The following is a 71,120-nucleotide window of genomic DNA, read 5'->3' on the forward strand; positions in this document are numbered from 1 at the left end:
TCTTTATAGAGAGTTTCATTTTGTGGGAAGATAGAAACTGGGGATGATTGGAGGAAAAGATTTTAATCAGAACATTAGTGTCATGTTGGGAGTTACATAATTCAGGGGTTGCCAACACCCTTTGGTCAACACAGAGGTTCCAAGTATATGCAAGAATAGCTCAACTTCAGCCGGGTGTGGTGGCTCACGCCTGTAATCTCAGCACTTTGGGAGACCAAAGCAGGCAGATCACGAGGTCAGGAGATTTAGATCAGCCTGGCCAACATGATGAAAACCTGTCTCTACTAAAAATACAAAAATTAGCCGGGTGTGGTGGTACGTGCCTGTAGTCCCAGCTACTCAGGAGGCTAAGGCAGGAGAATCTCTTGAATCCGGGAGACGGAGGTTGCAGTGAGCTGAGATCGCACCACTGTACTCCAGCCTGGTGACAGAGCGAGACTCCGTCTCAAAAAAAAAAAAAAAAAAAAAAAAAGAGAGAATAGCTCAGCTTTTCCATCGAATGGGGACACCTCTGAGAAAATTGTTTGCTCAATCCATTCAAGTTGTTCTGAAGAAATAATTTCCTCAGTGAATGGGTGATCAGGACTTGGTATGGCCACAGGCTCCCTCACAAAAATGGATGTGTCTATGAACCATGGGCTGACTATTTCTCACTGTAGAGTGGAAGGTGCTGATGCTCTTTCACAACTGCGCTAACTATACGGATGTGATATAACTGATGATGTCACAATAGCCTGTCATAAGTAACCTTCACTATCTGGATTGGAAGATCCTCTTCTAAGATGATATCCTCATTCACACATCTGGCACCTGGACTGGGATGTTTGAAGGACAGGCTCCGCTGGAACTGTCAACTAGAGCTGTCAACATGCCCTTTCAAGATGGCAGCCTTGAGACTCAAAGATGAGTGTTCCTAGTAAACTAGGGTCATACTCATGGCCTTTTGTGACCTAGCCACAGAAGTCACAGCATATCTCTTCCACTACAGTCTGTTGGTGAAAACAGCCACAAGCCTGTCCAGATTCAAGGAGAGAGAGCCTGGATCTCACCTATCAATGAGAGGAGTGTCACAGAAATATGGCCGTCTTTAAAAACCACTACAACATTATTTTATCAGTAAATATTTATTTTAGTTTCTATTGCTTCTGTAACAAATTACCACAAATGTAGAGGCTTAAAACCACATGAATTATTCTCTTACAGTTCTGGAGGTCTAAAGTCTGAAATGGGTCTCACTAGGCTAAAACTAAGCTGTTAGTGGGGTGGCAATTGTTTTTGGAGGCTGTAGGGGAGATTCCAATTTCTTGCCTTTATTGGCTTCTAGAGGCTGCCCACATGGATTGGCTATAGTGGGCAATGGATGGTCCAGTTCTTCTCACATTGTGTCAATCTGATACTGACACTCCTGCCTCCCTTATAAGGATCCTTGTGATTATGCTGGGCTTACTCAGATACTCCAGGATATTCTCCCTATCTCAAAGTCAGTGATTAGCAACCTTAATTCCTTCTGGCTGTGTACAGGTCTCAGGGATTAGGATGTGGATATTCTTTTGGGGGAAAGGTTATTCTGACTACCACAATATTTCAGTATGTATCTTTAAAATAAGGATTTTAAAACCCAACACAATCAAATTACCATTGCTTATTTGCCATCTGTGTATTCTCCTCAGTCTGTTCATGTTTTTTGTTCATTTTCTAACTGGATGATACATTTGCTTACTTTCGAGTTTTGATAATTATTTATATATTCTGAATACAAGTCCTTTGTCAATTAAGTGGTTTGCAATGACTTTTTCCCAGTCTGTAGTTTGTCTTTTCATTCTCTTGATGAGGGCTTTTTGAAGAGCAAGATTTTAAAATTTTGATGAAATCTAATTTGTTGCTTTTTTCTTTTATGGATTATGCATGCTTTTGGTATCAAATCTGAAATTTTTTTACCTAGTCCTAGGTCCTAAAATTATTTTTTCTATCTATTTTATTTTGTTTTTTTAAGACAGAGTCTGGTTCTGTCACCCAGGCTGGAGTGCACTGGCGCAATCTTAGCTCATTGCAACCTCCACCTCCTGGGCTGAATTCTTATTTTTTTCTAAATGTCTTGTCTTACATAACACACGTCCCAGTTTATTTGACTTCCCCAACTTTAATGGGAGTTTGAATCACCGTGATCATGAAGTCTGTGATCCATTTTGAGTTAATTTTTGTGGAAGCTGTGAAGTTTATGTTGAGATTTGTTTTTTGGTCTTTGATGCCCAATTGCTCAGGTACTATTTGTTAAAAAGGCTGTCTTTCCATTATTTTTTCCATAAATGTTTGGTAGAACTTGCTTATGAAACCAGCTAGGTATGAAGATGTTTTCTAACAAAGGGTTTTAATTATTGATTTAATTACTTAGTGGAAATAAAAACATTCATATTTTCCATATCTTCTGGTAACACATTCTTGTGTCAATAAATTATATTCCTAATAAGGGAGAAAAGGGACTATACTCTAAAGCACTAGCAAAATTTAGCAAGCATGTGTCAGCCTGAGCAGGGGAATTAGACTTGGGTTTGGATTTTGAGGGTGCTTGATAAAAGGAGTTGGAATATAAGCCTCGATAACAGAAAACTTACTGACTTGGGAGTATTCTTTCTAGATATAGGCTGTAACCTCCTGAGAAGGACCCCAGGGGTTGGTACCGATTTGTTGCCAGAAAGGCTCCAGAAGCCTGAGAAAGCAATGGCTCTGCCAAGTGAAGTTAAAATACCCGAATTCCCATGACAGATGGAAAAGGAAGGGATTAAAAGAGTCATGAAAGTGGTCATGCTGGAGTGGATACATTACATAGGCCAGAAGACTCACCAGATTATGTTCCACGGGAATGCACTATTCACCAAAGCCACCAGGACTCCCTGGTGAGAGGAGCACCAGCATCTCTAAGAAGTTAGTGGTCCAGTCTTCTTTATAGGCTAGGGCTGATGTTAAGAGTGCTGTCACAAAACTTGGCCCATTGATAGCTCTCCCTCCTTGAACCAGTGGGGCCCTCTCTCCTTGAAGCAGTGGAGCTCTCTTGCCTTGAAGCAGTGGAGGCTAGGTATCAGCATTTAACAAACAGAAGCCAAGGGGTTCTAAATATCATCATAGCCAGCAAGGTTGGAGTGACAATCAAGGGGTCTTGACCCATGGAGAGTTGTGGCAATGGTTAATAGAACAAGCATCTCTAGAGGGAAGGTGAAGTGGAAATCTCTGAAACTGCCCCCTTCTCCCAGGAAAAGAGAGTAGATTAGAAACAATATTGCAATCTAGTGGAGGGGATGGTGGAGACTAATGCCACCCTTAAGGATATAAAAAATGCAAGGAAAATGGTTATTATCATATCTATTTAATTTGCAAGTCTGGCTTCTGCAGAAACTGGATGGATCCTAGAGAATGACCATAGAACACTGTGAGCTCAACCAGGTAATAACCTGATTGCCGCTTCTGTAACCAGGTACTGACACATGCCAGGTATTAAGTACATGTTATATACCTATTGATTTGGCAAATGCATTCTGTCCCATAACAAGTAGGAAAGAGGATAAGAAAAAGTTCCCATTCATGCGAATGGAAAATATTCATTTACAGTTTTCTCTTGGACTATTAACTCTCATCTTCTGCATACTATAGTCTGAAGAGATCTGAATTTTCATGTGTCTCTCAAACAACACATTGATCCATTACATTGGTGACATCATGTTGATAGGGCATGATAGACAAGAAGTGGCCATATGTTGGACACCCTGTAAGACATATGTATTCCAGCCGGGTGCGGTGGCTCATGCCTGTAATCCCAGCACTTTGGGAGGCTGAGGCGGGTGGATCACCTGAGGTTGGGAGTTCAAGACCAGCCTGACCAACATGGAGAAACCCCATCTCTACTAAAAATACAAAATTAGCCGGGCATGGTGGCACATGCCTGTAATCCCAGCTACATGGGAGGCTGAGGCAGGAGAATCACTTGAACCTGGGAGGTGGAGGTTGCAGTGAGCCGAGATTGCGCCACTGCACTCCAACCTAGACGACAAGAGCGAAACTCCGTCTCAAAAAAAAGAAAAAGAAAAAGAAAAAGAAAAAGAAAAAGAAAAGAAAAGAAAAGAAAAAGACAAAGAAAAAACATGTATTCCATGAGGTGGGAGATAACTCTTATAACTATTTATGGACTTGTCATTTCAGGAAAGGTTTTATGAGTCCAGTTGTCAGGGGCATACAGGGATATCTCCTTCAAAGTGAAAAACAAATTAACATGATGTATTAGCAAAAGGTTAAGAAAATAAACCATTGGAACGGAACAGAAATTCCAAAAGCAGACCACACATGTATGGGTCCAAAATCGCACTGCAAAGCAAAGGGAAAATGATGATTGTGATGTTTAATTTTATGTGTCAACTTGACTGGCCCATGAGGTCCCCAGACATTTGATCAATCATTACCCTGGGTGTTTCTGTAAGGGCATTTTTGGATGAGATTTACATTGAAATCAATAAACTGAGTAAAGCAGATTGCCCTCTCTAATGCGGTGGGCTTCATTCAATTAGTTGAAGGTCTGAATAGAACAAAAAGCCTGACCCTCCTGCCTGTAAGAGAGAATTCCTCTTGCCTGATTGCCTTCACACTGGGACATAGGTTTTTCTCCTGCCTTTGAACTTAAACTGAAACATCATCTTTTCCTGGGCCTTAAGCCTGCCCATTCTCAGGTCTTTGAACTCAAATTGGGACTACACTAGCAGCTCTCCTGGGTCTCCAGCTTGCGAGTTCACCCTGCAGATCTTGGAACTTGTCAGCCTTCATAATTAAATGAGCCAATTCTCTAATTTCTTATTTTTTATACACATGCCATTGGTTCTGTGTCTCTGGGGAATCCTGACTTATACAATGGTCTTACCAATGAGTTGCCAAGGTCCATTGGGTATTCATGTGGCAAAAAATAAATCTTGAACCTTTCTTCACACCAAACATAAAAATCAACTCCAGATGGATTGTAATTTAAATATTAATGCTAAAACAATAAAGCTTCTACAAGTTAACATAGAAGGATATCTTTATTGCCTTAGGATAGGGGAAGATTTCTCATTAGCTCACAAAAGGCCTAACTGTATATAAAAGATTGAAGCATGTGACTCTATTAAAAGGAATAACAATTGTGAAAATCCATTAAAGCATTCTGCTCTATCGAAGGAGGCTGTGACCACTCATTTCTGAGAAATATCTGTCATGTGAAAACATAATCACATGATTATGCATAATCCTAAGCATAATCCCTGGGTGTTTCCAACTCCTGGTCACCCATCTGGAGATACAAATTCCCCATAAGCACCTCAATCAACAAGTGAACCACTCGTTTGTGTACCCTAAACCTTTCAAGTAACCATAGGCAACCCTGGGCTGAGAACTCACATGACACCACCATAGTCAAAATGTCTTGCATCAGCACCTCCAATGTTCCCATTGTCCAGGGCTGCCTATAAAAAGGAGAGATGACAGCTCATACCCCAGAAGGAGGCCAGGAGTTGTGAGTTTCCAAGCCCTAGCTCACTCTGACCACTTCTCTGCCTGCCCAGCATCATGAAAGGCCTTGCAGCTGCTCTCGTTGTCCTCCTCTGCACCATGGCCCTCTGCTCCTGTGCACAAGGTGAGTCTGTTATCCATGTGCTTTGATGGCTCCCTGGGCAGAAGTCAGGTGACATCTTCCAAGTACTGTGGCCTGAAAACCCTCGTGTGAAATTAGGGATCCTCAAATGGGGTTTCAAAGTGACATCACTGTTTTCTTCAAGAAGGTTGAAAAGCAGTCTATTGATCTGGGCAGCAGGATGGGAGTCAGAGAAGTTTTATCCTACTGAGATAAATGAGATGGTTGAAGTCTAATTTATTGGATTATTAGCATGAGGTAGAATCTAGGTCTATTTAGTTCTCACTGGTGCTGGTAAGTTTTACAATGACCTCAGCAGTCTCCTAGAGTTCAACCCCTTGGGTAACATAAAAAATGTCTATACTTTTCTCAGCTATCTTATGATTTAATCTATTAGAAAAAAAATTCCCCAAGGAGAGTTAGGAGAAGGGCATAGACTATTCAGAGAGCTCGATTCCCTGTAGCGTAAAATAAAGACTAAAATGGAGAGACAAGACTAGGGAAATTAAGGAGAAACAAACAAAAAGCCAGATTATTTCCAGCTTTCTTTTCCTGCAGGCCTCAACTCTGAGCTATGCTGTCTCCCTTTGCTCTTTTGTGACCCGCCTGGGCTTCTTCTCCTGAGCAACTCCTGTTGTCCTTGTTCCCTCAGATAAGATTCATACCCCAAGCATCTGCTGCTTCTCCTACACCTCCCAGTAGATGCACTGCAAATTTTTGGTTGCCTATTATAAAACCAGTGGTGAGCAGTCTTAAAATTAAAATCCTACGATATATTTTAATTACTTTATACAGTCAATATTCATTTAGTTTTCATCACATATTTGCTCCTCCTGTCCTCTTAAATTCTTCTGCATTTCTGAGCTCCATCTGCAATCACTTTTCTTCTGCCTGAAGGAATCCTCTTAGTATTTTCATTACTGTAGGTCTTCTGATAGTGAAGTCTCCATTTTTTGCTTGCTTGGAAATGTCTTCATTTTACCTTCATTTTACCTTCACACTGGATATGAAAGTCCATAGTAGCTCCCACCTCCTACTTGTGCTTACGTGCTCCTTGTCCCTTGTCCCATGGGTTGTCTCCTCCATATGCCCTATTTGCAGACAGAAGGACTGGTGCTGACATTACGCCAGGGCAAGAGCACTGGCTGCTGGAGTCAGCAAATTTGCAGTGGATATGGAGAAACATGAGAGGCAGGAGACAAGGGGGTGCCTTAACCGTGAGGGAACCAGCATCCAGAACCTGAGAAAAACCAAGTAAATTTCTTCCACTCTTGAAAAGGGACCAGCAAGAAGTTGATGAAGACCTCACTGCTCAGGACTGTGAAGTAGGGCACAAAAGGAACTAAGGAAGTCAGGCATTCATCCTTGACTTTGAGTGTTTCTTTCAAATCTCTGCCTCTGTCTTACTCTCACTCCCTTGCTCCCTCTTCAGGGAGTATAGCTCTTGGAATGGCTGGCCTTTGTTCCATCTCTTTTGGGTAGCAACTTCATTCGGTCTACAGAGACTTTTCCCAGCAAGAGACCGTCTTCTCTAAATAGCTCTAGGAGTAGAGCTTCTCAGGAGAACTGAAGGAACTCTGCCACTTCCTCACCCTAGGAACCAACTAGACCGAGTTTGCATCTTGTGAATGACTGAGTTAGGCCTCAGTTTTCCCAACTAACAATGGGTCCTAGCCCTCTCCTGCCTTTCAGATCTAGGTTATATATCTAAGTCCTCGGAAAATAGCCCAGAACATTTTGAAACCTTTTGTGAAGTTCTTTGATTTTACTTAGAGAATCTTAATCCACAAGAATTAAGTGATATGGCTTAAATGTCTGTCCAGAGCATAGGGAAACAACTCTAAAATGAAGAAAGGACAAGGGTCAAGAGAGTCTCATGGGACAGATGAGACTTGTGAGCTGAGGGCCATGGAAAGGAGATGGAGGGTACCAAAGAAGACCTGTTCAGTGTTGGGCAGGCAGAGGAGTGTAGGCAATGCCAAAACAGGACTGGGCACTCACTGCCATCTACATCTTTCTGGGGTCCAAGCCATGTCCTCAACCCTTTACAGGCAACTCTAAACCATGAGGAGCTGGAGACTGGGGATGACCAGAGGGGAAGATGTTAAGTGCATGGTGTCTTGCTCTGAGTTGTACATGTTGGGGTACCTTGGGTCCCCCAGGGGTTCAGGATGTACAAGAGCAACTCAACTGCTCACTTGTTGGGGCTGAATGTGCAGAAATGTTTTTGACAGTGACAGAAGGTGAGATGTGGGTGTTGAAGTCATACGTACATGGAGAGATCTTCAGATTAACACTTCCTCCACAGAGCAGCTCTCTAATGCTATGCTGCAGCTCCTCTGACCACATGGTGTGATGTAAATGGTGATGCCAAAGCGTTCTGGGCAGCACAAGTCACATTTAAACCGCACCCTGGGTGAAAAGGACCATTACATCGTGTTAATCGGAGTGCTTCTAAGAAATGCTTAGCTCATGAGGAGGAAGTCAAGAATTGGTGTCACCAAGAAGCCAAGCTTAGCTGGCACCTTCTATCAAGAACAGATCTATTTGTGAATGGCACCATGGTCATTTCCTCCTATGGAACAGATATTTCTAGTGTTGTGTTTCCATTGCACAGAAGTGACACGTAAGATGATACCCCAGAATCTTAAGTAGTTCGAGTTGTGTTTGATCCAGACCCAAATGGACAGAATGGAATAGGGATAGTCTGGACTATAGGAATGACAAGAATGATGGGGCCAGCCTTTTAACTGCTGTTTGATTCATTGAACATTCATAGCTCCCTGCAATATGCCATCATTGGGTTTGACACTGGGTAATAGACATGAATATGCGTGACATATGGGGTGTCTATATAGATCAGGAGCCTTAGATGCCCTTATTTTTTCACCCAGGAAGCCTACAGCTAGGAAAATATCCTACAGAAATAACCTCACTTATGGAGAAAGTTTTTTGCATACAGATGTTTGGCACAATTTATAACAATGAAAAATTGTCCAGGTGCAGTGGCTTACACCTGTAATCCTAGCACTTTGGGAGGCCCAGGCAAGCAGATCACCTGAGGTCAGGAGTTCGAGACCAGCCTGGCCAACATGGTGAAACCCCATCTTTACTAAAACTACAAAAATTAGCTGGGCGTAGTGGTGCGCGCCTGTAGTTCCAGCTACTCAGGAGGCTGAGGTAGGAGAATCGCTTGAACCTGGGAGGTGGGGGTTGCACTGAGCTGGGATCACACCACTGTACTCCATCCTGGGCAACAGAGTGAGACTCCATCTAAAAAACAGGAAAAATTGAAACCAACCCACATATGTTACAGTAGTGCACGACAATATTAATGTACTAGGCTTGAGTAAATTAGGCAGTTCTTAAAAATACTGGAATGATTTGGAAAAGTCTTTTAATATTAAGCACAGTCATACGCTGCATAACAATGCTTTGGTCAATGACAAACTGCATATATTATACAGTGGTGGTCCCATAAGATTATAATTCTGCATTTGTACTATACCTTTTCTATGTTTAGATATGCTTAGATATGCAAATACTTAACATTGCATTGCAGTTGCCTATAGTATTCAGTACAGTGGCATGCTGTACAACTTTGTAGCCTAGGAGCTACAGGCTGTACCCTACAGCGAAGGTGTATGGTAAACTACACCATCTAGGTTTGTGTAAGTCTATGATATACCCACAATAACAAAAACGGACTAATGACAAGTTCCTCAGATGTATTCTTGTCATTAAGTGATTCATGGCTGTATAAATAAAAATTACAAAATTAAAACCTGTATCATGACAACAGTAATGTCTTCCCACACCAGACACAGTAAGAAGAAGGAAAAAAGCAAATGAGCAAATGGTACTATCATAAGCCTAGAAAAAAAACTGCACTAGAAAGAAATACACCAAACTGTTTAAAAAAAAAAAAAGTGGCTAGGTTTGTGTACTAGAATTTTTCCTACCTTCAATGAAATTTTTTTTTTCAGATTTTGCATCAGAATGCACATATGCCACAACAGGGAATGTAGAAAAAAACTCTCACATTCCTGCCTCCATTTGCCTGCTGCCTACCCAGCTTTGAGATCCTAAATGGGTTTTTATTCTTTTCTGTATTTTATGTGTTTTCAAAATTAACTTTACTACTTTTTGGTGTAATCTATAGTTCACATGACAAAACATATAAAAATGTATTTGAACTAAAAACACTAGTAACATTGCTCTTCCTGTACTCCTACGAGACCCCCTCGTATGCTGGTGGATGAGACATTATGAGGATGTGATGACTGAGAAAGCAGCAGCCATTTTGTGACCACGAGGTGACAAGCTCAAATAAGAAAAGCCAACAAAATAGTGGGGGAAGGGAAGATGTTTTAAGAAGCCTGAGTTCTTGATGACACAATTGAGCCATTAAACAAACTCGGGGAGGACCACCTGTTTAAATTTATTTATTTATCTATTTATTTATTTGAGACAAGATCTCACTCTATTGCCCAGGCTGGAGTGCAGTGGCATGATCAGAGCTCACTGTAGGCTTGACTTCCCAGGCTGAAGCAATCCTCCTGTCTCAGCCTCTGAAGTAGCTGAAACTGCAGGCATGCCCAGCTACTTAAAAAAAAAAAAAAATTTTTAGAGACAGGGTCTCACTATGTGCCCAGGTTGGTCTCACACTCTTGGGTTCAAGCAGTCCTCCCACCTTGGCCTCTCCAAGTGCTGGGATTACAGGCGTGAGCCACCATGCCTGGCTCTGATTTATTTACTTTTTCAGTTTTAAGGACCAATTATTATTACAAGAGGTGAATATGCCATAATTTATTTAATTGTACATCATCTTTTAATTGTTACAGATAAGCTGTGACAAACACTTTGTTCATCTTTATGTTTATATCCATGGGATAGATCCCTGGCAGAGCACCTTGCTGATCAAAGGGTAACAACTCTTTAAGGCTCATCATTCATACTAGGCCCCAGTTAACCCAGCTAACCCAGGGACTGGCATATTGTAGAGGTTCAATGAGCCAGTGTCTGAAAGGCCAACCTCAACCTCACCCCTCCTGTAGCACTTCCCCAGTTCTGCTGTCTCCATCCAGGGCATGGGTTTCTCTTGGGTTGTGCTTCTCATGATTCTCTGGCATTATTGTCCATGGCACATCTATGCTGTTGGAACAGCTGGGGAGGCTATCAGAAGGTTCTACTCCGTGAGAGAAAGGCTTTATCTACAGATCTGCCCTTGTGAGAAAGCAGCAGCTAACCCAGTCTGAGGGTGACACCAGCATCTCACCTCCTCTCACTGTGGAAACCATTTCCCCCCACAAGGGAGTAACTGAAGCATTCTTGCAAATAGCCTGAAGCTTTGTGGTGAGCTGAAGCTCTCCTGGTTTGTGCAATGCACAGCATGACACCAATATCATGATTAAAAATTTTCACCTTCAGAGAGGATCGGGAAAAAAACTAATGGGTACTAGGCTTAATATCTGGGTGATGAAATAATCTGTATAACAACCCCCCTGACATGAATTTACCTATGTAACAAGCCTGTACATGTACCCCGAACTTAAAAGTTTAAAAAATGAGAAAAGAAACAAAATTCCTCCTCAGTCTCCCCAAGTTTATATCTTCTAATACCCCAAGGCTGCCTGTAAAGAGAAGAGATGGCTGAGACCCCAGAAGGAGGCAGCGGCTACAAGTCCTGAGTTCAGCTCTTCCCGGCCGCCATGGGAGCTCACACTCTGCCCAGCATCCTGGGATCCCCGCAGTTGCACTTGCTGTCCTTTTCTTCACTGAGGCCCTCTGTCCCCAGGCCCGCTTTCCCTTGTGTGAATTTGTCTTTTGCTCTTGTGCCCCCACTGTCTGGCCATGGCTTGGACCCCACTGCCCAAGTCTATCCCTAAGACCTCCAAGTACAGAACATCAGAGGGATTTCAGGGACTATTTTCCGAGGAGGATTTTTCTTCCTAAGAGGTTTCAGCAACTCTACTCTCCATCTCTGGGTGACAGAGGGAGAGTGAGTCCCATTCTATAGATGTGAAAATGGGATTTTGACAAGAGGTAGGATCTGGGTCCAACTGGTTCTCAGTGGTGTGGCCTTGGCTGTCCTTATGAATTCAGATGGAACTCCCCAAGGAGAGATGGGATGGGAAATAGTTTGTTCAGAAAACTAAATTTCCAGTAAAGAGACATAGAGACCCAAAACCAAGACAGACAGAGAATGAGAAATACCAAGAGAAAGATGCAGAAATTAAAATGTCAGGGAAAAGAAGAAATGCCAGCTTCTTTCTGGATCTCTTTGTCCCCATATCCCCACCCCAAGCAGTGATATCTCCCAGTTCTTCCTGACTCTCAAGGAAAGGGACCAGGAGCAGCTGGCTTGCCTTGTGAACAGTGACTTGGGATCTTTCTGTCCTGTCTCTTGCAGTTGGTACCAACAAAGAGTTCTGCTGCCTCGTCTATACCTCCTGGCAGATTCCACAAAAGTTCATAGTTGACTATTCTGAAACCAGCCCCCAGTGCCCCAAGCCAGGTGTCATGTAAGTGCCAGTGCTCCTGCCCACCCCTCGGGAGGGAGGCTGGGAGGTTTGGGGTGAGGTCCCCTCAGAGTACTCAGCTCTCTAAGGCCCATCAAGGTGAAGGACTCCAGGGGAGGCCCCTGCAGTGTTTTCTGACCTGGCCTGGGGCCTGCAGAGTCCTGAAGGGCCTGCCCCTGGGCAGAGGAAAGAGAGCAGACACGACAACAGGAGGTTTGCTTCCTGAGGAACCCCATCTGAGACACTTGGGGAAGGCCCATGAACCCCGAAGTTAAGGGGAAATTTTACAGGCGAGAGGACAGGCTCTGAGATACCTGGGACAGAGAAGGACGCAGGGGCCACAGGATTCCCCTGATGAATTCGTCAGTTCTTAACTCTTCCTTCCTTCTCCACAGCCTCCTAACCAAGAGGGGCCGGCAGATCTGTGCTGACCCCAATAAGAAGTGGGTCCAGAAATACATCAGCAACCTGAAGCTGGATGCCTGAGGGACCTGGAAGCTGTGAGGACCCGGTGACCTTGGTGGGCCCAGGAGGGAGCAGGAGCCTGAGCCAGGGCAATGACCCTGCCACCCTGGAGGCCACCTCTTCTAAGAGTCCCATCTGCTATGCCCAGCCACATTAACTAACTTTAATCTTAGTTTATGCATCATATTTCATTTTGAAATTGATTTCTATTGTTGAACTGCATTATGAAATTAGTATTTTCTCTGACATCTCATGACATTGACTTTATCACTCTTTCCCCTTTTCCCTTCAACTCTTCGCACATTCAATGCGTGGATCAATCAGTGTGATTAGCTTTCTCAGCAGACATTGTGCCGTATGTATCAAATGACAAATCTTTATGGAATGGTTTTGCTCAGCACCACCTTTTAATATATTGGCAGTACTTATATAAAAGGTAAACCAGCATTCTCATTTTGACGACTCTGTTGATTTTGTTTCACTAATCGGAATCACAGATCGACAGGAATTCTGGGGGAGGAGTAGGGAAATATGAAAAGGGGCAGAAACCACAAGATAGGGACCGAGTACTTCTACAATCATACCAGATGTTTCCGTGGAGATACTTTCCTGAAAAGTTGAAACAGACACCATTATTTTATGAACCATATTGTAACTGAAATGCGATAGAAAAATTTTCTACTTAAATGAATATCAAGATGACATTGCAATGCATATTTATGCACACAAGCTTATTTTCATAAACGAAGCTTTCTTCAGAATGATGGCTAACATCTGTTGAGGCCTTACCAAGTGCTGGGCTTTGGGCTAAGTACATATATTAGTAAAAGTCTAGTAAATACTGCCCACAGTCTAGCAAGGACTTCTTACTTGGAAGTTGCTGAAAGCCTTGGTCATTTTATCTTTGTTCTCCACTCTGCTTTTGGGGAGGATGTTTTCCATGACTATCTGAGATGACGCTTGGGGCTACGTGGCCAGAGTTAGCAAATAAAAATACAGAATGGATACTATTTTAGTGTAAGTATATCCCATGCAATATTTGGGACCTACTTGTACCAAAAATGATTTGTTCTTTATCTGAAACTTGAATTTAATAGGGTATCCTAAATTGTATCTGGCAACCCTCTGAAGAAGGAATACCACTTATAGAGGTGTCTGTTTCCTGTTGGAGATGTCTGTCGATTGGCTTAAGTGTAGAACAGGGCTTCTCAACTTTGAATTCACATTAGAATCACTTAGGAGAGTTTTAAAAATTCCAATGCCAGGGCCTCACCTCCAAAGTTATAAATTTAATTGGACTGATGTGGGGCCTGGCATCAGTAATTTAAAAACTCCCCAGAGGATGTTAATGCACAGCCAAGTTTGAGAACCACTGTTGGTGTGGGGTCATAGGCTGTTTTTAACCACCTTTAGGGTTTCAGAGGCAATGCAACTCTGTTCCAATTTTTGAAGGCATCTGATCTAGTTATTTTTGGTTCATTCCATTGGATGGTTAATCATAAGCAGAAAATCTATCAGATACAGTTATTTCTAGAACTGGGTTTTTACCACGTCTCTTCCAGCACAGCACTGGGAGCTCTGTGGTCATCCCTTCCACCGCCCACCGGTTCCCCATTGTATTGACTCCACATTGCCCCCTGCTGGTGAAACAAGTGCGAAGGTCAGCCTCTTAAGCTCCCTGCCTCTGATGAATACAGCTGCACCTTCACAAAGAGCACAGCTGTTCATTGTGATGGTTAATGTTATGTGTCAACTGGACTAAGCTAAGGGATACCCAGGTAGCTGATAAACATCATTTCTGAGTGTGTCTGTGTGGTGTTCCAGAAGAGATTAGCATCAGAAGACTAAAGAAGATCTGCCCTCACCAATGCAGGCAGGCATCATTCAATTCACTGAGGTCCCAAATAGAACAAAAAGGTCGAAGAAGGGTGACTTTGCTGTCTGCGTTTGAGGTGGGACATCCATCTTCTCCTGCCCTCTGACATCCACGCTTCCAACTCTTGAGCCTTCAGACTCAGACAGGGACTTGTACCATCACCTCCCCTTCTTGACCCCTTCTCAGGTCTGTGAACTTGGACCAGGACTGACAACTTCGGCTGCCCTGGTTCTCAGGCCTTCGGACCAAATCACACCACTGGCTTTCCTGGTTCTCCAGCTTGCAGATGGCAGAACTTCTTGGCTTCCATAATTGTGGGAGCCAATTCCCCTAATAAATATCTCGGTATTTGTATCAACATTGGTATCCAATCTATATCTATAGAGAGAAATAGCCTATTGTTTCTGTTTTTCTGGATAACTGACTAATACATTCATTTTATCATCAAGATAAATATTTATAAGGTGGGATCTGAGAAGGAGGTGGATTTGGCTGCTTCGGGACCTGCTTTCCTGTCCTGCCTAATCTCTCACCTCCTCATTTTTGCTTATATTGACATTAGCTGGGAGTGGAAAATTCTGCTCTTCTAGTCCTGCAAGCTCCAGATCACAGGATTCTTAATTAGCTTGGTTTTCAGGCAGCAAGCAGAAAGTACATTTCTTTAAAAAACTACTTTTTTCCCCTTCTCTGCTATCAGATGAATCAGTTTCAAAGTAAGTTAATTTCTTTCTTAGTGGGCCTTACTAAGACTGATGCAAGAAATAGTCTCCAATACCTGAATTTTCCTTTTTGATAAAACTTTGGCTCAAAGATGGCCTTAGAATATATAACAGGCCATGGGGGTAACCGACAATTTTGGTAACTAGAGGTAACCCTGCTGACTTTGACCTTAGCTACTGCCTTCAGCCAGTTCCATGTTTGGGGACCTATACTTACAACATTGCAGTCTATGTTAGTTAGGGATGGTTTAAGTCACAGTGTCAGAAAAATAACTCAATCTGGCTTAAATGATAAAGGGAACTTATTAGTTCACATAACTGAAGCTTCAAGAGATAGAATTAGTTTCAGGCAAAACTTGATTCAGTGGTCCTTGTTTCGCTATAGACTACACATGTCTTTCTGAATTTCTGATCTCCCTGCATTTGAGAGCTTCATCCTAGAACGAAGTTACTATATTCATCCTAGTTACTCTATTGGCAGAATGGCTTCCAGAAACTTCCAGAGCAAATTGGGAAGACAATGTCTGTATCCTCGTATTTTGAGCCAAGAGCCTGAGTTCCACATTTATTGGTCTGGCTGGCTTGGATTAAGAGCCCATCTCTTAACCCAGGGGCCAGCAAACTACGGCCATTGAGCCCAATTTGACCTACTACCTGTTTTTGTATGGCCTGCAAGCTAAGACATTTTAACATTTTAAGTCATTGAAAACAACCAAAAGAAGAATATTTTGAGAAATATGAAAATTGTATGAAATTTGAGTTTTAGTGTCCATGAAAAAGTTTTATTGGAATGCAGTTGGGCTTATTTGTTTGTGTATTGTTTATAGCCCACAGTCTAGCAAGGACTCTTTACCTGGAATGAATCATATTTTCATATGACAAAGCAGCGCTGAGTAGTTGCGAAAGACACTGTATGACCCACAAAACTTGAAATAGTTTCCATTTGGTCCTTTACAGAGCAAGTTTGCCAGCCTATATCTTAATTCATCTCTGTGGCCAGGGAAGTGGATTTATTGATTTGTTTCAGCTGATCAACGTCTATAATAAGCAATGTTGATGGGCTCAAAACCACACAAACTACCAGAGGGGTTGCTTTTCCAAAGAATCACTTAAGGATAAAAGAGAAAGAAAGAGAGAAAGACCTTGGAACCCAACTAGTATCTACCAAATGTATGTAACTTTCTCATATTAATTGTCTTTATATGTGAAGACGACCAATCCCCTGCCTGTGATGACCTCACACCAGACATGTTCTTCCCAAAATGGGAGTTCAGTCCAGACTCTCCTGTTATATGCCAGTTGTCTTAGGGATTTTCTCACTTTATTCAACACTATACTCAATTTTTACATTAATAACGCAGTAATAATATACCCCTTTGCCATTCTGTATTTTCCTGTATAATAATAATTATGATTGTTATTATTATTATTTTTTGAGACAGAGTTTTTGCTCTTGTTGCCCAGGCTGGAGTGCAATGGTGAGATCACAGCTCACTGCTACGTCTGCCTCCTGGGTTCAAGTGATTCTTGTGCCTCAGCCTCCTGAGTAGCTGGGATTTCAGGCACGCACCACCATACCCAGCTAATTTTTGTATTTTTAGTAGAAACAGGGTTTCACCATGTTGGCCAGGCTGGTCTCGAACTCCTGATCTCAGGTGATCTGCCTGCCTTGGCCTCCCAAAGTGCTGGGATTACAGGCGTGAGCCACTGTGCCTGGTCTTTCCTGAATTATTTTACTAGTTTGATAAAAAGATTTTGATTGGGTTATACCCTGTTGCCCCACAAATGATGGCTAGTTCCCAAATCTGAGACTAAGTTTTCATTATAGAGTTTATATTCTAAACTAAGTCACTAACAACTGTGGCCAGACAATACTTCCAGGGCATTGTAGACATAGGAAGAGGAAAGAAAGTGGCCAGCCTAGTGGGTTCCACCTTTGTGAAGGAGAGGTCTTTACTTCTAACTGCTCTTGAAGCCCAGTGAAGGGGTCTCCAGAGGGTAACTTCTACAAACTGGAAGTGCCTGCAAACAAGGCAACTCATTTTCCAGTTGGATGTCAGCTTTCACAGTGAACCTCATGATTTGCCTGAGCCAAAATGAGCAGGGGAGAAGAAAACAGGAGATAGGAACCAAAGCAGGGAAAAGGATTGTTGGAGGCTGCTCTCCCACCACATGGAATGAGCTTTCCATTGGCCGAGTGATCCTGTGGAAGGGAGCTGGGCTCGAGCCATCCTCCCTGTGACACCCCACACAGGTTGGGGGAATCACATGTCCCATTTTGTCTGGGAAATGACCCAGTTTATGCCAGTTGTGCCAGCATAGTTATTAATAGTATCCCCTTTGAGTCTTAAAGTGCTCATCCTACCAATAGGAGATCCACTGCTTAGCTTACAAGGATCTTAACAGCAGTAGCTGATGGGGTGGTCTCAGGGCTCCTGTCTATAAAGGCCCCTGGATGTGTGGGCAAGAGGGTGCTGAAAGCTAGTCTGCCCATCACCTGTAAGGTCTTGCACTCACACAGGGCTAGGTTGCTTCATGGTGCTTTTTTGTAACATGCTCAGTGGTGTCTTCCAGGCTAGCAAAGGCCCAGGGTATGCTGCCAGTGTTGTGAGCAGAAGAGAGAGGTGAAAGATGTTGGGCAAGGGTGGAATCTCTCACCTAAGAAACTATGCAGAGAGAGGACCCTCAGGAATGCCCATGCATCTGAGGAAAATATACATGCATTGCCCATAATTTCAATATTTTTTTAAAAGATGCAGGGATAACCTAGCAGTGGGGGCAGGGACTACATCTGTAGGCAGTTAAAAGAATTTTTTCTCTCTCTCTTTTAAACATTTAAATTTAAAAAAATTCTTTTAGAGACAGGGTCTTGCTCTGTCACCCAGGCAGGAGTACAGTGGTGTGATCACAGCTCACTGCAGACTAGAACTTCTGGGCTCAAGCGATCTTCCTGCCTCAGCCTCCTGAGTAGCTAGGACTATAGCTGCACACTACCATGCCTGCTAATTAAAAATTTTTTTTTGTAGAGGCAGGGTCTCACTGTGTTGCCCAGGCTAGTCTCCAACTCCTGGCCTCCCAAAGCACTGGGATTATAGGTACAAACCACAACATCCAGCAAAATTTTCTCTTTATATTACCCCACACAGACAACTCCTCTTTCCAACATGCCAGAGGAGTTAAAAAGAGGAGAGAGGGTATCTCAGAACCAAACTAAAGCTTCATCACACTCCAACTACCAGAGCCTGTTTTGCTCTGGTGGAGGGCAAGGAGAAAGGAAGAAGTAGAAATGTTATTTAAGTCAAATTTAAGATTAGAGTTCTAAACTGAAGGAATTTTAATAACTGGATGTGACCAAAACGTGATGGGATCTGCCCAAGATGTTAAGGTGGAGCTGATGATTGGAGAACAGTTAAGCATTGTATGTTTATAAGTATTGTATGTTTATAAGTAAGGATATATATAAGTAAGGATAGAATAGGTTATACCTAGATAACAAACAAACTCCCAGTGGTCTAACAAGGTAAAAGTTTTCCACTCATACAAAATCTGATGTGGGCTAGATCACTGGTTCTCACAATTTAGTTGCATCAGAATCCACTGGTAGGCTTGTCTAAACACAGATTCGTGGGTGCCACCTGAGACTCTAATTCTACAGGTCTTGGGTAAGGCTCAAGATTCCGCCATTCTAATGAGGTTTCAGGTGATCCTGATGCTGCTGACCCATGAACTACACTCTGAGCAGTGCTGATCCTAGAGCAGCTCTCCTCCAGGTGGTGACTCGGGAATTCAGGCTGCTTCCATCCTGTAGCTGTAGATTCTGGAATGAGAAAGAAGACAGAAAAGGCATACTGCTTTTAACTGTCTTGGTCCAGAAGTGACATGCTTCACTTAATCTTACAATTCATTGGCCAAAATTAGCCACAAGAGCCCAATGCAAATGCTATGAAGGGGAACATGTGGACTATTTAGTGAACGCTACTTTGTCTGCCACTTAACCTTAAAAAAGAGGTTAACCAAGGAAAGAGACCCAGCCAATGTGAACTTGCAGTCTATTAGAATCTTTTGCTTTTCCTTTCACCTGATTATAATAGACAGTCAGTTTAGTATTCATCTAATATATGAAGGATTTATGCAATATTCATGTTGTTGAGATGTGAAATAAATCCTAGATCTATTTGAAATATTTTAAAGTTCATGGGCCAATGGTGCCAGTCATCAGATGTTGAGAGCCCTTAGGGGAAGAAAGAATGAGACTCTATGGCTTCATCAAGGCAGAGGTTGCTACTATCATGATTCCGGATAATGCCCCCACACTTGCCCTAGCTGATTTGCTATGATGGGCTAGAGGAGGAATATCTCAAAATTGGAAGGGAATATAAAATGTTGCATGAGAGAAGCTATTTATGCAGGTGTGTGTGTGTGTGTGTGTGTGTGTGTGTGTGTCTAAAGAGAGAGAGAGAGTCAAAATGTACTCTTTGGGTCTAGACAGGACATGTTTGTTGCCTTGATCTCTTGATACAATGGGTAACATAACAGCAGCGAACATTCCTGAAGTTCTCTGAACTAGACTGAAATCTGCAAAGCTTGTCCCCTCAATGAGGGACCCAGAGCAAACGGTTCAAGAGAACCAAGAGAGAACCAGTTTTTAGTGCAAGGCCCCAGCTTCTCAAATCTTGGTTTTTGAGTTAAAAATCACATACTCATACTTATGAAAATCAAAGCACAAAGAATGGAAAATGAAAAGTGGAGATCCTCATTTCTTAAAAATCATGGTTGCCAGGGAAATCACATTTAATAGATTGGGATATATCACACACATCAAATGTCCTTCTTATGTTTATGTAAATATATATCGCATTTACCAGAGCAAAATGTTGTTATATATACAGTTATATAATAAATATGTGGTAATATAGATATTGGTATAGAGATACACATATGGAATGTATATTCTATATACATAGTTTTACATTAATATCTTAGATACCTTTCATTTCAGTATGTACATCTACTTCATTCTTTTCAGTAATTTTGTGTTTATTATGTGGCTATACCATGATGGTTTAAACTATTCATCTTTTAAAGAATTTATTTCTATTGGTTGTTTTACAAACAGAGCTGCAAACAACAGCAATGTGCCAACACTTTGTGTCTTTTTTTTTTTTTTGAGACAGAGTCTCACTCTGCCACCCTGGCTGGAGTGCGGTGGTGCCATCTCGGCTCACTGAAACCTCTGCCTCCTGGGTTCAAGCAGTTCTTCTGCCTCAGCCTCCCAAGTAGCTGAGATTACAGGTGCTTCCCACCATGCCCGGCTAATTTTTGTATTTTAGTAGAGATGAGGTTTCACCATGTTGGCTAGTCTGGTCTCCAACTCTGACCTCAAGCTATCCACCTGCCTTGGCCTCCCAAAGTTCAGGGATTATAGGAGTGAGCCACTGCACCTGGCTCTCCTTTCTTTGTTTAGATAGTGTTTCTTGAAATAGATTCCTAGAAATAAGATAGATTGAAAAGTATGTAAATTTTAAATTTTTCTATAGACTGTGTAATTGCTCTTCAAAAATGCCGATTATCAAAATGTCACTTTTTGATACTAAAAAATAGATTGTTTTAAACACACAAAGTAAGTAGGGCTTATCAAAAAGTTAATATATTTTGCATTTCTCACAAGTATGTTGAATTTCTCCCACTTGCATTTTAGAGCAGGAATCCTGACTCAGTCTAACTTTCTTATACTTAAAAACATAACATAGGCCAGGAGTTAGCACACGTTTTCTATAAAAGGCCAGATAGTAAATATTGGTGTCTTTGTGGGTTATATCATCTCTGTTTGAACAATGTGACTCCACCTTTGTGTTGGGAAAGCTGCAATAGATACTATGTAAAAGGGTGGGAGTGGCTGTGTTTCAACCAAACTTTATTTACAAAACAGGGGTCATGCTAGATTTGTTCTGAGCACCATAGTTTCTTAACCTCAATCTAGGCAATCCGTCAAATAATTCTGCATTCACAATAGAAGTCTTGTTGTATATATTGGCTGACTGTCTTTCCTTTTTCTAATGTTAACCACTGATTTTGTGGAGCATGGATTCTAGGGAAATAATACCCAGGTAAGATGTCTATCACCATGTGCGTCTTATTTTTAAAAGAGTGGTTAAATTCTTATTGAGGCCGGGCACAGCGGCTTCTGCATGTAATCCCAGCACTTTGGGAGGCTGAGGCAGGCGGATCTCTCAGGTCAGGAGTTCAAGACCTGCCTGGCCAACATGGTGAAGATCCATCTCTATTAAAAATACAAAAATTAGCCGGGTGTAGTGCCATGCACCTGTAATCCCAGCTACTTGGGAGGCTGAGGCAGGAGGATCACTGGAACCTGGGAGGTGGAGGTTGCAGTGAGCTGACATCACACCACTTCACTCCAGCCTGGGTGACCAAGTGAGACTCCATCTCAAAAACACAAACAAACAAACAAACAAACAAACAAAAAAACAAAAAACAGTCTTACTGAGAAATTCAGTAGTTTTTGGTCTTTGGTCTGTATGTATATCACTTGGGGGTCTGGTAAAAGTCTAGATTCCCGCATCCAAACCCAATTCTCTTGGAGCATTTTAAACGACCATCCCAGGTGGTTCTGGAATGCTCATAGGTTTGCATATTAGTTACAGTATTTATTCGCTGCATGACCATGGACAAGTTGTTTTGACTCTCTGAGCCAACATTTCCTCTTCTATCAAATGGGAATATTAATAGTACTTAGCCCTTGGAGACATTGTTAGAATTTGAAGGACAATTGATAATTTTTAAGAGAGCTTGACTCATGAGAAAAATAAACTTAAATGCATGAATATATATATCAAGCATGAATTTACCTAGTGCATATGCATTATACACTGAGTGCATAATATTTTATAAAATAATCATTGTTTTATAAAATAGTGTTTCATTATCTGGGGAGAGGCATTATTGTCATTTCCTTTCTGCTGACTTCCCCTCTTCAGAGTTTTCTACTCTTCCCCTCCCATCCCACCGCCTTGGTTTGTCACAAAACAAAGCCAATAGAATCACCAACAGTTTAAGACTGGTTTACTCAAAACGAATTCATTATTTTACATAGCTGAACACAGAAATGATAAATAGTGTTCTATAAATATTTGTTGGTTGACAGCTTTGGAACAATGTCCTCTAGAAAAAGCTGAATGTAGCCACCCACCTTGTATGAGAGCCACAAAGAATAGCCATGTGCCTGAATATGTGTCAGCCACTGTGTGACTGGAGGGGCTGAGGAAGGGGTGTAGAGGGTGTTGTGAGATCCCTTCCAACAAGCAGTCAAGAACGCATAGAAATATATTACAAAAATTAAATAGTCTAAATAAGTTGAAATGTACGTTAAGAAGAGTCCCAGAGTGTGGTTGCTTGGGTAGGGGTAGGTTCAGGAATTGAAGGGACGTCCCTAGAGCCTATGTCCCTGCTTCCTAATCTGCCACAAATGTAACAGTGTCTTGTTGCTTCCAGGTCACTCGGGGATTCGACTCTGAGGTCAATGATGCACTTGGCACCAGAACTCGGTGGGGTTGACACAGACATGCTAGCCTCAGTCACTTTCATTCTGGAAGCTGTTAAAAGAGACAGAGTTATAAAAATTGAGGAATCAGCAAGGCAATTCCTGGTCCCATGCTGCCTTCCCATCTCTGTCTTGGCAAGTGTAGGCCCTGTCCTCTTGCTCAGGATTCTTTGCCCAACCTCAGCTCCCTAGACTTTACCTCAGTGGCTCAGGTGGTCTCCTCAGGCAGCCTCTTCCGGCTAACACATCCTCCTCTCTTCCCTCTGCCAGGGGCAGCTCTTCCCTGGTTCCTTGCAGACCCCAGGTCAGGCCAGAAAACACCTCTATGGCCCTTCCCTGTGTCCCACCACCAGATAGGACCTCAAAGGCCTGGGGTCCCCAGGATGGCCCTCAAACCGACTGGTGCCCTTGCAGGCTGCCCCCCTCCAAGTCCTGCTTCTCTCCAGAGATAGGCAGGAGCACCAGCCCTTACCTGGCACTACCTGTGAGTCTCATAATTGCCATCTACCATTTTGCTAGGGGGCTTCTGGGGGTCCTAGGAAAAGCAGCAGATGCCTGGGTGCTTGGGGACCTGGGCATTCTGAGGGAAGGAGCAGCGTGACCCCGAGTCATTTTTCACTGGGGACAAGTGAGCCAATTCCTTCTACCCAGTGATAAAATCAGAAGGAATTAGATGGAGACAGCACTGTTGAGGGGATGATTTGGGGATGAGAAGAACTGGCAGGAAGTTGGGGATTTAGGGGTGAGAAGAACCAGCAGGAAGTTGGGGATTTCTTGTTTCCCCACTTTTCCCTTCCATTTCTGTTTGAGCCTTAGGTTTGGCCTCCATCTCCCTTTGCAGAAATTGCAGCTAATTAAATAATCTGCCTCTTATTCCACCTCTACTGGGGGAACATAATACGGTCTAAGAAGAGATTTTTCCAGCAAGAGGCCATCTCTGCAAATCACCTGTGAGGCAGACCTGTGGCAATTTTATGACTCAGCTGGCCACCGGGAAGCGATTGCAGCTGGGTTCTGCCCCTTATTGAAACCTACTCAATGTTCTCCTTCCCTAAGTAGGACAAGACCGTACCCTGCCTTTAAGGTTTATAGAATAGAAAGTGAAAACACTTTGGGGAAGAAAATCTTCCTGAACAGATAGCCCAGGGCATTTTGAAAATCCCTTAGGAAGTTCTCTGTTTCACTTGGGTACCTCTGTCCTTGGACTTTGGTGATGTGGTTTGACCCCAGCCAGAGAGTGAGGGGAACAACAGCAAAAGGCAGGACAAAGACTGACTTGTGAGAGGAGGCCCAGGAACAGGGGGGCATTGTGAGTGAGGAGGATGTGAGGGCCCAAGAGTGTGAGCAGAAGAGGATAGGACTTGGGCACTCAGTCACCAGCTGTGGGGTCCAAGCTGTGTCCCCTTCTCTAAAGAGGTAAGCCCTGAGTCATGGGAAGATGGAAACCGGGGCTGATGAGACAGGATGTTTTTTAAGCACCGTGGTGTCTTGTTGACTTGCACATGCAAGGGGGTCTTGGTAACCACAGGGCTCAGGGTATTTGCAGGAACAGTTCAAGTGCTCACTTGTCTTGGGGCTGTTTGTGGGGAAGTGGTTTCCACAGTGACAGGAGGTGAGATATTGGTGTTACCCCAGACCACACTTAGCTAGTTCCTTCTCACTAAAGCTCTATAGTCATAGTTTCCCCTGGCAGAGCAGAAACTTCTATGTTATCCCACAGCTGTTCTAACGGTGTAGACTTGACTTGCGCAATGATGCCAGGAGTCCTGAGCAGCACAGCCCACCTTCAATCACACAGAGACGGACAGAGCTGTATTAGCGAAGCCTGAGCTACTGAGCGATGAGAGTACAGCCAGGCTTTCAGATATCTGTTCATTCAAGAAAGATATGCGCTAAGCAAAGGACCTAAAGATGTGTTTAATATGGGTGCTAATATGCATAAGGAACCTTGAGATAAATGTTCTTAGCCTTTGGCCAAGAGGGTCCATGTCTTGGAATCTATTCTCTATAGAAATAAATTCAAATATGGAAAAAATGAACAATGCATAAGTGTATTTGGTCCCCAGCATATTTATAGCAACTTAAAATTGGACCCAATTTAAATTGCCTATGATATGGAAATGGCTAAGAAAATTATGGGATTTTCCCTTGATTGGCTATTAGGCAGCCTTTACAAACAATGCAGTGACATGAGAAATGCTTATGTTGTGGTAAGCTTGAAAAACTCAAGATGCAAATCAGCTTATTTTAATCAGGACCCACCTAGCATTTGGGATGTGGTCAATCCCACATAATGTATTTTTGTGGGTGTAGTTCTCAGGAAAGAGGAGGAATAAAAACAGCAAGTATGAAGTGTCTCCTCTGCTTTCAGTCTCCTTGTCTACCCCTTTGTCCATCCACTATGAAAGGACTCCCTTCTCTTCCTTAATATGGACAATATCTATTGAGGACTCATTGTTCTAAGAATTGTCTCATCTCCTCCTGCATCGTCAGTGCCCGATCTTTGGCTTCTATGAAGGAAGATGGGTAGTGCTTATGGCAGGGCCAGTTCTACCTTTCTCAGTATGTTCTGGAGTGGGTATGTAGCCCCGTTTTCTAGTGGTTACCTTGACATGACGAAGAGTTTATGTCTTTTTTGCCCTAGATTTGGGCAATAGTCATTCACTGTGCAACAGGAAATACACAAGTCAGCATCTTATTAAAAATAAAGTCATTCAGGAAAGTGGACGACTAATAGCTTCTAATCTAGAGAGCATAGGAGAAGAAATGTTTACCACACACAAAGTATTAGTGCCTTTTATATCATCAAGACAAAAATAACAGGAAAAAGACAAACACATTATAGTGAAAACTTGTTTTTCCTGACCAGCATCCAGTCTGCATATTTCCTGATGCCAGAAACTCACATTTCTTCAGGGCAAATCCCCCTTCCCCACCATTCTCAGGCTTTAAGTTTATGTAAAATTCAGTAAACCCAAAGATTCAAGTTATGTGCCTTGATTAACTTAAGCAAATCAATGAAACCCATCCCCATAACCACAGCGACTGGTTAGGAATTGGGTTCCTAAGTCAGTCAAATCCAAAAGGGCCTAGTGATGTTTTTTCCAATGGGAACACAGACTCACTCTTCCCTGCAGAAAATGAACAAGGATTCATGTACACTGGCAGGTATTGGCTGCCACCCAGGGCCTCTCACAGGAAAGGGAGATCAGAAAGAGAAGCAAAGAGGACTCATGAGATACCATAGGGCTGCTGCGTCCAGCCTTGCCTGGAGCTAGGGCCACCTCGATGCCCTATAGTCTTGGAGTCACAACATGCGTTTACTCAAAGCCTCTTTGAGTTTGGTTTGCTTGTTTGCTTTCTGTCTGGAAACTGCCAGCATCCTGAGAAATATGAGATCTGTATCTCTGCAGAGACACAGGGTTTGTTAAAAGTCACAGGCCCTGACTGAAGTGTGGAACTGGTTGAAATGAGAAAGTAGGAGGTAATTTGGGGAGGACCTTGTGAAACAGAAGTGAGTTTTAAACCTTACATGCATCAGAATCACCTGGAGCCTTGTGAAAACACATGTTGCTGAGCCCTAGTCCATTAAGAAAGGAAGTGGGGCTTAGAATGTGCATTTCTCCCATGTTCCCAGGTGATATTCACCATGCTGTCCTGTCTGGGCACTACCTTTTGCCATACCCATTACAAGGTATTGCACGTGCTGGTTGAACTATGGTCTGTCTTATTTTGGTGCTAAAAGCCTGTGCCAAATACCAAGGCTGCAGCATTAAGGAATTTGATAGAAAAGATTCTGAATATTGGAATTCAGTAGCTGTGTATTACATCAGTAAGGTCCTTTAAGAAAGAGTTTAGGCTACTTTGAAATGGGCTCATCTGAAATTGAAAAAGAAGAAATGCAACTTGCTAAAAAGGCCCTTCCAGCCTGTTGACTGAGAATTCAGTAATCTGGAGACTTGAAGGACTGTAAATGCAGAATTTTCTACTCTAAGATAAAGTTAGCATAAGCGGAGACAGGAAGATGAGAGATGTAACAAGACCAAAGGTCAAATATTCATCACCTCCACATGGGCCAAGATGCAGGCAGAGGTCTCTCACCAGGGGCTGGGAGGTCGGGGTGACAATGGTAGTGCAGTCTGTGCTAGAAAGTGCACATCCCTGGCTGAGCGTGGTGGCTCACGCCTGTAATCCCAGCACTTTGGGAGGCCAATGCTGGTGGACCACGAGGTCAGGAGTTAGAGACCAACCTGGCCAACATGGTGAAACCCCATCTCTACTAAAAATACAAAAATTTAGCTGGGTGTAGTGGCGGGCACCTGTAATTCAGCTACTTGGGAGGCTGAGGCAGGAGAATCGCTTGAACCCGGAAGGCGGAGGTTACAGTGAGCCGCGATCACGCCACTGCACTCCAGCCCGAGTGATAGTGGGAGACTCTATCTCAAAAAAAAAAAAAGAAAAAAAAGAAAAAAAAATGCACATCCCCAACCCCAGTTAAAATGCAAATGCAAACTATGTAACTGACAACCTGTCTGCTTCTGGCTACCCGGCCCGTGGAATTGATCAGAAGCAAATAGCCTACAGACATTAGAAGGGAGTCACATTGCCAAAGAAACCATACGACTGGTTCCAAAAAGTCGTTGATTGCACAATACCTAAGGCAACCTCAGGCTAACTCACACAGACAGGAAGTCAGCAGCCTCCAGAAAGCAGATCCTCCACATTGCACATCTCAGATTGTCCATAGAGGACATTCCCCCAGGGAGGAGAGCTAGGGACTGCCAGATCAGCTGAACTGCTTAAAAATGCAATTCCCATTCTCCAGTTCCCTTTCAGAGGTCTTTGTTCAACTTACTCTGTTTGTTCATAACACTTGTATTTAGGGAATGTTGGGCATGATTAAACTTCATTTAGCTTTGGGTTTCTAGACCTTGAGAAACAATTCAGTGCAGGCAAATTTTCTATGCCCCTATATTTTTTCCTGAAAGCCAATAAAGAAGGAATGATGACACCTTCACTGCGTCTATGGGGACAAAAGCTGCTTGTGTGTGTGTGTGTGTGTGTGTGTGTGTGTGTGTGTGTGTGTGTGAGAGAGAGAGAGAGAGAGAGAACAGCCTTGTCAAAAGGACATGTTTGTTGCTGTACCCTCATTATACGACAGCCATCATGGCATCAAAATGCTGTAAGCCAGGCTGAGCTCTCTCCTCTCTGCATCAACTCAGAATCCCTACCAGAAAGTGGTTGTGAGGATGGAATATCACCCATCAAAGAACAGGGTAAGATGAGACCAGAGAGGTAAGCTATGCAAGCTAATCAGAAAATAACTCAAAGTTTTAAAAGTGCAGAATATAAAAAGGAAAAACCCTCATTCCTAAAAAAAAAAGCCTCATTTCCTCAAAGAAATCAGTTAGCTATTTGATGTGTATCTCTCCAAATATTTGCCTATGTAAATATATATGTGTATATGGCATTTAAAAATAAAACAAAATAATATACTTTATAGATAGTTCCATAGCATATGTAGAAAATATATATGCATATACTGAATGTAATTAGATCTGCCTTTTACATATAATATTATGGACACTTTCCACAGTTATAGATGTGTGCTACCTTTTTTTTGCTCACTGCAGAATATTCCATTGATGGACATCTTAATCCTCTACTGATTAATACCCTACTGATGACTGTTTGCATTTCTTTGCTCTTTGCCAACCATACTGCAAAGAATATCCTCATGTCTACATATTCTTATCCTTTGGCAGCGTTTCTGTGAAGCAGATTCCTAGAAATGGGATCAGATCAAATGGGATGTAGGTCACATAGTATATGCATTTTAATATTTGCTAAGTAGTAGTGTTTGTGCTTTAAAGAGTTGGAACACTACAATTCTAAACATGTTTGGACACAAAAATTAGATTATTTGAAACAAAATGAAATAAGCATAGCTCATAAAAATTAACATGTTTGGTTTTCACACAAATATTTTGAATTTCTCTTTCTTCTGCAAAAAGGACCCTAGCTTACTATGGATTTCTTGTACATATAATGCAAGCAATCCATCTATTAAATAACTTACCTTTCACAGTAAACCTATAGACAGCATCCTGCTCCACACAGAAGCTGGTTGTCTTTTCCTTCTCTAACATTAGCTATTTATTTTGTAGAGTGTAGATTCTAGAGAAATAAAGTATAATACACCTGTTGCCATATGCAGATACTTACCACATTTAGAAACCAGTGGCGAATTCTATTGACAGTGGCTCTCAGTCATTAACAGGCTATGGAACACCTCATGAGCTTGATAAAAATATCAGTTCCCAGGTCTACACCTAAAGATCCTGATGTAACTGGCTTAAATAATCACTGCTCAAACACTCTATGTCAACTCAGAATCCTGACAGGAAGTGGTTGCAATGGATAAAGTATCATCTGTTAAAGAATAGGGTAAGATTTGAGTATAGATGGGGCATACTTTGGGAAATAACTTGGTCAGTGGTTAACAGCATAGTCTGTAGTTCAATAAAAGTCCAGTTTTGGAACACAATTGACCTTTTACATGCTGTGTAACCTCAGCCAAGTTGTCTAACCTTTATGAGCCCTGAGTTACTTTCCTGTCAAATGGAGGTATTCATAGTACCTAAGCTGTACTATTGCATTGGTAAGATTAAATGAGTAATGTATAAAAAGCACTCAGTAGGAGTAAACCTCAACAATGTAATCGCTATTAAGAGCTTGATTCATCATGAATATGCCCTACAGAATACTCTGCTTAATGGTGTCCATTCAAGTAGTGAATTCTCCTAGAGCGTGCATATTATGATTTGAGTTATAACATATTTGTAGTTTCAATGTTCCAGAACTGTGTCTCTGTTGTAAAGTGGATAACTCTGTGGTAGCCCTCCCCATGTCTCCCAATTTCCCTCCATTTCACATCTTCCTAATCTTTGCCTATGATTGCTCTTAACCAGTGATTTTGATTTGCCAGAAAAACAAAACCAAACTCAATACTGGTTTACCTTTTAAAAGAGCATCTTTATTATTTCCCCAGGCTGATCACAGCCCTGAACAAAAGCATCCGATACACATTTGTCAGTCTGGTGGCTTTGGTGCCAGGACTACCTACAGCAGGCCGATGACAGCCACTCGGTTGTCACCAGACACAGTGTGAGGGAAGGGGGAGGGGACAGGGGAACTCTCAGAGCACACAATCACAAACACACTGTGAAATCGAAAATAAATTACAAAAACTAAATAGTATAAATAAATTAAAATTTAAGTTAAGAAGAGTCCCACAGTGTGGCTGTTTGGCAACAACCAGTCCATAGAAGAGGTAGCTGTGGAGGTCACAGGGATGTTCCCAAGGCTCAGGCTCCTGCTCCCCACTGGGCTCACCGAGGTCACTGGGCCTTGAAGCTTCCGGACCCCTCAGGCACTCAGCTCCAGGTCGCTGACGTATTTCTGGACCCACTCCTCACTGGGGTCAGCACAGACCTGCCGGCCTCTCTTGGTTAGGAAGCTGTGGAGAAGGGAGGAAGAGTTAAGCACTGGGGAATCCAGCAGGGGAATCCTGGGCGCACCATGGCCCGCCATCCTGCTGTCTGTCCTGGGCAGCTCAGGGCTTGCTCCTCTTTCTGGGGCCCCCTGCCTATCTCCGTCTAGAGAGCTTCTCTCAGGGACTCAGTGGGGGTGGCCCTCAGAGGGTCCCGCTGCCTCCTTCTTCCTGTCCCTTTCCTCTGGGCTGGGGCAGCCCTTCCTGACTCTGTAACACACGCCTCACTCCAGCTCCAATTCAGGTCACACCTCAGAGCCCTGCGTCCTATATCCCCGATAGGCTCCTGAAGGCTGGGCCTTTCCAGGATGGCCTTCTGGCCTGTCTCTGCCCCTACCCCGACCCTCCCTACCTCCCTAGAGGTGAGCAGGAAGACTGGCACTTACATGACACCCGGCTTGGAGCACTGGCTGCTGGTCTCAAAATAGTCAGCTATGAAATTCTGTGGAATCTGCCGGGAGATGTAGCTGAAGCAGCAGGCGGTCGGCGTGTCAGCAGCAACTGCGGAGAAAGGAGAGAATGAGCCCGAGTCACAGCTCAGAAGAAAAGACCAGGCAGCTTCTGATCCCCAAGCAGTTGAGGAAGGCAGGCTTGCTCAGACCAAGTGACTGGAAGGCATTTGGGCATTTTTGCTGAGAAACGTCTCTTTGTTTCTGTCTATATTCTTCTTTCCCCTTGACTCCTCATAGTGGGTTCTCCGTTTCTCTATGTGATCCAGATACCTGAACGGAGTGTTCTCTTGCTCTCTTCAGGGAATTTTGTCTGGTTCAAGAAGTCATACCCCAGCCCAAGAGAAGCCCTGGACATCTCTCATAAGACATCCAAGGGACAGAGCTCCTGGGAGACCTAGAGTGAGCTGGAGAGTGAACAACAGACCCCACTGGGAAGGAAGCAGCCCTGGATTCTGCCTCTTGCTAACTGATTCGTTTTGAACCCTGTTTTACTATCTGTCCAAGGGACTGTAACTCCCCTGCCCCTGCCTAGATTCTCATACCTGGAGACTAGGGGGCTAAGACCCCTTCTAGAGATAAAAATAAAAGTCTTGAAGAGAAAGACCAAGATGTTTGGCAGCCCTTTAAGAAGTTGTCTTTTCTCTTGGGGGCTTTTAGGCCACAAGAAAAGATTGATGTGGTCTAACCATGGCCAGAGAGTGGTGATACCCACAACGAAACTCAGACTCACATGATGCAGAGAACTGGTTGCAGAGAGCCATGGTGCAGAGGAGGACGGCAAGGGCAGCAGTGGAGACCTGCATGATTGTGAGCAGGTGATGGAATGTGGGCTCGAGTGTCAGCAGAGCCAAGAAGGGACTGACCACTGTCTGCTGCCTGTGTCCTTCTGAAGTCTGAAGCCAGATCTCCTCTTTATAGGCAGCCCTGGCGGCTGCGGAAATGGAATCTGGGGGTGAGGAGGGAAATTTTTAAGTGTAGTGATGCTGTCACGCTAAGTGTTGCACAACTCAGGGTCCCTGGTGACCACAGGGGCTCAGGATATCCAAGAATAGCATCTCTGAGCTATTCTCTAACTCTCAGCTTTCAACTCATGACTGGTTGTAGTTTCATAGGGAAATGGTTTCTCCTGTGAGTGTGAAGAGGGGTGTATGTCAACCCAAGGCTATTCTTAGCCAGTCCCTTCTCATAAGAACTGGTCTATGCATGAACTCTCTAGCCCCATTCCTTCCCACAGAGCTGCAATTCTGCTTCCTCAGCTGCTATAACCACAGGGATAGGGTTGATGGGCTGATGCTGTGGAGGGCTGCACAACCCTTCCTCCTCCCAGAGGCAAGGAACTCAATGAAAGCTGGAGGAATAGAAAGCATAAGGTCATGTTTCAGTCATTTGTCTATTTATTAGTCATGTAGTGACTAGGGTGCTGTGTTAAACACTAGTTGTGGATCATAAAAATACTTTAGAGGTGGGTGTCAATATGTCAGGTGCCTAGAAATATTTGTAGCCATTAACCTAGAAAAAGCATTTCTAGGAAAGAGTTCTGTGGAAACAACCCAAATATGGAGCCATCTTCAAACAAAAAGATACCTGACCCATCATCATTTATAACTCTAAAATAAGCAAAGCTAAATTTTTCTCTATCAGGGAATGGTAAATGATCCACTAGATCATTTATTATTAAGTCTCTAAAATGAATGAAGTGGCATAAATATGCTTATAACATCAGTGGTTAAAAAAAGCAAGATACGACATTATACAAATTCTACAAAGTCTGAAGAATTGTACAAATATATATATTTGTACTATATATACATATATTTGTACATATACACATATATATTTGTAAAAAAATATATATATTCCTTGCCAACCCTAAGCATGGAAAAAAATACAAAGGCTTGGAAATACATGCCTTAAAGAATGAATAGTTCTTATATTTGTGTGATAGGTCCCTGGGTGATTTATTTTCTTATTTTTTTCTTTTTCTGAATTTTTCTCATTTTACTTATTTAGACTTTATTACCTTCTTGGTCAGCCCACAAATTTAAAAACTAATTTTTAAAAAAACATTTCCAACATCACTGGTTGAAAAATGGGTTGTTGTCAGTTGTTTAATCTGAAAGAAATTATTGATAAATATGCTAAAGTTTCTGTTCAATGGTCTTTGCCAAAATGAAGTCTTAATTTCCCATTTCTTTGAACCATTTTAAGGATCCTATGCTATACTTACATAAATCACGCCAAACTGAAGCAGTTTTTTACTTATTCTTTTCAATACATAATTTCAGTGGTGTGGAAGGGTCTCTACCTTCTCAGCCAGATTATATGCTTTCTTTTTCTTTTCCATACTTTGTTATTTTATTCTTTCACAATCAATCAGCATACCTCATTTTATAATGAGAAATAGATTTAGTTGGTTTTAATGATCTTTGTTTCTGAGATGCCCCTGGTCTCGTGGGGGCAGGTAGATTATATGAACAGGTAATTGTAGCATTTAGCTGAAAGTGCTAGGATTCCTAGTAGAAAAAGAAATGAAAGTTCAGAACCCCGGGGACAAGGGGAAGAAGTGACCTTCCACCAGAGGGTTGGGGAAGGCTTCATGGAAGGGATGGAACTTTAGTTGTGTCTGGATAACTGCCCGGAATTTAGGCATCTATAGATGAGTGCCCAGCTGAGGCAGAGTCCTGGGTGTGACATTGTGGGCTCAGAGGAAAGAAGGGGTGCTTCAGTGGAGCTGCAGAGCAGTGGGGGTGAATATGGATGATAAAGCTAAATTGGGACCAAACCAGGACACGCCTTGAATTCCCAGCAAAGGGGTTAGAGTTGATACATTTGATGCTGGAGAACAACGGAGGACAGAAGCCAAGTGCGACCATGCCTTTGGGATTCTGTCCTTTCTAAGTGTTTGTAGACATAGGTCTTTTAACACACATGAGCTCTGTTTCCTTCCCACCCCAGTAATGGCTAGTGCCAGTCTTGAGGGAGGAGAAGCAGAGGCAAGATCAGGGGCCATAGTAGGTTTCACCGGAGCTTTGGCATCCACGTATCTTCCCCTATTGCTACCAATTCCAAACAAAGGTATCTCTGCCACTTGTCTCATTAGAAACCTACATCACAGGCAATGGCTCCTTCTCACCCCACCCTCTGCCTCCCAGCTCTCGGGGATACCCCGAATTGCATTCCCTCACTCACTTCTTAGGGGAACCCCCTCCATACTCGTGATTCCGTTTCTGAGAGCTGGCTTCTGTGAGTTGTGGAGAGTGAGAAAAGGAAATGGAAACTGCTGAATCAGTCAGTGTTCTAATAAGGGACCTCTTCTATCTCTGTGATTACAGCACCGTGTGTTATAATTAGTTACCTATGTAATTTGCTCTTCAAAAATCTAGACCATATCCTGTTGATTTTATTTTAGTTTCTTTTTCTCAAGAAATTTATAGTTTAATAAAGGCAATGTGGGAGTTTGGAAACAAATTTTTATTTCATGCTAATGATAGATTAGCAACTACAAAATTTTAGTTCACAATTGTAATTTTTATTGAGTGATCACCATGTGCTGATTTCCATAATAGAGATTTACATGTTTGAACTGTCTTCAAAACAACCCTATGGTTTAGTTACCATTATACTTTCTCAGTTGAATAGGTGAAGAAACCAAAGTAAATAGAGGTTAAGCAATTTTCCGAAGGCCATAAAGCTGATGACTAGCAGAGCAGGGATTCAAATCCTGGTAGTCTGACTCTAGGTACCACAGGCTACACATTCTGTACCACAACTTATTATATTTGATCCTGACAACAATCCTATAATGGTAGATTTTTTAGAGTGTCTTCTCAGATCGTAAACCAACTTCAGACCATGTCGTGTTGGTTGATTTAAACCAAATCCTAGCACATGATGATTATAACATGATGAGCCTCCTGACCTAGTCTCTATCTCTTATTACTGTGTTCTTTATAATAAAGATGATTTATTGAATATATAATTCTATCTCAGTGTTTATATATTTGTAAGACTTTCTCTATCAACCCCCAAACCAGGAAATAGCCCTTTGCCATGTGTTTTGCTTGGATTGAAATGTAGTTGCACGCATAGCATGTGCTTAATTTATATACATTGAATGAATAATGTAAGGGAGATGCAGGATGGGGTTGAGTTGGGAGAGTCTTAGACATTTCCTAGGTGGTAAACTGATGTTCCCAGTTGAAATGACGTACCCACGGTCATGCGGATGGAATTGGTCAGTTTTATGTTCCACTATATGTGTTAGTTACCAGTGTATCTCCAGTGATAACCACAATGCCTGACATATAGTGAAGCATAATAGCTATTTGATAAATAAATAAATCACTGATTTGACTAACAATATGTGTTATGCCTGAACTCTCACTATGGAGTTGAAATACTAACGGGAAGGGTAGGATAAGAAAGGCCGTGGTGAGTGGGAACGGGGAGAGGATCAGCAGAAATAACTAATGGGTACTAGGCTTAATACCTGGGTGATGAAATCACTTGTACACCAAACCCCCATGACACAAGTTTACCTATGTAACAAACCTGCACATGCATCCCTGAACTTAAAATAAAACACACACACACACACACACACACACACACACACACAGAGATAGAGAGAGAGAATCAGGAGAGAGAGTCAGAAGTGTGATGGGTCTCCAGAGCCAAGGAAGAATCTTTAAATAAAATGAGAATTGAAGCCAGGGATGGTGGCTCATGCCTGTAATCCCAGCACTTTGGGAGGCCGAGGTGGGCGGATCACCTGAGGCCAGGAGTTTGAGACCAGCCTGGCCAACATGGTGAAACCCATCTCTACTAAAAATACAAAAAATTAGCCAGGCGTGTTGGTACATGCTTGTAGTTCCAGGTACTTGGGAGGCTGAGGCAGGAAATCACCTGAACCTGGGAGGTTGCAGTGAGTCAAGATCGCACCACTGTGACCAGCCTGGGCGATAGAGCGAGACTCTTTCTCAAAAAAAGAAAAAAACAAACAAACAAACAAACAAAAAAACTTGAGCGTCCTGATAAAGACGCAATTTGAAAGAGAAATGTAAATTTATATAAAGAAGTTTTTAGTAACTTGGATCTAAAAGGTTATGATTTGCTTTAAAAAGAAAGGAAGGAAGGAAAGAAAGGAAAGAAAGAAAGAAAGGAGAAAGAGAGAAAGAAGAAAGAGAAAAAGGAAGAAAAAAGAAAAGCAAAAGAAAGAAGAGAAGAAGAAAGAAAGAGAGAGAAAGAGACAGAAAAAGAAAGAAGAAAGAAAGACAGAAAGAAAGACCATGGTGTCACAGTCTTGATCTTTGGGAAACTGACCACCCAAGATTCCTTAGGTGGTGGTGACAGAAAGTAGCCAGCAGTCAACACCATGGACCCTTCAGCATGGAGGGATTTGATTTGTGTCCCAGCATTCTAGCTCATTTCAGCCTCTGCAAGGCCCCACCTCAGTCCAGCAGAGTGTCCCAGTCCGCAGTGCAGGGAATCCTGGCTGGGCAGTTTGTCCTCTGCGGCGTCTTTGCCTTGCACTGCTCAGCTTGCCTCCCCACTGTGTGCTGCTGTCCGTGCTCTCCAGTGCGGGGCATTGCTTTTCTTCAGATTCTGGCCCCGAGGCTCCACTTCCCCAAGTGTCACCCTCTGCTATCTCCTTTGGCAGCAGGCACCCCAGGGATGGGTTCACTGATGATGACACCCTGTTTGGCCCAGCTTTGGCCTCCTTTTCTCATACGTGGTCTGTGTGGTCAGGTTGCAGCAGGTGTGGGCCCCACCTTTCATGCAGGCAGAAGCAGCAGCCTGGAGTCCCCTGTCTAGTATCTTAGACAGACAATGTCTCATTGACACAGCACCTTCTTTCTGCAGCCAGCCCTTTGTTTTCTGTCCTGAGTCCTTGTTATTTTCTCTGGCCATTTCTTGCATGTGTGCAGTAGGTCAGGGCATATGTCTTGGTACTGGATCTGATCCCTCTCCCGGTCCTTTGCCCCTTCTTCCATATTCTCTATGCAATAAAAAGTGCCACTTCCTATCAATATTCCAAGCTGGAAAGCTGAGAGTCACCCTTGTCTCCTCTTTCTCTGTCATTTCCTATACCTATTCAATCACCAACTCTAGTCTACATTCAATTTTATGTGCGCATCTGCCTCTCACCATTCCCACTGCCTCTGTCTTAGGTCAGGTTCTTATGGTTTCTCACCATGACAACTAGAAGAGGGTCTTAGCAACTCCCTTCCCTCCCTTCTTCCCTCCCTCCCTCTCTTTCTTTCTTTCTTTCTTTTCTTTTCTTTTCTTTCTTTTCTTTCTTCCAAGACAAGGTCTCATTCTGTGGCCCGGGCTGGAGTGCAGTGACTCGATCTTGGCTCACTGAAACCTTGGCCTCCCAGGCTCAAGCAATTCTTGTGCCTCAGCCTTCCTAGTAGCTGTGATTACAGGCATGTGCCACCATGCCCTGCTAATTTTTTTGTATTTTTCGTGGAGATGGGGTTTCACCATGTTGGCCAGGCTGGTCTTGAAGTCCTGGCCTCAAGTGATCTGCCTGCTTTGGCCTCCCAAAGTGCTGGGATTGATTACAGGAGTGAGTCACCATGCCTGGCCTAGTTTTGTCTCTTTTTAATCTATCCCACCATACAGCATCCAATATAATTTTGCTAAATCTCAAATCAGTCTCTGTTTCTCTCCTTTTAAAATCTTGCAAACATTCTACATTGCTTCTGGCATGAAATGGAAGCTTCTTTGTAACCTGACCCCTGTCTACCTCTTTGGCCTTGTGGCTTGCCAAGTTGAGACTTCCTGAAAACCAAGACTCAGCCTATTTGCACTACCTGTGGTTCCTTAAATGTGCAGCTCTCTTCCCTGCTTTTAATGAAGGAGGTGTTGACTTGGTACAGCACAGTTTCCCCTTCTTGTAAGCCACAAGGCAGAGTGAAATACTACGAAAGTGGGCACATCCCATGACAGCTGCAGGGATTAATATTTAGAACAATTAAGGAAAAACGCTATGTCATTCCCCAAATTTTCTTTACTTTTTCTTTTTTTGGATGGAGTCTCACTGTGTCTCCCAGGCTGCAGTGCAGTGGTGCAATCTCGGTTCACTGCAACCTCTGATCCCACCTACCCCTCTCCCCGGATTCAAGTGATTCTCCCACCTCAGCCTCCTGAGTAGCTGGGGTTACAGGCGTGCACCACCACACCTGGCTAATTTTTATATTTTTAGTAGAGACACGGTTTCACCATGTTGGCCAGGCTGGTCTTGAACTCCTGACCTCAAGTGATCTGCCTGCCTCGGCCTCCCAAAGTGCTGGGATTATAGGTGTGAGCCACCAAGCCTGGCCTGTAATTCCCCACATTTTCTAAGGAAAAGAGGCAATCCATGGATCTTGCTGTTCAAAGACACACAAAATGCAAAACAGAAAAGACATTTTACATTAAAATAACAGAAACTTTGGCTGTTATGCTTTTAACATAAATTTATAATACAGCACACTTCCCTTTTGTGATTTATTCATGCTCTAGAGCCAGACTTCTTGGCTTCAGCTTCATATCTGTTGTATGTCAGCTGTGTGTTTTTCCACAGGTTACGTACCTCTCTGTGCTTCAGTTTCTTCGTGTGTGAAAGGGGATAGTTACAGCACTTACCTCAGAGGGTCACTGTGAGGATTAAATCATTAATATCTATGAAAGGCAGAGAACATTACTGGTTCATAATAAGTGCTGTGTTAAGTGCTATCTACTATTATTACTATTACTATTCTATTATTATTGCAATATTTCAATATATCCATTTTACATCAAAAACAAGTGCAGGTCTCTTGTTCTTTGCCTGGATATCCCTGTCCCTGTCTTTGCCTGGCTAATCTCAGTTCAACCTATAATAGAGAAAAGTTAGAGTAACATAAATGGACTGATGTGAATAGCAGAGTGATTAAATACAACTTTTGGTATATCTATGCAATAAAATATCATGCATATATTCATGCTATTTTTGAGTGATATTTAAGTTTGTAATGGCACAGAAGAAGATTAAGTAACAATAATAAGATATACTAGTTCATAAAAGACTATTAAGTACCAATAATAAAATATAAAACTAGGTACAGAATGATAGGGCAATTTTAATTTTCTTATTTATGCCTCCCTATATTTTCTCAATTTTGTACAATGACCACGTATATTTTCTATAAAAGAAAACCAAACTAATATTTTTTTTTTTTTTTTTTTGAGACAGAGTCTCACTCTGTCACCCAGGCTGGAGTGCAGTGGCGTGATCTCGGCTCACTACAATCTCCACCTCCCAGATTCAAGAGATTCTCATGCTTCAGCCTCCTGAGTAGCTGGGACTACAGGCGTGTGCCACCATGCCAAACTAAGTTTTTGTATTTTTAGTAGAGACGGGGTTTCACTATGTTGGCCAGGCTATTCTCAAACTCCTGACCTCAGATGATCTACCCACCTCGGCCTCCCAAAGTGCTGAGATTATAGGCATGAGCCACCATGCCTGGCCTATAAATTTTTTTCAAAAAAAAAATTAAGGTCTCACATTTTTTGGAAGACTTCTTTAACACTACACTACCACCATCTAAAGTGCATACCCTCACTCTCAGACACAATGCCTGTCACACAGTAGGTACTCAATAAAGCTTTACTGAATTATGTGTATCTCTTGCGGGAGTATTCCCTATGACCTGCATGGAAAGAGGCCGGAAACAATTTGAAGGAAGATGCTTCACAAGGAATACTGAAAGTTTTCTTGACCTCATGAATGCTGGTGAGGCTTTACCCCTCTCTCAGGAATTTAGCATTGCCTGAAGTTCCTGACCTCTGCCTTTCACAAGCAAGAGCAGGTTGTGGCAGGTGATGAACGTCCATTTCCATGGTAAGAAGCGTGGGACTGGCCAGCTCCGTAGTCAGAGTGTGGCAGTCACTGATGAGCTGCTCTAACCAGCTCATTTTCCTGCAGATTTCATCCTGAAGAATTCTGCACTCTGGATAATTGTGTACTTGTTTCTTCAATTCACAATCCAGCTTCTGCTCCCATTTCCTCCAAAGTAACTTGGACACCATATTGGCAAAACCACAGGATTTGCCTCTTCTTGGTTTATTATCTTGGCAAAAAGACCCTATGTTCCAGCTCCCCTTGGCTTTCCAGTCTCCACATTTGCCCTCCAGGGGTTCTCTAGTTCTATGCATCCCACCTCCTAGAGGCTACCTCTTGGCCCCAACACCCAGTGGTCTCCTCAACATTTTAGGAGAGGCCAGGATGTCCAGATTGACTGAGTGTGTTATGATCAGAGATTGCCTCTATGTGTAATCTCAGAGGTCATACCTGTAGAGGGACTCTGGTCATCACTGAACTGGGAGTTGAAGACCCTGGGTCTTGACATGCATCCTGTGTGAACTTGTTCAGGTCTTTTCACTTCTCTAGGTTTTGCTTTCCTATTCTGTACAGTGGCAAAACAGATTGGGATCAGGTAAAACCACAGGCCATGGATATACTGAGGAAAACGAAAAAATACCAGGACATTTTCAAGGTCTTTTTACTGCTGTAGCTGCTGGGCCTGCCTGAAGACTGGGAAGTTGAGGATAACATGACAAGACAAATGTAAAAATGCCCAGAATGGAGTTAGGAATATAGTGGTGGTGAAGGATGTGGAGGTGGAAACCTCTAAATGACCACAAGTGAGGGGGAAAGAAGGGCTTCCCTGTTTAGGGGTTACAAATGTTCATGAGTCACCCTACTGGGTCCCTCTGCACATCCAATGCTGGACTCTTCATTCCCAAGGAAACATATAAGGCCCAAAAGTCAGTGGCACTCAGCTCAGCAGAAGAAGGCACAGGAAGGGGATGGGGGAGTCCTGGCTCCCACTTTGTTCTTGGGGCCAGGCTTGTGGCCAGCCTGGAAAGACTGACATGAACCCTCCAGCATCTGGGGGTGCCGACCACAAAGAGCAGCACAGTTCTTGTCTACAAGCCACTTGTAGCAGGTGTGAACATTTCATCTTTTCCTCTGAGGTTTGCCACTCTCTCCCCAGTCTCGGTCACTGCCTTTGGTTGTACCACTTCCCTTTTCTTCTCGCCTGCACCTCCCTCATCTTTCCTCTCTGATGACATCGCCCTGGGGAAGAGAAGCTGAGAGGAACTCCTCACTCAGCTAGCTTCAGGAACCATGACATCATCTCTACCATGGGAATTCCACTCACTCTCCTGTGCCCCCACATTTGTCCTAGGCCTCAGAGTCCCTATAAAGAGAGATTCCCAACTCAGTATCAGCACAGGACACAGCTGGGTTCTGAAGCTTCTGAGTTCTGCAGCCTCACCTCTGAGAAAACCTCTTTTCCACCAATACCATGAAGCTCTGCGTGACTGTCCTGTCTCTCCTCATGCTAGTAGCTGCCTTCTGCTCTCCAGCGCTCTCAGCACCAAGTAAGTCTATTTTTGCAGCTGCTATTTCGAGTCAAGGTGTAGGCAGAATCTTTTTTTCTAGTTGTGGCTGGTCAAACAGTGGGATCTGGGGATGGGACAAAAGGCAGCTAGGAAGATTGCCACATAGTCTGCTGCTAAATGTAGAGTCTAGTAGATATTCAATAACATTCAAGTTCCTATTTTCTTAAGAATTAGCAACCAGCAGAGGAAAAGGATGAGCTGGAAGTCAGACTGTTGAATTGGCTCTGCCTCTAATTACTCGTTCAAGCAAGCCCCTGTCCCTCTCTGTGTCTTGGTTTCCCCATCTGTTATATGAAGGGAGTGCGATGTGTTCTGAGACTGAATCCAGTTCCAATCTTCTAGATTTCTTTCTTGTTCTTCTCTGAAGATCCACTATTCAGAATAAGACTTCTGCTCACGTTAGGTGGGAATGGATACAAGGGACCATATTTGGGGTTCTGGTAGCTCCACAGGGATGCTCAATGAAGATGCAAAATTAGAAGTCAAAATAAACAGCTCCCATGTGCAGTGTTGATCTCACCCTGGCCTTTCCTTTCAGTGGGCTCAGACCCTCCCACCGCCTGCTGCTTTTCTTACACTGTGAGGAAGCTTCCTCGCAACTTTGTGGTAGATTACTACGAGACCAGCAGCCTCTGCTCCCAGCCAGCTGTGGTGTGAGTATCAACCCCTGGGCTGCCCTGGGAGGCAAGGGTGAGGGCTGGATTTTAAAAGGGGGCCTGTTTTGGGGAGGGGGTGATTGAGCGGTGCGGAGGCAGCTCTCAGGGCTGAAGCCTTCCCTGAGAGCAGTGAGGACACAGGTCATGAACTCACTTTTCAAGTGCTGAAGGCGGCAGAGCGGGAGCCGAAAGAGAAGGGGGTTCCTGGGGAGGAAGTTATCCAAAGGACAGGGAAGCAGAGGAAGGCAGACAAGTCCCATGACATATGGACCGATTCCTTAAACTGTGCTAGAAAGACATGCGGAAAAGTCACTGCCAGGCTGGCAGGGAATGGGGAGATCCATTCATATTGATTGCAATGCCCATTGGTTCCTAATCTGGGCAACCCCTGGGGCCCACAGCTAAATCCAGTGCATGGAAGTTACAGGGAGTCTGCTTCCAGTGCTGCTCCAGGAAGGATCCCATGCACCAGAGCTGCCCCACATGGACCATGGTCAGGCAGAGGAAGATGCCTACCACAGGCAAAGGATAAAGCCAGATGACCTCAAAGGTCTCATGAGATTCTAATGTGTCTGCTCCTTGTTCTACAGATTCCAAACCAAAAGAGGCAAGCAAGTCTGTGCTGATCCCAGTGAGACCTGGGTCCAGGAGTATGTGTATGACCTGGAACTGAACTGAGCTGCTCAGAGACAGGCCGTCTTCAGGGAAGGTCACCTGAGCCTGGATGCTTCTCCATGAGATGCATCTCCTCCATACTTAGCCAAAGGATAAGTGTCCCCTATGGGGATGGTCCACTGTCACTGTTTCTCTGTTGTTGCAAATACATGTATAACACATTTGATTCCATGTGTTTTCATAATAAAACTTTAAAATAAAATACAGACAGTTTCTTTGTGATTTTAATTTGATTTCGGGGTAAAAGGAATTGCCTGGTACTATTGGGCAGTAGGGCAAGCTACAGTTTCCAAAAGCAGTAAGAATGAGCAATTGCTGAGTCCTTAATATGAGCTCTGGGCTGAACGCTCTTAATACATGATCTCACTGCATACTTTCAACAAGAGTTTCAACACCTTTATGAGGTAGGGACTGTTGCCCCCAGTTTCACAGTTAAGGAAACAGAGGCACAGAGAGGTGAAGTGACTTGCTGAGGCTTGTAGGTCTGCTTGGGGAGTGTCATGAAAGAATGCCTTAAAAAAGGAGGTTATCATTTCAACATCTTGGGGGGGAGTTGTAAAGAGGGGAAGCAGCACAGCAAAGGAGGAAGAAGAGTGAGAAGAGTGACTTCATCATCTTATTATCATTATAACATTGGGAAAGTCATCTTGCCTTATTAGACCTCAGTGTTCACACCTGTGAAATGGGGATAATATTAACCACTTCGAAGGGCTGTTATAAGGTGATGTGTAAAGCACCCATCGTAGGACCAGACACCTGGAAGTTTCTCTCCTTCCCTCTCTGAGCTTCAGCCTTTTCACTTAAAATGGACCTAGCAATTATCAGGATCATCATGAGGATTAGATTAGTTAGTTGACAGATCAGCACTCTAAATCCCAATCTACTGTGAAGTGTTGTCATGAGGACAGTAGGATGGAGGTTTTGTTTGGAAGTGTTGCAGGAGTAACCTAAAGCCACTTCTACTTAATTATTCTTCAATCAGAACTGCCTATTCCATGGGTCAGATACAACACAGCTCTGAAATAGAATTACATGCACAATAAAGCCTGATCCATGGGACACAGACTCGTAGTCTACTAAAGCTAAAAGGAAACTTTAGACCATCTGGTCCAACCCTCTCATTTTATGGAAACTGAGGGCCAAGGCCTGGGAAGTAACTTGCCACGTGCCACTCAGCGAGTACCTAGCAGAGCAGGACCCTGGCTAGTGCCAGGTCCCAGGCTCGGGCCCTTTCCTGCACATCTTCCCTAGTGATGCACCTCTGTGGTCCTCAAAAGGGAGACTGGTTGAGTAAGGACAAGGCAGAGACTATTTTGAAAATCATTTGAGTGTTCTTAGTCCTATGCAAAAGCAGAATTGGGGCCCCGTACTTCTCTGGGTCAACAGACACAATTCCCTTCCTTGTCCTGCCCTTAGTCACCCCCATCATTCCAGAGCCCCAGTGGAAACTTCTTTCAGATTCTGTGGGGACTGAGAGAAGGAGGTTAGGGGGCAGAGCTGATCCAAAACAGGTGTGGGAAGAGGCTAGCAGCAAAGAATGTGCCTGGCCATAGTTTTTGCTTTCATTTGCCTAGATCTGAGCTGTCTAATATGTTAGCCACTGGCCAAAGTGGCTATTTACGTTTTCATTACATTTAATTAAAATAAAATAAAATTTAAAATTCAGTTCCTGAGTCACACTAGTCACATTTCAAGTGCTCAGTAGCCCCATGTGGCTAGTTCCCATGTTAGACAGCATGGATTATGGACTTTCTGTCCATCACTGCAGAAAGTTCCATTGGAGAGCAGTCTCCTAGAATGTTCTCAGAGCCTAAAGAAAGTGAAGGGAAGGGGAGTTGGGATGGCCTGTAAGATTAGAGTTTGGATTTGGAGAAAGATATGCAATTCTATTCTGAGGGGACAGGATGGGAGAGAGAATGGATGACTCCAGGCCAGAGACAAGGTATAGATCACTATGGTAGCTGAATAATGGCCCCAAAGGTGTCCACATCCTATTCCTCAGAAACTGTGAATGTCACTTTTATAGCAAAATGGACTTTGGAGATATGATCAAGTTGAGAATCTTGAGATGAGTGATTACCTTGAATTATTGGGTCAGGCCCTAAATGTAGTTGTAAGTATCCTTATAAGAGGGAGGAAGAGAAAAATTTGGTAATAGAGGAGAAGATAGCAATGTGACAACAGAAGCAAGATGCTATGCTGCTGGCTTGGAAGATGGAGGAACAGGCCAGGAGCCAAGAGGTGTTAGGATGCAGCTCTAGAAGCTGGAAATGGCAAGGAAATTGTTCCTCCCCTAGAGCCTCCAAAGGGAGTGTAGCCCAGTGAAACTAATTTCAGACTTCTCATCTCCAGAACTTTAAGAAAATAAATATGGGGTTATAAGATGTTAAGTGTGTGGTAATTTTTTACAGCAGCAACAGGAACAAATACAACCACCAACTGACGCGTCACCGATAGCGACCCCCAATAGCTCGGTGTGGCAGGAAAGGGAGCATTCTAGAGGGTGAGCCAAACCTCTCTGCAAGAGGAACCCAAGGTGAGAGGGACACACCTCAAAGAGATGAACTATAATGAGGAGAGGCATCCCAAGAGGAGATCTGCTTCAGCAACTGAGTTCTGGGGCTGAGGCTTGATCCAGGGTCCAAGACCCTTAGGAAGCATGCCTCTTCTTGAGACATCCAGGGTGCTCTGAGGGGTCCTGGATTCCTGTCTGGGAAAGAGTCCATCCTCTCATCTGTCAGATGCAGCCCAGAGCAGAACCATGACCTGTCTCTGGTTCATTGTTGAGCAGGCAGGGTTAGAGCCAGAATCTGGGTCTTCTCCCTCACGATGGAGTCCCTTTCCCAATCCTCCCCGCCCCTCAGCTAATGTAAAGGGAGGAGCTCAGCTCCACAGAGGCAAGGCCACCAGGGAAGGCTGCAGGAGGCCTGGGCAGCCTCATGAAGAAATGCTTCATCAGGAATTACAAACGGCAGAATGGAATCCTCGAAGTGGGGCAATGTGGGACTTCACCGGTTGCACAATATGAGACTGTTTTTTCCTTTCTCCTCTTTTCATACAACTTCCTTTTCTCACCCTGGGCCCAGAGAGCTGGAATCTGCTTACTTGACGTTCCATTTGAGGTTTCTCCAGGTTTCTGGGTGGGGACGGAAGCCAGAACAGATGAAGCAGGACACTCAAAAGGAACTAGGATTATGGAGCAACTTCTAGGCATCCGGCCTGTTTTCCTACTCACTGCAGTGCCCACCACCCCCAGCTCACTCTCCAGATGGGAGTCCATTTCCTTATGTACATGTTCCTTTAGGACATGTTCATGCAAACATGTCCTTATCCCCCTATCCCACCTCAACCTGGAACCCTCCATCATGCTCCCATTGACACAGGCATTTTCCTCCAAGGAGGCCAGGAGCTAAGCAAGCAGAGGCAGGGATCAAGGGAGCAAGATGATCTGAGGATGGTGACATAGCCACAGCTCTTCCTGGAGGCTGAGACCAGTGACCAGGTGGCAGTCCTGTGCAGCAGTCTGCATTCACCCTTTACAGACTTGAGGGCCTTAGCGCCATCTCTTTCCCACTTATCTCTATCTGTTCTCCCTTCTAAACTCCTTCTCTCTTGGGTTCCCACTGAGTCTAGCATACAGGAAAATGGAAGAAAAGAATTGAGAGACAAAATCATGGCACATTTTTCTACCTTTTAATAAGTTTCATTTTTGGATACAGCCAATGCCTCACATATGTGGGTTCCACATCTGTGGATTCAACCAACAATGGGTGGAAAATATTTGGGGAAAAAAAGCACAACAGGCCAGGTGTGATGGCTCACACCGGTAATCCCAGCACTTTGGGAGGCTAAGGTGGATTATTTGAGCTCAGGAATTCGAGATCAGTCTGGGCAAACATAACAAGACCCTGACCCTACAAAAAATATCAAAATTAGCTGGGTGAGGTGGCACATGCCTGTAGTCCCAGCTACTTGGGAGGCTGAGGCAGGAGGATCGCTTGAGCCCCGGAGGCAGAAGTTACAGACAGCTGAGATGATGTGACTGCACTCCAGCCTGGGCACTAGAGCAAAATCCTGTCTCAAAAACTAAATAATAATCATAACAAAATACAAATAAAAAACAATGCGGTATAACAATGATCTACATTTACATTTATTAATAGCACTTACATTGTTTAGGTATTCTAAGTAATCTGGAGATTAAAGTATACGGGAGGATGTGCATAGGTTATGGGCAAATAATATGCTATTTTATATCAGAGACTTGTGCATCTGTAGATTTTGGAAGCCATGAGAATTCCTAGAAACAATCCCCTGTGGATATCAAGGGATGGCTCTATATGATAAGTGTGTAAAATATATATATATTCAGAAGGAATCAGAAAATCAAAATTAATGTCTTTCAGGGAAGATGGGCTTGATGGGACTTGATGGAGGATGGTCTGGGAGACCACCCCCTTCTATGGAAACATTCCCAACTGGGAGACCAGCACAGCTGCAGGGAAATAATTTCTTCAGGCAGTGTTAGCAGCTTCTAAATCTCGGGACCCTATGTCCCTGGGCTCCTCAAGGAGATGTTTGTTATTTACAGTGACTCCTGATTCATTTCCTTAGGGGGTCCTCTCTTCCTTCAGCTAGGGACTTGAAGGGGAAAAGTGCCAGCATTTACCAAGCTCCTTAAAGCGCCAGGTGCTATACTGCTATGAGTTTCATATACAGTCTTTTTTAATCCTTGCAAAAATCTCGGGTTCGGTGGCATGTGCCTGTAGTCCCAGCTACGCGGGAGGCTGAGGCAGGAAGATTGCTTGAGCCCAGGAGTTCTGGGCTGCAGTGCACTATGCCAATTGGTGTCCACACTAAGCTCGGCATTAACATTGTGATCTCCTGGTAGCAGAGGACCACCAGGCTGCCTAAAGAGGGGTGATCCAGCCCTGGAGCAGGTCAAAACTCCCATGCTGATTAGTAGTGGGATCGTGCCTGTGAATAGCCACTGCATTCCCACCTGGGAAACATAGTGAGACCCTGTCTCCAGGAAAAAAAAAACAAACAAAACAAAACCAACAACAACAACAACAAAAACCTAAGGTAGATATTATTATTCCCATTTTAAAGATGAGAAAACCAAGGCTCAGAGAGGTCTAGAGGTAGATCCACAGTGTGAGGACACTGGTATTTGTAATCTCTGCAGACTTATTTGATTTATATTAGTTCTTCTTTTCTGTAACCTGCCTAAACAGGTCTACCTTGGCATAGTAAACCTCTTTCCCTTCCATCCTACCTTTCTATATCTCCTTGATTTGGGAGGTTGGAAGGGCTTGTCTTGTTCTCCCCTTTCATTTCTTGAAAAGAGTGAATCCCTGAATCTTTCAAGCTGTCTGTAGAGGAAGTTATTATATCTATGACTCCAGATGAAGTCTGCAGATTCAAGGCCCTATCCACCCATTAGAACTTCTGACAGATGAGTGCCCACCAAAGAGTTTGATATCATGCACTTAATGGTTTTAAAATTAATAATTTTTGAATAGATAACAGTAGACATTATATACAATTCAAAAGGCATAAAAAGATACCCAACCAGAAAGTAAATCTCCCTCCCAGCTCTGTCACCCAAATATCTGTCACCCAGGGTAATGTCTATGTGACCTAGGTAAATTTCTATGCCACTTTAACTCTGCTTATCTTCAGAAAACAGGATGCCTGAGGTCAAAAGTTCCCCCTCGGGACCAACAGACTAAGACTGCTGGAGTCTAAGATGGCAGCTCTCTTGACCTCTGATGAACTTGTAACTTCATTATAATCTAATGTCCATGCTAAATGACACTCCCACCAGCACTATGACAATTGACAATCTCCATGACAATAACTGAAGAAACCATAAAAGGACCAAAAGAAAGGCAGGAACTCCAATTCCAAGAAGCTCTCCACCCATTCTCAGAAAGTACATGAATATTCCTCCCCCTGCTTTTAATGCCCAACCCCTTCATTAAATATATCCTATTATCTGTGATTTCCCGGCTCTCTGAGCTAAGAAGTTGATTTGTGAGCCAGGCTCCTGCTTCTCAGTTCCGTGGCTGTGATGTTAATCAATGTCAACTTGATTGGATTGAGGGATACAAAGTATTAATCCTGGTTGTGTCTGTGTGGGTGTTGCCAAAAGAGATTAACATTTGAGTCAGTGGGCTGGGGAAGGCAGATCCACCCTTAATCTGGTGGACACAATCTAATCAGCTTCCAGGTAATATAAAGCAGCCAGAAAAACATGAAAAGAGAGGTGGGCCTAGCCTCCCAGCCTATATCTTTCTCCCATGCTGGATGTTTCCTTGTGATTGTGTAAGTTAACACTTAATAAATCCCGTCTCTCTCTCTCTCTATATATATGTATCCTATGAGTTCTGTCCCTCTAAGAGAACCCTGACTAATACAGATTTTTGTACCAGGAGTGGTTCTAGAGAAACAGAATATTAAGGATTAAGTTCTTTCATTGGTTTTGGGGTTTCTGGAATTGGCTGCTTAATATGGTTAGACCCCAAAATGCTAAGGACTCTACGTCTAATAGTATGGGAAGACTGATAGTCCTTGGTGTGAACTGTTTAGATAGTTAAGCAAAATAAATGCATTTGACACTCCTGATTCACTGCTCATGAGAGGCAAGGAGTTTAGTGACTCTATACATAATACCTTTGACCATATGTGGAGAACCAAGGAACATAATGAAGCTGGTTGGTTGCTCCCAAGTTCAGTAGACAAAGTGATGAAAGAAAATGATGAACTCAGGGATTCTGTCTCCTGGCTTCAGAAATAGATACTAAGCTTCAAATCTGCTAAGATTGCCCTGAGTGAGAACCTTATCTCCTGTACAGAAAGAGCTGAAATTGTAGAAAAACAGGCACAAGCTTTTATCATGCAAGTAGCTGACTTGCAACAAAAGGGGCATGCACAGCCTCACCAGGTGTCTATTGTTAAAGTGAGGGCATTGATTGGAAAAGAATAGGACCCTGCAACTTGGAATGGGGAAATGTGGGAGCACCCAGATGAAGCTGGGGACACTGAGTTTGTAAACTCTGACGAACCTTTTTTGCCAGAAGGAACAGCTTCCCCATCCCCAGTAGTGGCAACATCCGCTCCCTGACTCATGCTGCCATCAGCCTTTCCACCTTTGTCTGAGGAGATAAACCCTGTGCTGCCTGAGGCAACAGTGATTGCCTCCCCTGAGGCAGCCGCCAGGCAAAATAATGTTGATTCCCATCAGGAGCCACACCCAACACCCCTGTTTGCTGGTCCACTACATTGATGACAGTCTAGACATGTAACTAGACTAAAGTGTGGTCCATTACATTGATGACAGTCTAGACCTGTAACTAAAGTCCCAGTGGGCCCCTGGAGGTGAGATTAAGAGTGTAACCCATGAGGAGGTGCTTGGCACTTCAAAAGAACTGTTTGAGTTCTCTAATTTATAAAAACAGCAATCTGGAGAACAGGCATGGGAATTGATATTAAGGGTATGGGATAATGGTGGAAGGAACATAGAGTTGGATCAGGCTGAATTTATTGATTTGGGCCCACTAAGTAGGGATTCTGCATTTAATGTTGCAGCTTGAGGAGTTAAAAAAGATTCTAATGGTTTATTTGCTTGGTTAGCTGAAATATGGAATAAAAGATGGCCCACTGTGAGCCAGCTGCAAATGCCTGATCTCTCTTGGCTTAATGTAGAGGAAGGGATCCAAAGGCTTACGGAGATTGGGATGGTGGAATGGATTAGTCACTTTAGACCTGATCATCACAGCGGGAAGGGTCCAGAAGATACACCCTTGACCGATGCCTTGTGAAATAGATTTGTGAGTGCAGCACCAGCATCTTTGAAGAGCCCCATGATTGCTCTTCTCTGTATGTCAGATCTAACAGTGGGAACTGCAGCCACTCAACTACAAAATTTAAATACAATGGGAATAATTGGATCCCAAGGTGGCAGGGGCCAGTGACAGCACTTGACCATCAAAGGCAAGGTGAGCATAGATACTGTAATGGACAGAAGAGGCAAAGTGGCAATCGGAATAGCCTGACTTGTGTAGAGCTCTGGCATTGGCTAATTAATCACGGTGTTCCTAGAAGTGAAATTGATAGGAAGCCTACTGCATTTCTACTTAAATTACACAAACAGAGAACTTCCAGGTAGAATGGACAAAAGACTAATTTGAATAATAAAAACAGAGAATCACGGCCCCTTTATCAATTTCCAGAATTGAGCCAATTTAGAGATTGAAGGGGAGGCCGGGTCCCCTTGAGGAAGGACCCCACTACATTGCTGACAATTTATGCAGTGAATTTTTCTCCCACCCTTCCCCAGGGAGACCTCCGGCCTTTCACCAGGGTAACTGTGCTTTGGGGAAGGAGAAATGATCATACATTTCGGGGACTTCTGGACACTGGCTCTGATTTGGCGTTGATTCCAGGGGACCCAAAATGTCACTGTGTTCCTCCAGTTAAAGTAGGAGCTTATGGAGGTCAGGTAATTAATGGAGTTTTAGCTCAGGTCCAACTTACAGTGGGTCCAGTGGGTCTCTGGACTCATCCTGTGGTCATCTTCCCTGTGCCAGAATGCATAACTGGCATAGACATACTTAGCAGCTGGCAGAACCCCTACACTGGCTCCCTGACTTGTAGGGTGAGGGCTTTTATGGTGGGAAAGGCCAAATGGAAGTCATTAGAGCTGCCTCTACCTAGAAAAATCATAAATCAAAAACAATATCACATCCCTGGAGGGACTGCAATTAGTGCCACCATCAAGGACTTGAAGGATACAGGGGTGGTGATTCCCACCACATCTCCCTTCAAGCGTCCCATTTGGCCTGTGTGGAAAACAGATGTGGTTTCATCACTTGAGCAAATTAACATGTCTCCTGGTGCCTGGTATGCACCAATTGACTTGGCAAATGCTTTTTCTCCATTCCTGTCCATAAGGCCCACCAGAAGAAATTTGCCTTCAGCTGGCAAGGCGAGCAATATACCTTTACTGTCCTACCTCACGGGTATATCAACTCTGGTTTTGTGTCATAATCTTATTCAGAGAGACCTTGATCACTTTTTGCTTCCGAAAGATATCACACTGGTCCATTATAATGATGACATTATGATGACTGGATCCAGTGAGCAAGAAGTAGCAAACACACTGGACTTATTGGTGAGACATTTGCATACCAGAGGATAGGAAATAAATCTGACTAAAATTCAGGGAACTTCTACCTCAGTAAAATTTCTAGGGGTCCAGTGGTGTGGGGCCTGTCGAGATATTCCTTCTAAGGTAAAGGATAAGTTGCCACATTTGGCCCCTCCTACAGCTGAGAAAGAGGCACAAAGCCTAGTGGGCCTATTTGGATTTTGGAGGCAACACATTCCTCATTTGGGTGTGCTACTCTGGCCCATTTATTGAGTGACCCAAAAGGCTGCCAGTTCTGAGTGGGGTCCAGAACAGGAGAAGGCTCTGCAATAGGTCCAGGCTGCTGTGCAAGCTGCTCTGCCACTTGGACCATATGACACAGCAAATCCAATGTGCTTGAGGTGTCAGTGGTAGATAATGATGCTGTTTGGAGCCTTTGGCAGGCGCCCATAGGTGAATCACAGAAGAGGCCTCTAGGATTTTGGAGCAAGGCTCTGCCATCTTGTTCAGATAACTGCTCTCCTTTTGAGAGACAGCTCTTGGCCTGTTACTGGGCTTTGGTAGAAACTGAACGTTTGACTATGGGTCATCAAGTCACCATGTGACCTGAACTGCCTATCATGAACTGGGTGTTTTCTGACCCATCTAGCCATAAAGTGGGTCATGCACAGCAGCATTCCATCATTGAATGGAAGTGGTATATATGTGATTGGGCTCGAGCAGGTCCTGAAGGCCAAGTAAGTTACATGAGGACATGGCTCAAATGCCCATGGTCTTTACTCCTGCCACCTGCCTTCTCTCCCCCAGCCTGCACCGATGGGCCTATGATCAGTTGACAGAGGAATAGAAGACTAGGGCCAGGTTCACAGATGGTTCCGCATGATATGCTGGTGCCACCAGAAAGTGGACAGCTGCAACACTACAGCCCCTTTCTAGGACATCCCTGAAGGACAGCGGTGAAGGGAAATGTTCCCAGTGGGCAGAACTTCTAACAGTGCACTTTACATGAAAGGAGAAATGGTCAGGTGTGAGATTATATACTGATTCCTGAGCTGTAGCCAATGGCTTGGCTGGATGGTCAGGGACTTGGAAGAAGCATGATTGGAAAATTGGTGACAAAGAAATTTGGGGAAGAAGTATGTAGATGGACCTCTCTGAGTGGTCAAAAACTGTGAAGATATTTGTATCCCATGTGAGTGCTCACCATCAGGTGACCTCAGCGGAGGAGGTGTTTAACAATCAAGTGGATAGGATGACCCATTCTGTGGACATCACTCAGCCTCTTTCCCCAGCCACCTCTGTCATCGCCCAATAGGCCCATGAACAAAGTGGCCATGGTGGCAGGGATGGAGGTTATGCATGGGCTCAGCAAGATGGACTTCCACTTACCAAGACTGACCCGGCTATGGCCACTGCTGAGTGCCCAATTTGCCAACAGAAGAGGCCAACACCGAGCCCTTGATATGGCACCATTCCTCGGGGTGATCAGCCAGCCACCTGGTAGCAGGTTGATTATATTGGACCTTTTCCATCATGGAAAGGGCAGAGGTTTGTTCTCACTAGAATAGGCACTTACTCCTGATACGGATTTGCCTATCCTGTATGCAATGCTTCTGCCAAGACTACCAACCATGGACTCACAAAATGCATTACCCACCCTCATGGCATTCCACACAGCATTGCCTCTGACCAAGGCACTCACTTTACAGTTAAGGAAGTGGGGCAGTGGGCTCATGCTCATGGAATTCACTGGTCTTACCATGTTCCCCATCATCCTGAAGCAGCTGGATTGATAGAATGGTGGAATGGCCTTTTGGAGTCACAATTACAATGCCAACTAAGTGACAATACTTTGCAGGGTTGGGGCAACAGCCAATCCATGCAGGACTACAAATGACTCAGACCCTTCAGGAATGAAGGTTTGGGTCACTCCACTGGAAAAAAACAAAAAAACACGACCTACTGAGGTGCTTGCTGAAGGCAAAGGGAATGCAGAATGGATAGTAGAAGAAGGTAGTCATCAATACCAGCTATGACCACAAGATCAGCTGCAGAAACGAGCACTGTAACTGTCATGAGCATTTCCTCCTTTTGTTAAAAGCATGTTTGTGCATGTATAGACTTGTGCTAAGAAAATATCTTAATTTTATTTCCTTTTCCTTTATTATATGACATAATATTTATTGGCTTCATATCAGCATTTAAGTATTTTTCACTTTATGTAATAGTATTTGGGTTGGGTATTGGTGCCTTTCCAGTTGTACAACGGATAGTTGTATTATGTTACATGTAATTATGACCTCATTATTATCTTTATTTGAAGATGATGTATGATCTCAGCAGATGTGTATGGGTTCAGATTGACAAGAGGTGGACTTGTGATGGTTAATACTGAGTGTCAACTTGATTGGATTAAGGGTTACAAAGTATTAATCCTGGGTGTGCCTGTGGGTGTTGCCAAAAGAAATTAACACTTGAGTCAGTGGACTGGGGAAGGCAGATCCACCCTTAATCTGGTGGGTACAATCTAATCAGCTGCCAGTGAATATAAAGCAGGCAGAAAAATGTGAAAAGGAGAGATGGGCCTAGCCTCACAGCCTACATCTTTCTGCCATGCTGGATGCTTCCTGCCTTCGAAAATCGGACTCTAAGTTCTTCAGTTTGGGGACTCGGACTGGCCCTTCTTGCTCTTCAGCTTGCAGACAGCCTATTGTGGGACCTCGTGATCATGTAAGTTGATACTTAATAAATTACCTTTATATCTGTCTGTCTATCTATCTATCTATCTATCTATCTATCTATCTATCTATCTATCATCTATCTATCTATCTATCTATCCTATTAGTTCTGTCCCTCTAAGAGAACCCTGACTAATACAGTGGCCATGGAATAAAGCCTGCACTACTTGACACTCACTTTTGGTTTTGTATATTGGCTTCACAGCACTAAACAGGGAAAGACTCCATTTGTATGGGGACCGGCTTTGTTGGTAACATATCCATTTCCCTTTCCTAGAAGCAATGAATAATTGCTACCACTGTTTTATGAACACATCTGGAGATTCCACAGCCTTTTAGAAGTGTCAGAGAATGGAACAACAAATGCAATAACGGGGATTGCCCAAATGATCAGGGCCTTAGGCTTCTAGCCTTTATCTTGAAAGTGGTTTAGCCCTCTCCTCCTACAGGCCTAGATTTACAAAGCTCTTGACAGCTGTGCTCTGGGACAAATTGAATTCTGACATAAAACACTCTCTTGAGATTTGAAAATGCTACCTTTTCTCCCCTTTACTCTGTTCCCTAAACAAGGGGTTGCTGGAAACATCCTTGGTAAGTTTCATAAGACTGCCTGTTTCATATGATGCTTATAAATTTCATAGTCAATGACTTTGTTGTGCAAAAAAAATGTAACTTTATTTTCTCCATAATTAAACATAGCTTTTCAATCTCAATTTCTTTTGGTGGCAGAAATTTAATCTGACCAACAAGGTAAACAAAGTTTCTTGCTGCTGTTTTTTTTCCAATTGAGAATCTTCCATCTCCCATCCTTCTTCCTCTTCTCTCCTCCAGCTCTTCCTAGGGCCCCTCTGCATTCTGGAAGGCTGGAGTGTGATTGAGCTGTCAGGAGATGCAGGATTCTCACTCACGATTGACTCTGACCTCTGCTAGCCACTGATGAGGTGCATTTCAACCTTTCCAGTCACTGCTGGGTCACTTGTCCTGCCATGTCCTCCTGGGTCAGGGCTGTGATTCTGTCCCCTTTGTGCCACCCTAAGCTTCTCTGAGCCTACCAGGCCAGGGGCTTCTTAGAAAGACTGGTGGTGTTCCCGGGCACACCTCCCTCCTGCCCCCGTGCACCTACAGTCCTCCCTCTTCCCAGGCAGGATGGACACCCTACTGGGGTCATTCTCAGGTGTCTAGCTTTCTGGCTCACATCTTTCACTTTATTCTCCCATGAATGTGTATCTGATTTTCTCTCAGTATGTGGGAAGCTAGCTCTTAAAAAATCTCATTAATTAAAAAAATGCATCTATTACTAATGGTATCATCCCTATCCCCATTGTCTTTGGGGATTTAACCTTAGGAGCACCTTCTCCCTCCCACACTCAGATCCTTTCCTCTCAAAAAGTCCAGATCCTGAAATGCACTTTCAGAATTATTATGTCTTTTATGAGTTAAAAAAAAAAAGAGTACTGAGGAACTCAACTGACTTGTTTGTTTAAACTCTATCCACCCTCCCCTGCAGGCAGTGAGCATGGATAATGATGATTGCTGGCAAAACAGTGGAGTGGTAGTGAAGGTTAGAAAGCCAGTGACTGGGGACACTTGTGCTGCCAGGGTGTTGTCTGAGCAATGATGCTGCTTGTGGTGAATTCACATTCACCTCCAGAATGGGTTTCTGGCTTTGCTGAGAAAGGCTTTTATCAGGTGTCATTAGTAATTCTGTCAAAGGTGGTGGGGAGGTGGGGAAACTTCCCATACTAAGAATCAAATCAAGAAACCCTTTCTGGGGAATAATAAGAGCTATGTTCTTTCTAATGTGATATGAAAGCACTGAATATTTGTTACTGCTTTTACAGAAATGAGACTTTAACACCCCACTGTCAACATTAGACAGATCAATGAGACAGAAAGTCAACAAGGATACCCAGGAATTGAACTCAGCTCTGCACCAAGTAGACCTAATAGACATCTACAGAACTCTCCACCCCAAATCAACAGAATATACATTTTTTTCAGCACCACACCACACCTATTCCAAAATTGGGAGGTAAAGCTCTCCTCAGCAAATGTAAAAGAACAGAAATTGTAACAAACTATCTCTCAGATCACAGTGCAATCAAGCTGGAACTCAGGATTAAGAATCTCACTCAAAACTGCTCAACTACATGGAAACTGAACAACCTGCTCCTGAATGACTACTGGGTACACAACGAAATGAAGGCAGAGATAAAGATGTTCTTTGAAACCAACAAGAACCAAGACACAACACATCAGAATCTCTGGGACGCATTCAAAGCAGTGTGTAGAGGGAAATTTATAGCACTAAATGCCCGCAAGAGAAAGCAGGAAAGATCCAAAATTGACACACTAACATCACAATTAAAAGAACTAGAAAAGCAAGAGCAAACACATTCAAAGGCTAGCAGAAGGCAAGAAATAACTAAAATCAGAGCAGAACTGAAGGAAATAGAGACACAAAAAACCCTTCAAAAAACTAATGAATCCGGGAGCTGGTTTTTTGAAAGGATCAACAAAATTGATAGACCGCTAGCAAGACTAATAAAGAAAAAAAGAGAGAAGAATCAAATAGATGCAATAAAAAATGATAAAGGGGATATCACCACCGATCCCACAGAAATACAAACTACCATCAGAGAATACTACAAACACCTCTACACAAATAAACTAGAAAATCTAGAAGAAATGGGTAAACTCCTCAACACATACACCCTCCCAAGACTAAACCAGGAAGAAGTTGAATCTCTGAATAGACCAATAACAGGAGCTGAAATTGTGGCAATAATCAATAGCTTACCAACTAAAAAGAGTCCAGGACCAGAGGGATTCACAGCTGAATTCTACCAGAGGTACAAGGAGGAACAGGTACCGTTCCTTCTGAAACTATTCCAATCAATAGAAAAAGAGGGAATCCTCCCTAACTCATTTTATGAGGCCAGCATCATCCTGATACCAAAGCCGGGCAGAAACACAACCAAAAAAGGAGAATTTTAGACCAATATCCTTGATAAACATTGATGCAAAAATCCTCAATAAAATACTGGCAAACCGAATCCAGCAGCACATCAAAAAGCTTATCCACCATGATCAAGTGGGCTTCATCCCTGGGATGCAAGACTGGTTCAATATACGCAAATCAATAAATGTAATCCAGCATATAAACAGAACCAAAGACAAAAACCACATGATTATCTCAACAGATGCAGAAAAGGCCTTTGATTAATTCTCAGTCTATGTCAGAGAGATTCTCAGACCTGATTTTCAGATGATGGCATTGGGAAATAGGCATCACTGCATGAAGTTGCTACCCCTTGTGCAGGCCTCCCTGGTGGCCTGTGTCATTGTCATGGGTTTCAACTGCTAGACTGTGAACTGCCCCCCCCCCCCCAGCTGTGGATCAGGAGCTGGAAGGCAGGATCTGCAGGGTGGCCATGGAGATGGGTGTGGTGCAGCTGAAAAGGAATAAGCTCCAGGGAGGGCAGGAAAAGCAATGAGATCAGCTCAGCCAAATCCAGTCCAGCCACAGCTTTTAGCTGGAGAGCATTGACAAGCTGTCCCAGGATTAAAAGGGGGTTTTGTGAAGAACATCACTTGGGTGAGAGGCTCATAGGCATCTGCAAGACCAGCTAAAGGCTACACAGGAATTTCAGCAAGCTGCAGCAGGATGACCTCCAGTTTCAGAAGGGCCATGCCAACTTGGAGAGCGATGCATCTGACCCAGTGCATTGACTGAATGAAGGAGGTGAAGGAGCTATGTGAGGAGCCCACAGAAGAGGTCACCAAAAAGGGAAATGAAGCTGTAGCTTCCAGACACCTGAGTGGAAAAAAAGACCAGAGTCAGCAGCTCCAAGCCAAAAATAGAACACAAGCTCTCTTTCAAGTAAGGTGACAGTGGTGTTTGTTTATCCTTGAGTAAAATTTTGTGTGAAAAAAAGCAGCCTGTAGGAAGAGTCCCTCTTCCACTGTGAAGGAGAGGCTGGTTGCAGTTAGAGAACTCTGTCTGGGTTCCCTCTGGAGTTCTCCTCTTCTCCACACATGGAGCTCTGAGAGCACTGTTTCCAGCCCGTTATTCCTATTCTCACTGGTACCCACTGAATGACTATGTACTGTGCACTCCCAATTCTGGCAATCAATGGTCTAGAACAGCAGTCCCCAACCCCCAGGCCACAGATTGGTACTGGTCCATGACCTGTTACAAACTGAGCCACACAGCAGAAGGTGAGTGGTGGGTGAGTGAGAAGCTTCATCTGTATTTACAGCCACTCCCCATTGCTGACATTACCGCTTGAGCTCCGCCTCCTGTCAGGTCAGCCTCAGCATTAGATTCTCATACAAGTGCAAACCCTATTGTGATCTGCACATGCCAGGGATCTAGGTTGCATGCTCCTTATGAGAACCTAATGTCTGATGATCTGTCACTGTCTCCCATCACCCACAGATGGGACCATCTAGTTGCAGGAAAACAAGCTCAGGGCTCCCACTGATTCTACATTATGGTGAGTTGTATAATTATTTCATTATATATTACAATGTAACTATAATAGAAATAAAGTGCACAATAAATGTAATGTACTTGAATCATCCTGACACAATCCCCCACCCCTTAATTGGTGGATAAATTGTCTTCCATGAACCCAGTCCCTAGTGCCAAAAAGGTTGGGACCATTGGCCAAGAGCACTGACTGTTTTTTTATTTTATTTCAGTAGCTTTTGGGATACCAGTGGTTTTTGTTACATGGATGAATTATAGAGCGGTGAAATCTGAGATTTTAGCGCACGTGTCACCTGAGTAGTGTATCTTGTACCTAATGTGTAGTTTTTTATCCCTAGCCCCCCTCTCATCCTTCACCTTCTGAGTCTCTAAAGTGCATTATATCACTCTGTTTGCCTTTGCATACTCATAGCTTAGCTCTAACTTATAAGTGAGAACATATGGTTTTTGGCTTTCTGCTGCTGTGTTACTTCATTTAGAATAATGGCCTTCAGCTACACCCAAGTTGCTGCAAAAGACAATATTTTGTTCTTTTTTATGGCTGAGTAGTATTCCATGGTGTATATATACCACATTTTCTTTATCCACTCATTAGTCGATGGGCACTTAGGTTGATTCTACATGTTAGCAATTGTGAATTACAGAGCACTGTTCTCACAGACATTATTAGCAACAGTTTTAAACAAGTCTAAATACAAAGCTGTTTGTGCAAGATTTTTTTAAAAGGCTATGTGTATAATAACCCTGTCATTTTTAGTGTACTATTAAGTTATTTAGTATAATAGTGCAATATTAAGTTATTTGTAATTTGAACATTTCTGGTCTATACATACTTTGCTTCCTATGTGTGGGCAAAGCAAAATATGCTCTATTAAGTACATATTGCCAAGAAAAGCCATGAGTGTATTTGGCTTTTGATAAAAATGGGCCAAAAATGCACATGCTTGCCACAGAGCACAGTGAGGGAGGCACAGCATTGTGAGATGGATTTGTTGTGGAGAGATCTATGCCTACTTTACTAATAGAATAAAAGAAAGTTAATTTATATTGATGGATTTATACAGTGTTACAAATCGGGAATGTTTAGAAAGGCAAGAGGAATACAATGATTGTTTTTCCATGGTTTATACATTTAGCTTGTGGTAAATGACTCACAAAACTGATTTAAAAATCCAAGGTTGATGTTAATTTTGAAAATGACTATTTACGACATGGGCAAAGACTTCATGACTAAAACACCAAAAGCAGTTGCAACAACAACCAAAATTGACAAATGGAATCTAATTAAACTAAAGAGCTTCTGCACAGCAAAAGAAACTATCATTAGAGTGAAAAGGCAACCTACAGAATGGGAGTAAGTTTTTGCAATCTATCTCTCTGACAAAGTTCTAATATTCAGAATCTACAGAGAACTCAAACAAATTTACAAGAAAAAAAACAAAAAACTCCATCAAAAAGTGGGTGAAGGATATGAACAAACACTTCTCAAAAGAAGACATTTATGCAGCTAACAAACATATGAAAAAAAGCTCATCATCAGTGCTCATTAGAGAAATGCAAATCAAAACCACAATGAGATACCATCTCACACCAGTTAGAATGGCAATCATTACAAAGTCAAGAAACAATAGATGCTGGTGAGGCTGTGGAGAAATAGGAACACTTTTACACTGCTGGTAGGAGTGTAAATCAGTTCAACCATTGTGGAAGATAGTGTGGCAATTCCTCAAGGGTCTAGAACCAGAAATACCATTTGCCCCAGCAATTCCATTACTGGGTATATGCCCAAAGGATTATAAATCATTCTGCTATAAAGACACATGCACACATATGTTTGTTGCAGCACTATTTACAATAGCAAAGACTTAGAACCAACTCAAATTGCCATCAACGATAGAATGGATAAAGAAATTTGGCATATAAACACCCTGGAGTACTATGCAGCCATAAAAAATGAGTTCATGTCCTTTACAGGGACAGGGATGAAGCTGGAAACCATCATCCTCATCAAACTAACACAGGAACAGAAAACCAAACACCTCGTGTTCTCACTTATACGTGGGAGTTGAACAGTGAGAACACATGGACACAGGGAGGGGATCATTACACACCAGGGCCTGTCAGGCAGTGGGAGGCAAGGGGAGAGAGAGCATTAGGACAAATACTTAATGCATGCAGGGCTTAAAACCTAGTGGATGGGTTGATAGATGCAGCAAACCACCATGGCACATGTATACTTGTGTAACAAACCTGGACATTCTGCACATGTATCCCAGAACTTAAAGTAAAATAATAAAAAAAAAAAAGAAAATGACTATTTAATCATAGTTCCCAGTGAAAACAATGGCATTCGGTTTGACTTGAGTTGGTTCCGAAGATTTACAGTAAATAGGCTCTTACCACTTGTGAATGACTGGCAACTTTGCACTAATGACTTTCCTCCAGTGAGGCTCTCTACAGGAAAAGTGGAAGGATCCACGCAGTTCGAAATGCAGGGACCTCTCTGGGCTTCAGAGAGGACATGGAGCCCAGAGAAGTTATGGAGCATCCAGTTGGTGAGCCATAGCACCAGATTCACAGCAGTCTGTGCCACCTCCCTGTGCCCTGTGACCACTGAGGGCAGGCCTTGTTTGCACGCATGTGGCGATCTTCAATTTCAGTGTTCTCCCTGTGATATCTCTTTACCCAGTCACTAGGATTTAATGTTTCCACTCAGAAAAGGCAACTGAATAAGAGTGTATTAGGGTTCTCTAGAGGGACAGAACTAATGGAATAGCTATATATATAAAGGGGAGTTTGATCACAAGGTCCCACAATAGGCCATCTGCAGGCTGAGAAGCAAGGAGAGCCAGTCTGAGTTCTGAAACTGAAGAACTTGGAGTCTGATGTTCGAGGGCAGGAAGCATCCAGCATGGGAGAAAGATGTAGGCTGGGAGGCTAGGCCAGTCTCTCTTTTCACATTTTCTGCCTGCTCATATTCTAGCCATGCTGGCAGCTGATTAGATTGTGCCCACCCAGGTTAAGGGTGGGTCTGCCTTTCCCAGCCCACTGACTCAAATCTTTATCTCCTTTGGCGACACCCTCCCAGACAGACCCAGGATCAATACTTTGTATCCTTCAATCCAATCAAGTTGACCCTCGGTATTAACCATCACAAAGAGTATGAATGCAGCTCTATAAAATTTTCTCTAAATCCTTTTCCAACCTCCTTTTGTGTCCCAGTCTTGGGGATGATATGAATTCTGTCTTGCTTTCCAATTAATAATGTTTCTATCCATCTCATGTTTAATTAGTATGCATGGAGTTACTGAGAAATAAAATACGCTGTTAGTTCAACTAAAAAAAAAAAAAAAAGAAAGTAGGAGAGTGAGAGAAATATTACCTGGCACATGCTTTAAGTACAGAAAGGCAAACAGCCCCACCTGTGTTAAGGAGACTTCCTTGGGCAGATCTTTCCCATCTGACTTTTTAAATTTCAGTGTCTCTGACCTATCAAAGTCTCATGCTGGGTGACACTATATCTTGGTGCCGATCCTCACTTTCTCATGAAACAGGACAAAGATGTAATCTGATCAATATCTGGGTTGGTGTGCAGTTAGGCATTGGAAAGATTTGACAGGATTAGGAAGTGATTCTCTGCAATATCAAATTCCAGGAAAAGTAGAATTCCAGCTTATTCAGGAGTCTAAACACAGAAGCCATTTCATGCCTAAGGTCCCACAAGCCAGTCTGAAGAAAAAGGAATAAAACTTTGATGGCTTCAGATATTCAGGATGAAGTGTGTGGGCTGAGGACATCCAGGGATTCCCAATGTCTGCTCAGTCTTCTCTTAATTTTTTATACATATGTGACAGCTGCTGTGGATACCTAGCCCTTTCAAATGATAATATGTTATGAGACCTTCCCAAATGCCCAAATTTGTGATTGTCAGCAGAGCTCTAGAAATCTTTTAATGGGAACATTGTTTTGTTTTTCACAAAGAAATAGAGCTTTTACGAAGTCGATAGAGCATCTGCTCATTCCCGCATGCAGGAACAGCATCTGGGAGCTTTACCCAAACCCCAGCTTTGGAGATTCCAAATCAGTGGGTCTGAGGTGGGCTTGAAGCATTCGCAAGGTGTGGACTTCCTTTGAGCTTCAGTTTCTTCATTTGTGACATGGGGATTCCAATAGAAATGACCCCACAGGCTAGCGGGGCTTCAGGGAGATGATAGGTATGAAGTGCAAGCCAGGGGCCTGACATACAAGCACATACTTAACAAGTCAACTATTGTCATTATCATTCCCTCCTTAGCAATATTGCAGCTAAGTGATTGAAATGCATGCCTCAGCAAAACTATCACAGGCCATGAATACCCTGTGCTGCATACTGGAAACTGTAAATGCTGGAGAAGCAAACACCAGGTGGTATTGTCTTACACAGTTTCTGCTAATTAATTTCTTTATCTAATTGTTGTGAGAGTTCTTTGCTCAATATTCTCAATTGGAGTAGGTCTCAAGCCTACTCCCTTTTCCAGGGGGAAAAGGGAAGTAGCTTCAAGAATACAAAGAAAGAAATAGTCCACTAAAAATTTAACCTGGGAAAGCAAGGTAACAAATGTATTGGGCTAATGTGTGAGAAATTGGTGTCTCCTTCACTGTGGGTGGAAGTGTAAGTTGATGTAGTCTTTCTGGAGAACAGCTTGGCAATATCTTCCCACTGTACAGGATGTACATCCTTTATATTTCCACATATAGGCATTCTGAGGAAATACTGATGTATATAGACAAAGAAGCATGTATGAAATCATCAGTATAGTATTGTTTGTGATAGCAAAAAAACTAGAAGCCACCTAAATGTTCAAGAATTAGAGCTTGGATAAATAAAATATGAGCCATTCATATGATGGAATTTTTAGATAACAGGGTTTTTTTTGAGACAGAGTCTTGCTCTGTTGTTGCTCAGACTGGAGTGCAGTGGCATGACCATGGCTCACCATAGCCTCCACCTCCCAGGCTCAAATGATCCTCCCATTTCAGCCTCTCAAGTAGCTGGGACAGGCGTGCCACCATGCCCAGCTAATTTTTAAATTTTTTTGTAGAGACAGGGTCTCACTCTGTTGCCCATGGCTGGTCTTGAACTCCTGGGCTCAGGCAGTCCTCCTGCTTCAGCTTCCCAAAATGCTGGGATGATAGGCATGAGTCACCACATCGAGCTGGCACTTATTTTTTTAAAAAGGAAAAAAAAAAGACACTACCCTGGAAACTTCTCCAAGTTATAACATTAAGTAAATAAAGCAAAATAATACATATAACTTCATTTGTGCAAAAAAAGTAAATATTTGTATACACACATGTGTGCATGTAAAAGCATAGGAAAAGGCCTTAGAAAAACACACAGCAAACTGCTAATATTGATAATATTGATTATCTCCCAGTAGGTCATTCTGCATGTCTATACTGTTTGAATTGTTCATCACAGGAGTTCATTGATGGGTTTCTTGCATAAAAATTAACTTTTAAAGATTATGTTACCTAAGTTACCATAGTCATATTTAGATCACTTTTAGACAGGGGCATGGGAGCCCTCCCCTTGCTGACAGTGCTCCGGAGGGTCCTCCTGCAGGCTCTTTGGGGCAGTCCTGCCTGGCCCCACTCCCTCACCAAGGCCAGGCTACTCAGCCTAGAATCCAGGCAGCCATTTTGTGGTTGGATTTGGGCTTGCCCTTTGCTGTCCTCTGTGCTGTCTGGGGACATTGCCCTCCATCGTGTACTATGTTGCTGACACAGCATTTTTCACAGAGCAGCATTGCCAGCTGGAGACCTCCATGGCTGGTGATACCCCTGCCTGGGCTTCACTTGGCCCTGGGCTCACCACAGGAGCTACCTCACCCACTCAGCCCAGCAGGCTGTGCTTGGCTTGTGCTTACCGCAGGATCCACGCTAAGCCTGCAGGTGGGCTTGGCATGCCACAACCTGCTTCCAACTTGGGCACCAGTGTCTGGCTAAGAGGAATGCAGTGGTGCATGAAAGGGGATGCCAGCAACCCTAAAGCCCCAGAGGGGGTGTTACAGCATGCTAACAGCTCTTTTAGTCCCATTGTCCCACTCCAGTCCATGGCTCCAGGGCTGGCCTGGCTCCACCACTGCTTCCTGTCACATGGGGCGGCTGCCCTCCACCAGCAGAGGGCAGAAAACCACAGTGTTATAGCCTTTGTTGTACCTGCATTTGGCAGGTCCCAAGTTCTTGTCCCACATCTGAGAAGAATGAGGTTATGCTGACAACCAAAGGATAAGTAGAGTTTTATTGAGTGACAGCTGTCAGCAAAGAGAGGACCTAAGAGGGCAGACCCCTCTCCAAAGTTGGATGGTCTCTTCCTGACTGAAGGTGGGCAGTCCCCCATTGTGGCTGAGTCCAAGGCTTTTATGGGCTCAGAATGGGGTAGTGTGTGCTGATTGGTTTGTGAATACGCAAGAAATGCTAAAACAAAGGCATCACTCAAAGGTGGGCACAGCAGTGTAAAAAATCCATTAGGGAAGTGTAGATATATGTAAAATAGGTGAAGGGTGGGGATCAATTAGAAGAAAGTGTGCCAAACGGGAAGAGAGGTTCCCAATCTGGTCCATGGATTTATCTAAGACTCATAGCTTGGCTTTCAGGCTTTAAACAGTCTCTGGTTTCAAGATGGGGTTTCACTGGGGACCCACCCTTGTCTGCCTTGGGATTTGTCTGCCTCCTGCAGCTATCACTGCTCCGTCTCCTCCAGGTGCCCTGGTCCCTTCTTCAGACTGAGTCATCCTTCCTGGGTGGTTGCAAATTTAGCATTTCCAAAGATTCTGAGATGCCAATGTGAGCTAACTATCAGGGGTGTTCAGTCTGAGCCCTTCTCTTGGCTTGCCTAGTATTTCTTTGCTGCTAGGGTATCTTGTCTTGTCCAGGCCCCCCATAGGTGGTCATGAGTGCTTGTCACAGCTCCAACCACCAATGACAAAGCAGGCTTTGTATTCACCTCCTCCTCCTTCTTCTTTTTTTTCTTTTTCTGAGACAGAGTCTTGCTCTATTGCCCAGGCTGAAGTGCAATGGTGCGATCTTGGCTCACCACAACCACTGCCTCCTGGGTTCAAGCAATTCTCCTGCCTCAGCCTCCCAAGTAGCTGGGGTTACAGGTGTGTGCCACCATGCCCAGTTAATTTTTGTATTTTTAGTAGAGACAGGGTTTCTCTATGTTGGCCAGGCTAGTCTCAAACTCCTGACCTCATGATCCACCTGCCACAGCCTCCAAAGTGCTGGGATTACAGGCGTGAGCCACCATGCCTGGCTTCACCTCCTTCTTTGACAGTCATTGGGGTTTTACCTCCATATCTCTTTTGCTGAGATTCTGTAATTTGGGTAGAAGAGAGGGCAAGCATCCTACTCAGGCTCGTATGGAACATTTAGTGTTCTTCTCTTGTTATTTTGTTCACTCTTCAGCTCACCAAAGCAGCGTTTTCTCTAGGAACCTCTGAATACAGAGCAGAGGTCAGAGACCACCAGGCGTCAGGGTAGACCCTGTCTCTCAACCTTCTAGGCCCTTAGCCAGCTTGCAACATTTGAACACCCATCTTCTCAGGGAGTGACTTCACTACCCATCTGTTCCTGCCTCTGCAGTTAAGCAGTGGACGGAATTTCATACCTGCATAGGGATCTCAGCTGGGGGGTTGGTCAGCGGCTCCCAAGCACACATTCACCATCTCTCCCAGAAGCTCTTCAAATCCTCTTGTCACTGAACCTCCAGGAGGCCCCAGACACTGAACCTCCAGGAGGCCCCAGATGGCCCCCAGCACACTACACCTGGCTTCATAGCTTATGCGTTCACTCTGAGGTTGTAAATGACACAGAGACAATTCATTTCTTTGGCCACTTTTCCTAAAGGTACCAGGAAAATCCATGCCTTGTTTGGATTAGCAAAGTGCTAAAAAGTGTTCTTAAATGTCTCATGTTTGGCGATTACATCTCTAACAAACCACTACTGTAATTGGAGAGAAACCAGCTGTGAGATAGAACAGGAACTGGCTCACCTGAGGGAACTCCCTGGAGACCTTCTATTTGTGTATACTTCCTGCCCTACTGTCTCTGCTCTGCCTTCCTTTCTGGTGACATTGAGGGTACAAATTGTTCCAGGTGTGTGCAGCACAGCAAAGGCTAACTGGAAGAAGGCACAGTCTTCATTTTGGTGGCTTTTATCACCATGAGGATGAGGCGGCCTGTGCTCACAGTCCTCCTTTCAGGATTCAGGGGAGCAGAGAAGTGTCTGGGCCCAGCCATAGGCCTGGGATGGTCCGACACAGAGGCAGGCTGTGTCCCCACTGCATCCATCAGACCCACTTCCTTTGACCTACGAGAGTGATCACCCTGCATTTTCCATCCTTCTCATGAGATGGGATTGGGTCTGATGGAAGTTGGATGTGGAGAATAGGGTCACTCCTCTAGGTAGGGGATGTGCCCTCCATGTGGGAATCCAAGAGGGAGCAGCTCTGGGGTGAACACAAGGTATGTGCAGGGTGGGGAGATGGCTGGCTGAGAGCAGAGATTTTATAATATCTTCTTGTGAGATGGCAAGAAGGGGGTTATGACAAGCAAATTTCATTCCTGCCAAGACTCTACAGACTTCAGAGCAGAGAGAATATTCTCCCAAGGGCCAGACTATGAAAATAGGGAAGTTAAGAGTGAGAGTGGAACTGAAGAAGCTGAGGGAAGAACATAGAAGCATGAAGGAAGAAATGGGAGTCCTGCTGACAATGAGGGCTCCTCATTGGCCAGCAGATCAGCATGCTGGTATTGCTGGTCTCTCCAGCCCACCATGATGTCATCACATCATTCTGATCCTGCAGGACAGGCACAGCTGCTGTCTTCCTTACAGCCACAGTCTTCCTTGGACTTAGTGAGGAAGGAACAGAGCACAACCAAAAAGCTTTCCGTCTTATAATCCAATGTCCTATGTCTTGCTCTATTTGGTTCATTAAATTTGATTCATCCAGACTATCTTGTGAAGTTTGTATCTTTCTTTGACATCAGTTATGATCCTCAGATGTCTTGGAAGCCCCCAGGAGCTCATGCTCCCCTGGAGATAGCAGCTTCTGTGGCTACTCAAGTGTAATTTAGGGGAAAGGCTAAAACAAGTGAAGTCCTTACTTGTGCCCTTCCTGGCAATTTTGATGGGGGATGGGGCATACCACAGAACAGCTCAGCCTCTGTCTGTGGTACCCTGAGGCTTTTCTGCTCCAGGCTTTAGTGCCTCTTCCCATGCCAAAACAAACATGCCAGAATTTCTCCCCAGGATTGCTCACAATCTTTATAGCCGCTGTTCGGGGTTCCAGGGAATATCCAAAGACGCTATGAGTAACCTCATGAAGATGGAAGTAGAGTGGCCTTGCTAACTGCTGACCTCTTTCCCCAGGAGGAATGGTTACACCTGCCATTGACTCTAGGTTTAATGTCTGAGAGAATAAACACAGGCTCACCTCATTTTATTGCTACCTCACTTTGTTGCACTTCACGGATACTGCACTTTTTTACAAATTGAAGGTTTGTGGCAACCTTGCATTGAGTAAGTCCATCAGTACTATTTTTTCCCAACAGCATGTGTTTACTCTGTGTCTCCAGTAATTCTCTCAATATTTCAAATTTTTCATTACTATTATGTGTTATGGTGGTCTGGGGTTAGTGATCTTTGATGTTATTATTGTCATTATTTTGGGGTATCACAAACCATGCTCATGTAAGACAGTGTACTTAACCCATAAATGTGTGTGTGTTCTGACTGCTCCACACACCAGCTGTTCTCCCATCTCTCCCCTTCTCCTCAGACCTCCTTATTCCCTTAAACACAAAAATATTGAAATGAGGCCAATGAATAACCCTACAATGACCTCTAAGTGTTCAGGTGAAAGGAAGAGTCTCACATCTCTTACTTTAAATCAAAAATTAGAAATGCTTAAGCTTACTGAAGAAGGCATGTTGAAAGCTGAGACAGGCTGAAAGCTAAGCCTCTTGCACCTGAGAGTCAAGTTGTGAATGCAAAGGAAAAGTTCTTGAAGGAAATTAAAAGTGCTACTCCAGTGAACATACAAATGATACAAAAGCAAAGCAGTCTTAACTGCTGATATGGAGAAAGTTCGAGTGTCCTGGATAGAAGATCAAACCAGCCACAACATTCCCTTAAGCCAAAACCTAATCAAAGCCCTAACTGTCTTCAACTCTGTCAAGGCTGAGAGAAGTAAGGAGGCTGCAGAAGATAAGTTTGAAGCTAGCAGAGATAGGCTTATGAGGTTTAAGGAAAGAAGATAGAGATGTACAAGTCATCTCCATAACATAAAAGTGCAAGGTGAAACAGTAAGTGGTGATGGAGAAGCTGCAGCAAGTTATTCAGAAGATCTAGCTAAGATCATTGATGAAGGTGGTATACTAAAGAACAGATTTTCAATGAAGACAAAACAGCCTTCTATTGGAAGAAGATGCAATCTAGGAATATTTTATTGCTAGAAAGAACTCAATGCCTGGCCTCAAAACTTCAAAGAACAGGCTGACTCTTGCTAAGAGCTAATGCAGCTGGTGACTTTAAGTTAAAGCCAATGGTAAATACCATTTCACAAATCCCAGGAGCCTTAAGAATTATCCTAAATCTACTCTGCCCATGCTCTAAAAATGGAAAAATAAAGCCTAAACTACAACACATCTGTTGACACCATGATTCACTGAATATTTTAAGCCCACTATTGAAACCCACTACTCAGAAAGAAAGATTCCTTTCAAAATATTACTGCTCATTGGCAATGCACCTGGTCACCACCCAAAAGCTCTGATAGAGATGTACAAGGAGATGAATGCTCTTTTCATGCCTGCTAACACAACATCCATTCTGTAGTCCATGGATCAAGGAGTAATTTTGACTTCCTAGTCTTATTATTTAAGAAATCCACTTTGTAAGGCTAGAGCTGCCATAGATAGTGATTCCTCTGATGGGTCTGGGCAAAGAAAATTGAAACCTTCTGGAAAGGATTCACCATTCTAGGTGCCATTAAGAACATCGGTGATTCATGAGATGAGGTAAAAATACCAACATTAAGAGGAGTTTGGAGGTTTATTCCAGCCCTAGTGGATGACTTCAGTGGAGGAAGTCACTGCAGATGTGGTAAAAATAGAAAGAGAACTAGAATTAGAAGTGGAGCCTGGAGATGTGACTGAATTGTTGCAATCTCCTGATAAAACTTGAATGAAGGAGAATTTGCTTCTTATGGATGAGCAAAGAAAGTTTTTTTTTTTTTTTTTGAGATGGAATCTACTCCCGTTACAGATGCTGCGACATTATTGGAATGACAACAAAAGATTGAGAATATTACATAAGCTTAGTTGATAAAGCAGCAGCAGGGTCTGAGAGGACTGACTCCAGTTTTGAAAGAAGTTCTGCTGGAGGCAAAATGCTATCAAGCAGCAGTGTATGCTACAGATAAATCTTTCATTAAAGGAAGGGTCAATGTGGCAAACTTCATTGTTGTCCCACTTTAAGAAATCATCGGTGGGACCTGGTGGCTCACACCTGGAATCCCGGTATTTTGGGGGGCCAAGGTGGGCCAATCACTTGAGGCCAGGAGTTCAAGACCAGCCTGGCCAACATGGTGAAACACTGTCTCTACCAAAAATACAAAAATTAGCCAGACATGGTGGCACGTGCCTCTAATCCCAGCTACTCAGGAGGCTGAGGCAGGAGAATCGCTTGAATCTGGGAGGGGGAGGTTGCAGTGAGCTGAGATTAAGCCACTGCACTCTACCCTGGGTGACAGAGTGAGACTTCATCAAAAAAAAGAAAAGAAAGAAAGAGAAAAAAGAAATCACCACAGCCACCCCAACCTTTAGCAACCACCACCCTGATCAGTCAGCAACCATCAACATGGAGGCAAGACCCTCCACCAGCAAAAAAAAAAAAAAAAAAAAAAAAGAATTGCTGAAGGCTCAGATAATTGTTAGCAGTTTTAGCACTAAAGTATTTTTTAGATATAATACTATTGCACACTTAATAGTCTATAATGTAGTGTCAACATAACTTTTATATGTAAAGGGAAACTAAAAAAAATCATGTGACTCAATTTATTGTGATATTTGCCTTGTTGCAGTGATATGGAACTGAATCTGCAATGTCTCCAAGATATGGCTGTGGTTGGAT

At 43.4% G+C, this 71,120-nt stretch overlaps 3 protein-coding genes across 5 annotated transcripts; 2 read left to right on the plus strand and 1 right to left on the minus strand.

Moving 5' to 3' along the window:
* Window positions 1–730: 730 nt before the first annotated feature.
* Window positions 731–13,077, plus strand: CCL18 (C-C motif chemokine ligand 18). Its single transcript, XM_002827283.3, has 4 exons — window positions 731–1,116; window positions 5,472–5,647; window positions 12,057–12,168; window positions 12,561–13,077. Exons 2-4 carry the CDS (start codon window positions 5,581–5,583, stop codon window positions 12,649–12,651), a joined length of 270 nt encoding a protein of 89 aa, XP_002827329.1. The 5' UTR covers window positions 731–1,116; window positions 5,472–5,580; the 3' UTR covers window positions 12,652–13,077.
* A 16,720-nt stretch (window positions 13,078–29,797) lies between these two features.
* CCL3 (C-C motif chemokine ligand 3) lies at window positions 29,798–31,704 on the minus strand. The gene is made up of 3 exons (XM_002827284.5): window positions 31,518–31,704; window positions 30,722–30,836; window positions 29,798–30,302 (listed from the first exon to the last, which is right to left on the minus strand). The coding sequence occupies exons 1-3, from the start codon at window positions 31,588–31,590 to the stop codon at window positions 30,212–30,214; spliced, it is 279 nt and encodes a 92-aa protein (XP_002827330.1). The 5' UTR covers window positions 31,591–31,704; the 3' UTR covers window positions 29,798–30,211.
* A 9,146-nt stretch (window positions 31,705–40,850) lies between these two features.
* On the plus strand, window positions 40,851–42,761 carry LOC100439906 (C-C motif chemokine 4). 3 transcript variants are annotated; one of them, XM_009251536.3, is made up of 3 exons: window positions 40,851–41,203; window positions 41,763–41,877; window positions 42,302–42,437. In XM_009251536.3, exons 1-3 carry the CDS (start codon window positions 41,128–41,130, stop codon window positions 42,420–42,422), a joined length of 312 nt encoding a protein of 103 aa, XP_009249811.1. In that variant the 5' UTR covers window positions 40,851–41,127; the 3' UTR covers window positions 42,423–42,437. The 3 variants fall into 3 exon arrangements, with proteins under 3 accessions (XP_009249811.1, XP_009249810.1, XP_002827331.1); XM_009251535.3 differs by having other exon boundaries at window positions 42,292–42,427; XM_002827285.6 differs by lacking the exon at window positions 42,302–42,437 and adding an exon at window positions 42,471–42,761 and having other exon boundaries at window positions 40,989–41,203.
* The last annotated feature ends 28,359 nt before the right edge of the window (window positions 42,762–71,120 follow it).

This window comes from Pongo abelii, chromosome 19 (assembly GCF_028885655.2).
Source record: "Pongo abelii isolate AG06213 chromosome 19, NHGRI_mPonAbe1-v2.0_pri, whole genome shotgun sequence".
Taxonomy (NCBI): domain Eukaryota; kingdom Metazoa; phylum Chordata; class Mammalia; order Primates; family Hominidae; genus Pongo; species Pongo abelii.

Bases quoted from the DNA above. Each gene is read 5' to 3' on its own strand.
- CCL18 (XM_002827283.3), top strand. From the start codon at position 5,581: ATGAAAGGCCTTGCAGCTGCTCTCGTTGTCCTCCTCTGCACCATGGCC. The intron at 5,648-12,056 runs GTGAGTCTGTTA...TGTCTCTTGCAG, and splicing joins CCTCTGCTCCTGTGCACAAG to TTGGTACCAACAAAGAGTTC. The intron at 12,169-12,560 runs GTAAGTGCCAGT...CCTTCTCCACAG, and splicing joins TGCCCCAAGCCAGGTGTCAT to CCTCCTAACCAAGAGGGGCC.
- CCL3 (XM_002827284.5), bottom strand. From the start codon at position 31,590: ATGCAGGTCTCCACTGCTGCCCTTGCCGTCCTCCTCTGCACCATGGCT. The intron at 30,837-31,517 runs GTGAGTCTGAGT...CTTTCTCCGCAG, and splicing joins CAACCAGTTCTCTGCATCAT to TTGCTGCTGACACGCCGACC. The intron at 30,303-30,721 runs GTAAGTGCCAGT...CCTTCTCCACAG, and splicing joins TGCTCCAAGCCGGGTGTCAT to CTTCCTAACCAAGAGAGGCC.
- LOC100439906 (XM_009251536.3), top strand. From the start codon at position 41,128: ATGAAGCTCTGCGTGACTGTCCTGTCTCTCCTCATGCTAGTAGCTGCC. The intron at 41,204-41,762 runs GTAAGTCTATTT...CTTTCCTTTCAG, and splicing joins TCCAGCGCTCTCAGCACCAA to TGGGCTCAGACCCTCCCACC. The intron at 41,878-42,301 runs GTGAGTATCAAC...AGTGCATGGAAG, and splicing joins TGCTCCCAGCCAGCTGTGGT to TTACAGGGAGTCTGCTTCCA.